Genomic DNA, 72089 nt, shown 5'->3' with positions numbered 1-72089 from the left:
GTGAGATTTGCAGCAGGTTCTAAGCTGGCAACTACCCTTTCTAGCAAACAAATCTTGTCTACTTTTACATCTCTGGCTTATAGTTAATCAAGTTACTGATACAGAAACGTCTTTGGCACGAACATGTTTCGCTGTTTCTCTTCCCTGCAACTAATAATGTTTCTTCAGGAATTGCTTCCAAAAAACTCAAAGGCCAGTATTTAGATAAGCAATATCAAAATGCTCCAGCATTAAGCTGTGGTAAGTATTTCCTCCTGTTTGTTGTAAGAAAGGAGGTTTTACACAAGCCATGTAGTCTTAACTTTCACCAAGTTAAATAAAGGTTTAGTAAAAGGATTTTGTGCCCTTTTAACCCCCAATAACCAGAGTGCATCCTGTGTGACCATTCATTACATATGAAATGGCTGTAATTTATACCAAATGGGGTAGGTGAATTCAAACAGAAAGATAGCATCGATGATAAAAAGATAACACTTCTCTGTAACAGATGCTTCATTTTATGATGGAAATGGGGAAGCTGAATGCTGCAGGTGCTGGGCTGACACTAGGCCTGTGGAGAATCATTAGAGCCTCCTCAGAGATCTAGGTTTACTCTGTGTTTAATCAGCCACAGTCAGAAGAAATGGCTTCATTTCAGCTTGATGAGAGCCAGATTACAAAAGGAAGATAGATGGCCAATAAGGTTCATCACTATAAGCATATTGTCTTAATTTGAAGAAACAAGCTGGCATTCTGTGCTGAGGAAAAGTGAAGTGCAATATGGCTAGTATCAAACCCTAGTTATTTCAAGTCTCTGTGCTCCCCACAATGAAAGTATTCTGGCTGCTCTTCCTTTGACTAAAATACTGAAAAAAAAAATACTGCAGAAACTGCAAATGACCACATTTACTCATGAGCTATCACTGCTTTGGGTTCCAGAATGCTGAAACCTCTTGGAGTGGTTTTTGCTCATCTTAACAATTCTCCAGCCACTTATTTACCCATACGTATATCATAAACATAAATGTATCTATGTGTCTCCACCAGTGGAAAGGTTCAAAATGACTATTGATCAAAAAAGGGTCTCTGAGCATAACATGAACACACACCTCCTAAAAGGGTCGGGGTGCAGCCATCTATCATGAGTTCCCACGACAGCCACAGGGACAATGAGGCTGTCAGCTGGGGCCTGCTGGGGGATGGGGCTTTCAAAAAAGATAGGCACCCAGACCAGGGAACTTGTCCACACAAAAGATAAACAAAACTGGAGCTCTCTGCTTTCCCAATGAAACGAGTGATTCATTGCTATGGCTTAGCTTAGCCTTGGTGCTGGGCTTTTTTCCCCCCTTGTGCACAAACAGACTTCTTGTATAATCTATTTCTTCAGCGCCCTCCAGAAGAAAGAGAGATCCTGGGAGCTCTCAGAGTATGGGAGCCTAACATTGTGATGGGAACAGCACAGCTTTTAATGTATATTTTACAGTAGAATCCATGGTTTTATAAAAGTCAGAACCTTTTAGTACCAGGGAATCTACAAATATCTAAACTGTGATTTTTCAACTCATTTTGAATTGTGAATCCACAGCACTTTTGTCTTCTACGGCAGATTTAAACACAGGTTTACGTATATAAATTGCCTCCCATGGTTGTCTATAAAGATATTCTCTGACTCAAGACTAAACAAAAAATTTGTGCAGAACTTGAGGTGTAAAACTCCTCAGTCTAAGGTAAATTTGGAATGGTAGAATGTGAATCCCTGCCCCAAAAGGAATTGTTAATTTGTGGTTTGAGAAATGCTGAGACTGCAAATAATTGGGGAAGAAGTATACAGTCAGGTTTGATTATTTTGGGGACAAAAACAGATGAGAAGAATGTTATGGAGGATTTAACTTGTAAATATAGTTGAATAAAAGAAGAATCTTGTGCCTTAATTCAGTGGATGAAGAGAAGGCACTGATGGAAAATATGAAGCAAAGGCGTGATAAAGTCAGAACTGGGTTTGGAGTTGGTCTTAAATAGTATTTTAACTAAGTCCCAGAAGATATTATGCTTTGTGTGAGGCATGCACAGCCCAGAAGGGTCACCACAGCAGAGGAAATGGAACAAAGATGAGCAGAGGACTTCTCAGAAGCCAGAATCTGTAAAAGTATTATGAGAAAAAAGTATGTTATGAAGAATGTAGTTTCCTTTTGTCTTTGTCCTTACACCAAGAACATGGCTGGTTCTTTTGGTTTTCCTTAAACTCACTTTATAAAAAAACAGCTTATTTATTTTTTTCCACCTTCCTTTGTTCTAACTTCACCCCTCTTCACATGTTAAGATGAAAGCGAAGCAACTCCCACTGACTTTACAGGTCTGAAGGGAATTAGGAATTTGACTCAACAAAATTTTCCCTCATCCCACGCTTTTTTCCCCCTGAAACACTGAAGGAACACTCTCTCTTGTTCCTCACACATTTTCCCAATGTCTATTTGGACCCAAAGCAGAGAGCTCACAAGCAGGGAGCCACTTTTGATGAGCTCAGCCCCAGCACATCTGTGTTTCTGCAGGACCTGCTACGCTGCCAGCCCGACAGCTTGAACGGCCGCCTTTTTTTATGGCTGCACTGACACAGTCCTGCAGTGAACCATGCGACCCCTGAAGTGTTTAGAAAGGTGCATTTGTGTAAGGGAGACTTTCTTCCCTCTGGAGTAAATCAGAGCCTCCAAGATAATCTGCACAAACACATTATTGACTCGTCCCTTTCCCTAGGCAAGGAGAGCTGGGATTTTCAGACACCGATCCTCTGAAGCATTTGCAAAGTGGAGACTTAGGAAGCTTAACAATTGGTAGAAATATTATCATCAACTATCAGGGTAACATTATCCAGCCATTCCCACCTACAGATGCACACACACACGCTGGATTTCGGCTCGGAAAACCCTGCAAATAACGCACTGTAGGTGTGTGGTCCTCAAAGTGTTTAAATGTTTGAAGATGAAGTGAGCAGGAACATCTTGCATGCACCAGCTGAAAGAGGGTTGGGAGGAGAGGGGGGGTGGATTTCCCTGGACAGATGATAATTCTCCATCCTTCTATGTGCTGCCAAACTACCTCAGTGGTGGGGGTTTATAAACTTTTTTTTTTCTGGTCTCTGAAGAGCAGCTTTTCCAGTGTTTTTTGGAACACATCAAATGCAGTACAATTAAACAGGAGAAAAAAAAATATTCCCAGGGCCCTTCATTCCCTTCCTTTCCCCTGTCAAGATATTACTTAATTTAAATGCTGCCAAAGTTAATAGTGAAAGACGACATCCTCTAGTGTGTCAGAGCTCAGTGCCCAAGAAGAAAAGCAAGAATGCCTTTCTGCACTCCTATCTGCTAAATTCAACCTGGAAAAAAACTAGAGCAAATTCAGGGATACTGTAATTAGCAGGATTTAAAATGATCTCTGCAGGTCACTTTTCTTGGCCCAGAATTGCCCAAGAACTCGACACCTGAACTGAACATCTGAGGTGCCTGTGCCATCACCTGGTGCCTACAGTGTAAGGCTGGAGGTGCCACCAAGGAAGTCAGCCTGGGCATGTGCCACCCACAGGTACTCCAGAAAAAACAAACTGCCTTGGAACAACAGCTTTCCCTTACAAAAATGATGGAAAGTTGGCAGAGCACAGTTCAAAGATTCATACCAGGATTTTGTGAGTAAAGCCACAGGGCTTTATGAGGGGGAGGAAGGAAGGGAGTTGGTGCTTGTTGAGAAGCTGGGAGGTTTTGGGGTGAAGGAGGTGACAGGAGTGAAGGGACTCTTCACATTTTCCCCCTCCTCCACATTCCCACAAAGCTAATACACTGCTGAGGCAGGCCTCACTTCATTGCTTTTTCCTAAACCCTCCTCCCTGAAACCTTTTTCCCTTTTCTAAAAATAATTTGTATGCGAATCAAAGAGGGAAAAGTAAGGTAACGCACAAAGATACAGAGCAGCTTATTAATTAGTGTGAGGTGCTCTCAGTGCTCCTGTATATATGGAAGGGCTAAAAACATAAAATACCGAGGTGACATTTTAGCAGCTGCTGGGCCTGTGGAGGGTTACTGTGATGTGCAGAGCACCCTTACTTGGGTAACTCATTCTCAGTGTCATCCCAGCTGGAGCCTTACAAAAACAAATGAAAATTGCACAAAAAGGTTTGAGATTTTGGCGCTGAAGCTGGGGATTGGGATTTGTGCTAGATTTATACAAGAAGGAAAATTCTCCCACTACTGCACATCATTGTGTGTGTGATATTTGGTGGGTTTGCACTCCCCTGTCCTCAGCAACAGCAGCCTGGGGAGGTTCAGTGGTACAAAATGAATTTCCTTCCCAGGGAGGTCCTCCCCAAGGTGGTCCTGGTTCTCTCTGGTCTCTAGCACGCCAATCACAGTCCCTACTCCAGAGAACACAGGAGGAGGGCTGCAAGCCCTGGCATTCACCTGCTAAAGGTCAAGGTGAGACCTGCCTGGCTGCAGCCCAGCTCACCTTAATCACAGCAGCCTAATGGCCTTGCTCTGCGGCCGATGGAGCAGAACATCATGTGATGTCTGCACCCACTTCCAGTTCCACCACAGCTCACTCCTGCCCCCAAAGCAAAGCCTGTGCCCCTCTCTCTGGGCCTGCAGGAAGATGCTGTAACCACCTTGACCTTGTGCCTCCAACATGAAAACGTGGAGCAAGGGGAACCCCGAAATTGCAAGGAGGTGGGAACCCACTGAAGCAACCCTGAAAGGAAATACAACAGTGTTTGAACTCAGTGACTGTTCTGCAGCAGATACTGTTTGTGGAAAAGGCTTTTCCTCTCTTCCATCTCTGGCTTCCATCTCTTCACCTTTAGCCATGTGAGCTTGCAGTTTAAAAGAAAAAGATCAGAATAATAACAACCCAATGACTAAGTTGTTAATAAAATCAGCTGGTGGGTACCTCATACATGTGATGAAAGCAAAAAGCTGCCTTTATCTTGCACAGGAAGTACAAGAACAGGTTAAATTTTTCTTCTCAATGCAGTCAATGACATTGTACTGAGAACAGTTCAGCTTTTATCTGTCTGTAACCATTCTCCCCTAAATAACTACTGTTCATCAGCTACAAGTTTTAGGGAGTTCATGGCTGGTTGGTTTGATGAGAGATCAGGACCTGTATGATACCTAAAAGCACCAAAACAAAGTTATTACTAGTTTTGAATTATTTCTGAAATTATTTACTTGCTTAAACAGATTTATACTTTGCACATCTTCTAGGAAACAGTGAAAGGCCATGCCTGGATCCATTGCCCAACTTCCATGTGCCTGTTTTCCTGCTGTTTGTCCCCTCGTTTCCCTGCAAGGTAGTGGGTAGAAAAAATGCTGGTAATTTATGACTCCTGTTAATACTGTAGGCTGGATGTGTTGACAATATATCAATAATTATTTCTGGTGAGGCCTGAACAGTATAGTATGGGTCTCTGTAGGATGACTCATTTTACCAGAAGACAGATATGTGTGACCTGAGTTTTATGACAGATGTCAAATATATCGAAATGTGGTGTGAGGGAGATCATCTTATTGGCAAAGTAATGAGAAGCCGGTGGGAAGATTAATGTTAAAAATGAATTGTGTGGTGCCTCCTTCACTCTGTGTTTTTGATAAGTGGTGCTGGGGCAGCAGGGAAGGGGTTATCCTCAGCCTTGTGTGGGCCAAAAGTGGGAAAATTTGGAGGAACAATAATATTAACCAATGTGATAACTTTCATGAAGAGATCTAAAACAAATGTAATTTTGAACGGGAAGGAATTGTTGGGGGGGGGGGGTTGGTAAATCTGGCAGAGAGAGGGGAACAACCAACTAACCAGACAGTGTGGCCTAAATCTTTCAAGGTGACTGCTGTCTTCACAACTTACATGGGTCTTATTTTCAGCGAGTGTTAAGCCTCCCACCTTCTGAAAACCAAGCCCTCGTGTTTGGTGCTGGCTGCCACTGAGCGGGGATCAGCTGCCACCTTGGGAGGCAAAGCCTCTCCTCCTGCAGAGCCACCACAGGGAGGATTCCTTCTCAGAGCTGGGCTCTTTGCTGCTGGAAAGCAGCTCCCTGTCTCAGGCTTTCCCATCAATGCACCTCCCTGACCTCTTTGGAGGCCAGGTGGGCCAGCATGGTCTTCAGGTGCCATCAGGGCAGTGGTCAGGAATTAGCCACCATCACACTGTTCTGCTGGTGAGCTCTCCCTCCACATCCCTGGGCTCTTGCTGATCCTCAGGATAAAGGAGCTCCAATGGAATGTCAAATAAGAGCTCTGGGTGCCAGCCTTGCTCTGGACAAATAGCCCTGATTTGTTGCAAAGACTACCTCTTATACAGAGAAGCCAAAGGATTAATAATCAGAAAATCACTGAGTCAAAGAATGGTTTTGGTTGGAAGGGACCTTAAAGATCATCTTGCTCCACCCCTGCCCTGGGCAGAGATGCCACTCACTATCCTAGGTTGCTCCAAGCCCCATCCAGCCTGTCCTTGAACATTTCCAGGGATGGGGCATCCACAGCTTCTCTGGGCAACCTGTGCCAGGGCATCAACACCCTCACAGAAAGGAATTTCTTCCTAATAACCAATCTAAGTATTCCCTTTTTCAGCTTAAAACCTTTACCCCTTGTTCTGTCAAGTTATTATCCCTCCATCCTTGCTCCTGATGGAAAGATGGTAAAGAGCTGCCTCCTCTGGCAATAAGGAAGAAAGTCTGATTTGTGGAGACAGGAAAAGAGACCCACTCTGTGTTTTGATCATATTTGGTTGTGTAAAAACACTGCTAACACTCCATGGGGAGGGAGTTTTCTGTTACCCAAAACTGCAACATTATCCATGGAGCAAAATTTTGGGGAAAGCCTGCAATATTATTACAGAAGCAAGGTTTTGGGAAAAGTCTTCATTGCAATAGATATTTTTTCTTGTTTGTGCAAGCAGGGCGCCTTTCAAGTGACACAGGTGCTTCAATGTAATAACAAGGTCAAGCTTGAAAAAAAAATAATATACTTTGAATAATTGAGCTGTATTTTTAGCCCTCATTTTGTGATCTGTGTCACATATATATATGTGTGTGTGGCTCATTTCCCTGTTCACCAGAGACACTTTTGCCATATTCAGGTTTGCTACCTAGAGAAGAGGCACATGGGCACTTGGTGAGCTAAAGGCACCTTTTGACTTCCTTCAGCACAAAAAGAGTTGCGGGATTTTTCTTGCTTTCTCTTTTTCTTGGAAAGATTATGATTATAACTTCACCCCAAATAGGACAATTTTCTTTCATTCAGCTCTAATAGTGGCACAAATTTAACTATATTGTGCTAGCAGGCACTGATATATTAATTAAAATATAGACTAATTATTTACCCTAGTTAGTTCATACAAATCTCAGTAGTGTAATCAGTGGACTCCCTTAAGGATTTTTGTCATATTCAGCAATTGAAATGGTTTCTCTTTTTCTCTCTATTCTGGATCAGAGTTACTTTGGGATTTTTACTTTCAGGTTGGTGCTTTAGTAGCCCCCACATCCCTGATCTGTACAGAGGGATTGTGCTGCCACAGCCACACTGACTGGTGCTAATAGGTGAATAAAACCTACAAAAATGTTATCCTAGTAGCTGTGGCATTGTGAAATGACTCCTCCCAGCCTCAGCTCTGAGGAAATTCCTGACCTCGTGCTGGTTCCTCTCTGGTACATTTGGTCACACATAGCCAGAATGGTTTCTGGGAAGTGGTGCTCTGATGTTCTTCAGCATGAACAGATGTGGAACAATGTTTACATGGGGAAAATGTTCAGCCTGTTTCGTAAGGAAGGGAAAGGAATGCCTCCTGGCAGAACAGAGGCAGAGCACTGGGACAATATGGATCTGAGCCTTTATTAAAAGGACAAGTTCATCTGATGTCCGGAGCTGCAACACAACTTGGGATGCCCAACTGTGTACACTTAGGGTTTATTTGATGATAGGTGTTTATTTTAAACACAGGTGGTGTGAAAGTTGCAGTTGAAAGGGAAGAAAAAAAATGTTGAAAGCAAAGGGGTGAAGGAGAGGAAGGATAAAATGAGTCTGAGTAGGACAGAGAGTGACCCAACCTGCAACTTGCAACCCTGGCAAACCCAAAAACACCTTTTGTTCCTCCAGCATTCATCCATCAGTCCTCAAACCCTTTCTCCAGACCATGGAAAATTGAAAAGAGTAGCTCAAGATTTCCTAGTTTTAATCCCTTTGTGCTTTTTTTTCAGTGCCAATTCCTGCTTTCTCATCTTCCCTCCACTTTTCTTTTTTTCTCATCAAGAAGACTGAGCAGAATCGAAGAGAAGAAACTGCATCATCTAACTTCTGGAAGAGACAGTGATGAAACTCTGTGCAGCATTTCATACATAAAGTGTAATTAAAAGTTGTGTCTTTCCCCCTACTGAAGAGAGGGGCTTGACCAAAACAATTTGGGGTATGGAATACTGAGCCCAAGCTGACTGTTGGTATCTGTAGTGTGGGTGGCACCTGTGAACCAAGCTCTCTAGAACCAAAGGAGGTATAGCCTTCTTTAAATATAAACTTCCTGCAAACAAGCACTGCAAATATCAAACAGAAATTAACACACAGGCTGAGAATGAGACTTTTCCAGTGAGACTGTAAGACTATTTAAAAACCTGCCCTAAACAGCAGAGTCATCAGCGTTCCTAGTAGTGCAGCTGTGTATCTTTGAAAATCAGGCACCCTTTAAACATATTTTCATCATAATATAACCAATATACATTTTATTATATCTCCTTTCCCTGTTCTACTTGTGGTTTAACCAAGTGTGAACCAAGCTAACATGATTAGACACCTTGTTTTTCACCAGTCATTTCTGTTTGCAGTCTTCCATAAAGTGCTTCAAGTGAATTTTAATATGTTGATGGTACTTACTGGAGAGATTAATATTCATAATAAATACCCCTTAGAAATAATCTTCAGCAAATCCTTTTGACAGAGGAGTCAGGGCTGCTAACGACAATAACTACTACAAAATGCAATTTGGTCAATTACTTTAATTAAATTTCACTCTGTAATGTCTTCTCATTTATATAGTAAACTAATAGGGGAAAAGTACATCATCCTTATTTGCCTTCACTTAAATGCCCAAAACTGTTTCCTTATGTTTTGCTCTACCATTTGTATCTCTTTCAGCTTCTCGGAACATTTGAGATAATTATGGGTTTTACAAATAAAGCTTATTCTTCACCAAGAAAGGTTAAGACTTTCTTTTGAGTACGCTTTCCTAGAGTAAAAACCTTGACTACACAGATCCTAATCTGGTATTTACAGACTGGCTGATTTTGGATGGTGCCAGCATTCCAGTGTAAATGGTAAAAGTGTCTACATTTCATCAAATGCTTTTTTAATTATATTGTTTGAAATTGGAGTAAAAAGGAACACAGCTGTCTAGAGATTTTGGTAGCATACAGGTTATAATGAACTCATGAGAAATAACATAGCAGTCTCCTTAATGCACTTTATTGCACTGAACAAGGAATTTTACACTGTGGGCTACATTCTCAGCTGGGGTAAATTGCCATGTCTCTGATTTCCTCACTGTACAACAGCCTGGTTCTGAGCCCCTTGCTTACAAAAACCTCAACTCTCATTTTCAAGAGTTCATAACAGGAGAGGATTTGGCCTGGGTTTATTATGGTGCAATTGTGTGTAAATATTAAGGTCATCTGTTATCTGGAAAAATGCATGAATTAAGTTAAAATCGGTAACAGTGAGCGCACTGTATCAGTGAAATCAATAAAGCTGTTTCCATGAGCACTGTGAATATTCATGTCAACAATCATAAGACATATGGGAATGTAAAGCATGCACGTATGACAGTGTAGTGATAATTTTAGGGCAGGCATTGTTTTGGGGAGCTGGTGCTGTAATTCCTCTGCTACAGCACTAGCAGCAAGTAAAGCTTCAAGAGGGAGAAACAATTCATTTTTATTACGGGGTGAGCTGGGGCGCGGCTGCGGAGGGAACCCTTCTTAGATGCTGAAGTAGAAACCACAATATTTTCCCCTGTGATTTCGCACGACTCCTGTAAACTGCAGCAGTTTCTTCAGCGAGCTTCCAATTTCTCTGCCAATGCTATAAATTTTGTTGGGAAGATGAAGTCCTACAGCGCAATTAACTCCAAAAGTGGTACAAAGCAACGGCGTGCAGATACCGGGCTGCAGTACTTAGCACTTAACTCTGAAATTCTGATAAGCCCTATCAACTCAGGGTTGTGTTTAATGTTCACTCCTGCTTATATACTGAAGATACAACCTAGCGGTCACAGTGTTAACACTCCCCAATATCTATTACAATTAGTTTTTGATTAAGAAGCCTAGCATGGCTTTTGAAGCCTTTTATGTTGTGTCAAATGGCTAGTGATGGAGTGAGATGCACAGACACCTCCCAGTAACAAAGCATCTTGTAAAAGGTTTCAAGTGAACTATTTTATCATCCTAATGGAAACCAGATGACTCTAACTCCCCCTTTAATTTCAACTATTTACTGAAGAGTCCTTGTTTTGAATTACTTAAAGATTTATTCCAAACCACTATCTCATGCATTAAGAATCACTAATAACAAAGCCATTCTGAGCAGAGCAAAGCTTTTAAAGAATGTGACTATGCCATTGCATTTATTCTTAAGTTTAAACCACGTTTTTTAATGGCTTTCACATTCTTATTTCTCAGTTTATTTTATTGGTGTGTTTTATTTTTACTTTTTTTCCCCTTGAAATCCCAAACACATTTTTTCTACAGCTCCAGCTCACGCTGCTTTTTCCTGCCCTACTGATGGGCACCGCAGGCTGGTGCTTGGATGGTGGAGCAGAGCCTGTGCACGTGCTCCTTCCTCCCATCCTCCAGACAGCCTACCCAGTGGGTTTAGCACAGGAAGGACTGCAAAATTAGGGCCTTGGGGAAAGCTGTGTCCACCGTGCACAGCTTCATTGTTTCCGCTGAGCAGTAAAATTTTCAGGGGACGAAAGTGTCGCTTCGTGTTAGCCGTTGTGGTCTGATGGCTGGAGAGACCCCAGAACAACGGGAGCACCAGGGGGAATCTGCTGCTTTGCCCTTGCCCACTATCTCTTTCAGGCTCATCCCTTCCTCCCAGGCACATCCCTCCCTGCATTGCTGCAGAGGGAACCCTGAAATCGCCGGGATTAAGTGGATTAGCGGTGCAGAGCGCGTCTCCTCTCTCTGCCGCTGCAGTATCTGCTGCCTGGGGTGCAGACCTCCCCATTTCCGTGGAGCCTTGCAGAGACACAGAAATTGCTCTTAATGAGCACAGCCATGAACTGGTTTTCATCCCAAAATGTGACACTGTTATTTACATCTGTCAGTATTTTACTGAGCTCCCCTGCTCCCTGTGGACACTATCTCCTAAGATGTGGCAGGCAACGCAGCTGCAATATTCTTTTGCCAAAATGCCCTTTTGACTCAGACTCTAAAGTTCTTCTGTATGCATTTTAGTGGCAGGAAAAGGATTAAAAATTGGCATAGTTAATTATAGATACATTTTTAAAAAGTAAATTTATAAGAAAAAGATACATGTAAAGGAAGAAGGTGGAGAAATATGCTGTCCAAGGATAAGAGTAGATTGTATATTAAAATGTAGCTATTGAAAGTCTTCAGTAACCTTAGCTGTATTGAATAAGGAATTGGAACAAATAGAAGATGGTCTATTTCTAAAAACATTAAACAGAATTTTGTTGCAATGAACATCAATAACTATTGACCTTTTGCTATCATGAGTCTCCTGAGCCACTGAAACAAGCAGTTAACAAATCAGGCACCCACACCAAATGGACAGATCTTCATCCTTCACAGACATTTCTACTGTGTGAAGCTGTATTTTCCAATCTAGATTAAGTCTAGAGGTCTTTAGTAACTCTAGGCCTGTACTGGTCTTTGGACAGCTAGAGTTCATGGGATGAGGGGAGGGAGGGAGTGAAGCATTTCAGGTGGGATTGAACCTCAGGTCATACAAGGGCAGTGATAGGACAGAGGGGAATGGCTTTAAACTCAAAGAGGGCTGGCTTAGATTAGATATTAGGAAAAAAATTCTTCACTAGGAGAATAGTGAGGCACTGGCACAGGATGCCCAGAGGAACTGTGAATGCCCCATCCCTGGAAATGTTCCTGGCCAGCCTGGATGGGGTTGTGAATAACCTGCTCTAGTGGAAGGTGTCCCTGCCCATGGCAGAGAGTTGGAACCAGATGATCTCTGTGGTTGCTTCCAAACCAAACCAGTCTGTGTTTCTGTGATACCAAACACGATGCCAAAAGACGAGGCATGTTAAAAACATCAAAGGTAAAAACATCTACAGCTGGCCTCCTCTTAGTCTGCTGCAACAAGAAATATTTTAAAGAATATTTTCAATATTTTATTTTACTTGGTGGGCAAAACAGGTATTAATAAATATCTCTCTATCATTAACTAGCTTTCAGAATCATGAGTTAGATTTCATTTGACAAATAGGGAACAGGAGCCACAAAATAAAATGGTCACATGTTCATGAGAAGATAGAAATATTAATTCTCAGTTCTTCAGCCAAGCTATTATTCTGAGTTGCATTTTTAGCCTGAGACTGCCTATAAACTATATGAAAAATAAATACTTCTGCACATGCTGGCACACAAAGAGGGTGACTTCTGTATATCATTAAGGAAATTTTAATAAATTGCATTTTGGTAGAAGTCAGGGAGAAAGGCTCTTCTCCTGCCAGCATAGCATGAATTGTGTGTTACATCCACAGGCCCACAGCAGACTCTTGGCTCTCCAAGTCCATAACCAGAAACCCTTCCAGCTGCACCACAAAATATTCCATCAATTTTCTTTTGGTGTGCCTAAAATGCCCTCTGCTTTTTGACTATATATTTTAGATGATCTTAGATGCTTCTCCAATTCTACTCAGTGTTCAGATAGCAGTGCTTCTCTTAGTATTCAAACCCAGCATTTCTTTAAACACTAGAAAAGTGTAATATTTATCCACAGAAATATTTTCCTACATTTTCCCATAGTATGAGAACCATGGTGATTACTGTTGAAAAACTGGAAAATCCACTCTCTTCTAACATAAAGTTCTATACGTTTTGTATAATTTTTAGTTTAAATAATAATTAAAGGTAAAAGCCAACTGATTTGTGTCCACTGAAGTTTGCATGATGAAAACATGGCAGGAGAGATGTAATTAGTATCAGATCTGGCTGCCTTTATTTCCCAACCTGAACAACCAGGGATTTATTTAGAGCCAAGTCGACTAGGACTAACTGTGGGCCTAAGTGTGAGGCCTGGCTTCATGGTGAGTTTGATATTCAACTCGAAAAAACAGATAGGACTGCATAGGAAATCTGCTGCTGAGCTGATAAGCCAAAAGGAATTGAGAAAAAAAAAAATCTCAGTTTTTAGGATGTGGGGGAGACATGCTGAGAATTTATATTTCGGGGAAAAAAAAAGGTGTTGGTAAAACTTTTACCAGTGGCAATTTAAATTATAGTTAGAATATATTCAGAATTAATAAGCAGCTCTAGTAATTGCTGATGGAATATTAAATCCAAATATTCATATATTTTAATATCTTTCTTGTAATGAACAAAGGGACTAGCAAAATGTTTGGGGATGAAACCAATTCTTTAAATATTTTATATGCTGCAGGGTTGTCAACAGGACAGCATCAGTCTGAGAATCAATTGCAGAAGGAACAGCTGTGCAGTACTTTTTTCAGTGATTCAAATAAATTTGCTCTCCATGAATTAAAAAATAATTTGTTCATGAGATGAGAGAGATTAGAAAAAATGAGAAATGAATGTCTGAAAACTCAGGCTCCTCTAGGTTTGATTTTCTGATGCTTTTAAAATATTGGTCCTTGCCTTTTCCGAAGTTATTTCTATTAGCTATTTTCCTAAGCTTGCTATAAACTGCCAGTTTTCCTTTCTGTTAATTATTAATATGACCTGTTTATGTACCAGTTATCCAGCTAACCATTAATGTCTGTTTACTCATTGATGACCTTTGCAACTACATGCCAGGCACATGGCCAGTAAATGTCAACATTTTTTAATAACCTAAAAAGTACTCTTCATAGCTTATCTACCTAAAGTTTTTCTGATGTGAAAAACAAAATTCAAATACTATTTATAATTCACATACATCTGTATAAGGGTTTTGCAGTCAAATGGCACAGTGAAAGTAAAGGAAAACAAAATCTTTACTTAAATTCCTTACTTATGGTTTTGTTTTAAAATACATTACAACAGGAAAAAGTATAGGTCTGGCATGCAGGCATAATAAAATGCTTCACTAAAAGAATTATTGTAGGTAAATCTTTGTGTTTTTTTCCCATCATAATTTCAGCATTAATCTGAACAGAAGTAAGATGTCTCTTCCACCTGTTCTACTATTAGCTGAAGGCTACATGAGGGTTACAATTGGATTAAACCTTAAAGTGGTGACACTAATTTTTACCCATGATAGCAAACTCTATGTATATTTTTGCTCACTAAATGTACCTAATTTAAAAAGACAAGCAGCAGCCCAGGATGAAAAAGAATACAAGGGAACTTCCCACCCAAATAGATGGAGGCGTAGGATGGCTTCATCCAATCTGCTACTGAGATAAGTGGAACAGTAAGGTTTCTTTTTCCTTGGTCCACTAACACCCTTTCCTAAGAAAAGCCTTGAAACATTGTCTGTGTGATTACAATTTGCAGGTTGGAAATTGGCTTCCTATTGAAATATTTTCAAATATTAGCATCATCCCAGCCATAAGTAATGGTGATGGCATTTACAGAGATTGCAGCTTTGATATATACATAGGTATACATTCACATTTTCTCGTTCATTGGGGCTCTAACTCCAGTAAAAATTAGGTTTCTTTTTTTTCTTTTTTTTTTAGTTACAGCCTTGAACACTTGCTGTGACTGTCACTTTATGTTGAATTTATCGTACAGCATGTGAGTTGTAAGGCTGAGGAGCAATCTGTCATAAGCCATTGTATCAATAATCTCTGAAAGGGTTTGTTTTGGTCCTGGCTGGGAGGTAAAGCTTTCTAGATTTGTACCCTTGGTTACAGAGACAATTTGGGCTCAATAGTATTGTTTCAAAGGGGTTTGTCTGTGCTGTAACACATTTACTTAAGCCCTGTGCTTCAGAACAGGGTGGTTATACAGTACTTCAAGCATATAAATGCCTTTCAGGTTTTCTGTACTGAATGATAACTCACCTTGTCTTTCTCGGTGAGGTAGGTAATAAATAGAAATCTGGACTGTAACTGAGACATTCTGACTTAGTTAGATCTTCTGGTGTCCTGAAAAAGACAAGTAGACTCAATTACCATGCCAGCAACTACATAAAGATTGTAAAATTAAATCCAAAAACCTATGTTTAAATAACAGTATGACAAAACCCGAAGAAAAGCAAGAATATCAAGATGTTCTGACATTTTGACCTGGAGTTACAGCACTTTGGAAACAAAGAAAAATATTCTTTAAAATGTGCATTATTAGCATGAAGGACTGAGGGGCAGGACTCGGTCAAATCCATCTTAGCATGGAGATAGGGACAAGTGGTGCTGCAGCCATTAATCCACGCTGTGTTCCTGCTTTTTCTTGTGATAACCACATGTTTTATTTGTTAAACATGTAAATATATGACCAACAAAGGGGAAAAATATACTATACTTTCTCGAGCCTGTTTTTAACCAGCACCTTAATTAAGTCAGCAAAAGCCTTGTGAGTTGGATGAGTGTTACACAGAATAATCTCAGCCACGGCTGGTGGGGAGTTATCCCCAGGTTCAAGCACAACAGCTGTCTAATGGTGTACAGTGACACTGCACACCAGGGGAGAATGTGAGGAAGCATTCCACATCCGATTGGAACCACAGGGAGACCTGGGTGGGAATTTAATTATTTCTGCTGGAACTTCTTCAGAACATTGGCTTCGGCACCCCGGCCTCGCAAAGCGTGCCGTGGAAACTTTAACGAGCTGCGGTTGTGCAGGGGAGGATTTTCTTTTAGACATCATTGAAAGACAACAGCTCAGCACACCTCAGCATTGTCGGGCCAGGAAAGGAATCAGTACTGACTCAGAGGACAGTGCATGGATGTGGGAATCTGAGGTTTTGATGATTCTGGGATTGTAGAAAGTCTCTGTCTTTCAGCCCCGTTGCTAAAGAAGAAGTCATAATTTGTCTGTGTACTGCTTTTCCAGGTTGTTTATTCTGTTTATCTCTAACATGTTCTGCTGCCCTGCCCCAGCTCTGTCCTGCAGGGCAGCATGTGGGGCTCTGCCCTCAGTGGGATGTTACAAAAATTAAATACCAGAAACTCCCTGTGCTGGATTTACAATAACGTGCCAATATCTGTCACCTACGTTGAACAGTGTGTCCCCAGCCTGAACCAACAGAAAAATGCCAACACCACAGTGAAACATGGAGGGCATGAAGAAGGAGAAAAAGGACAAGGCACACTCAATTTCCTCCATCTTGTCCCCTTTGGACCCCTAATCTAGAATCCTAAAATTTTACTTTTGCACCCATGCCACACTTAATTATTACTTCAATCAAACACTCAGAGCTTGTAACTCATCCTGTAAGATTGAAAACTCTTTTCCATGGACAGAGATCCAAGACAGTGTCTCTGGAGGCTTTGTACAGCGGGTTCCTGACCCCTGCCAGGGTCCCAGACCTGCCAGGGCAGCCAGAGAGAAGCTCTGGATTCCCACCCATGGACTGGAATTGTCAGCACCATCCTCTGCAATAGCCAGGACTTCCTTGGAGGTGTTTAATCTAAGACTGACCTAACTCGACACATCTTGGCTTGTGAGACAAGGGACAAGGATCAAATATAATATTCCTGTGGGAAGGGGGGGTTCTCTGTTCATCTGCTTTTATGTGCAAAGCAATGACATATTTAATCAGGGTTTCCACCTTCCCCCCATCCAATGTTTGTTATTTATAGGGAGCACTTTAAGTTTTCCAGATAAATACATATTCAAAGTATTTCCAAACCATATAATGTGCTCTATAGATCAGAGCAACTCCATTTAAAATTGTTTTTTAAAAACACAAGGTGTAATTTGATAGACGGGAACAGCTCTATTGGTTTCATAGATAGCTGGGCATTTATTTTCCACTGTAAAGATCATAATATTTACCCAATGGACCAGAACAACTCCTTCTTAGCCTTTACTCCCTCTATTATGCCACAATTATTTAAATACAGATTCTGTTTGCATTACTTATTTTGTACCCAAGTGGATGGGGATCACCTGGGTGAGTGAGTAAAAGGGGCAAGGGTTGTTTCATACAGCCCATCATCTTCTGAAAGTCTGGTTGCAGATCTAGAGATAATAGGAAGAGATTAAGAACCGACTGCTTCCATGACTATTTTTATTTATAATGTACTGCTCATTTCTTCCTCCAGTTCAGTGTGAGAGCAGGTTATTCAGCCATGTAGTCTGTGCAGTGCAGGTGGGAGATATTTTAAATGCCTATATGCTGACAAGGTGAATAGTTAGGGCATGATTTTGTTATATACATGTGTAGATGTGTGTGTATATAAGAAAGCACAAGAATAATTTCCATGTGATTATTACTTTCCTGCTTTATTTTTTTTGTGGCCTCAGAAGGCAGGAGCATAAATCCATACTGCAGGGATAAGCACTGGTTTGTTATTTATTTTTGGAGAGCCAGCAGAGTGCTTGATACATAAGGACTGCAGCAGAGCAGATACATGTTCAGAAGCACTTACCAATGGTATAATTCAAAGTACTTCCTAGTGATATAAAGTGATTCCTGCTGCAGTAGTTTCCTCATGTGTGGGCCTTGCTGCCTTAGACTTTCAAAAACCTTGGGATTGATTTACCCATCAAGGAAAATTAACAACTTAAACTACCAGAGTAATCAGTGGGCATGGACTTGGGGCTCCATGATGGTAATTGATAGCATTTGCATACAGTTTATATCTCTTAATTCCTATTCTTAATTCCCATATTTAAAAGAAACTTCTTATCTGCATCATATTCCCTTATTTTTGATCAGGCCTTATTCTTCCTTTTATTTCTTTTAATAATTTGGTTTTATAATCAATTAATACAGAGAATCAGATGTAGTCACTACAGAACTAAGTGCAAAACATATCCAAAACACTTTCTCTAGTGCTGAAAGATATGATCCATCATGGAACACCCTTCTCTAAGTTATTTTTCCAGACTTTGTGTCTCCCTTAGCCAGTATGGCAATATACAGCCACAGAAGCAGAGGCAGGCACTGCATTTGGTATATGATTTTCTTCATTAAGAGGTTAACCAAAGATGCTGCATGGTGTGATTGTATTTTTCACCTACATGTGATGATGGCTGAACTGTTGAATTTCTTTTTTCCACATTGTGCATTTCATCCGGCTCTGTGACTCCTTTCTCTCACAGCCCCTTTCTTCAAAGAAACTGCCCTGTCAGCAAGTTCTCAGTCCTCTGTCATGTTCTGCTCATGCCTCCCCATAGTCAGCTGGTTCAGTTCCAGCTCCACTACAGGCCTCTGAAAACACAAAATATTTTCTTTCTTCCAGAAACCTAATTCTGATTTATATCCCAAATGAGCCATTCAGAAAGCATCTGAACAGTGAAATGTAGTTTGCGTTTTAGAGTTATACTGAGTTACAAGGACTGAAATCTCCTGAAGTTCTGGAACTGTCTAGTGTGGGGTTTTGGCCAAAGGTATTCTCTGAACAAAACTGCTTAGAGAAAATTTTTTCCTGATTGATGAAAGGAATGGATGAGCATCAAGTGTTTATTTAAGCTGCAGAGGTGTGCAGATAGTTGCACAGTGGTTATGTGGTCAATTTAGCCACAGGTTGCTGATAGAAGGCAGCTCTGGCAATTTGATTCACACCTACACCCAATGTCTGGCCAGGTTAGCCTGGCTGACAGCTGCTGGCTCTTTGAGCCCTCAGTGAGGTTGATTTTCAGACTGTTCTGTGCCCTGACCTGGCTGGGTGTGCAGACACAGAACTGCTGTGCAGTGGGCACATCGGGGATGTGCAGCCCATGGTGAAGATGAAGATGAGGTTGGCAGCAGCTTGGGCAACAGCAAAAAGCCTCTGTTGGGTCTGCTTTGACCAGGACAGCACTTTGGATATGGATGTTAGGCCCATCCATTAATGTCTGTCTAAACAGGGTCATTGCAGGGTCTCTTGGAGGGATCTAATTAGAGGTCTGTTTTTTCTTTAAAAGTCCTTGCCTAGTATTTCCCTTACTTTTCCAAACACCCTAAAGTAGACAATACATCACAATGAGGTCAAAGTGGAGGAAAGGGGAAAAAAAATTCCCAACAGCTTTGGAACAATGACAGTTTTCATTTATTATCTATAAGTCATGTGAGTTTTAAAGTCACCAATCATCATCAAGAGAAGAATGAAGATACATGCTTGATAAGGAAGATGCTGTCTGTGGCAGCATAATATTCAGTTTACTGCCAAGGCTACTGACTTGTGGAGCAATAGGAGAATAAGTGAAATAATTGATTTCTTACCTCGAAGGTAATATGGCATAAGAATTACACTAGCCATGTTAATTGTCTCTTTTAAAGCAACTTTCTGGATTCTATATTAGTCCTCTAATAAAGGAAAGCCTTTAAAAGCAGAAGTTCTTTAAGGCTGTCTTGGAGCCATACCATGAGAACACCCTCTTTCTTAGAATGTTAGGGCTTCAAAGAAAAACCCAAAATACGTGCCTACCAAAAACCAGGCTTTTTGTCTGCCTGAGACTGCAAACAGCCTGCAACAAAACCTAAACTGCCCCTTTGCCACCCTTTGTATTCTGCCCGGAAAGAAATGTTTTTGTTGCAGCTTTGGGTGGAGGTCCTTGCAGAATGAGCAGAGGGCATCAGATTTCCTTAACATGACCCTGCCCCATTCCTATGCCTATATATTGTCTATTTAGGGAAACATTCCACTGTCCTTGCTCATGCTGAGCAGCCCTGTGGATATAAATCATCCTGCTGTGGAAGCAGGCACAATTCAGTGTGACTAACAGACCCTTCTGTGCTGATGAACATTAACGGAGGTGGCATCGTCCATCCTCGTGGATGAAGCAGTGGCACTGCTCATGGAGTAAAGTGTGAGTAAGTGCAGCAACACATCAACTATGGATAAGTAAATTACCTGGGGTGGGAATCTGCCAAATGACAGAAAAGCACATTACTGAGCTGGATGGTTTAATTGTCTTTTATATGTTTATATCAATAATTACACTTCACAGCTGGAAGGAGCTGTAAGAATGGTAAGCCACCAAAATACACAGGGGCAGAAGAATGGTTTTAGAGTGTGGGACTGACTCTCTTGAAGTAGTTGTCAAACATGTTCAATAAGGGGTAGTTTTTAATGCTCAGGAAGGGGTTAAATTAGACAAACTTAAATATTTTCCAAAACAATTTATATTTATTAATGGCTACTACAAAATCCATTTGCCTGTAATCAAGTGAAACTTAAAGGTGCTGCCTTTCTTAAGTGCCGACAGTCAACAATATTAAAGTAAATAGTGGAGGACATTCCAAGATAGTATTAACACAATTGATTTATTGATGATTGCACAATGGGAGGTTATCTTTTGTTAATTGACTCTGTAAATAAGATCATAGGCATCTCAAGCAAAGGAAAAAAAATCTATTGCTACTAGAAAGTCAACAGGGTGTGCTGGCTATGCCACTCCATAAAGTGTCTGCTCTGCTGTAAAACTCATGGGGCTGGGTAATGGCTGAGGGGCATTTCTACCAACAAAACTCATGCTTACATGGAAGGAACACCCCAGATGTTGTTAGCTTGGGCTATCCTGCATGGAAAAAGCAGGAACCATTCCTGGAACTCACAGATACATTTAGGTGGAATACATACAGCATAACTAGGAGTCCATAGAACAGCCAGATCTGATATCATACTCTTAGGTCTCCCCAGGTGATGTATGGAAAGTCTGTTTCTTCACTGTGACCCACTTCTATCCCCTCAGACCTAAGGCTAAATCATTGCTGGTTCATCCAAGCTTTGCTGGTAGGTGTCTCCTCACAAAATGCTCAGATGTTCTTGTTGCTTCCTTTTGGAGTTCCTTATCTCCACCCTGTTCTCTTCTGATTTGATCAGGATATTGCCCAAGTGTAACACTTCTACCATGCTCTTTTCTTTTTATTTTTTGCATCAGGACATTTATGGTGACTGGCAGGGACACCACTTACCCAACAGCTATGGACTGTCTTGTTCAGTAATGTCTGGTCTTCTTGCCTCAACAGCCCAGTGGAGACTCTTGGTAGTAGAGACTTGGTAGCCTGATTTTTAAACTTTCCATTTTCCTCCCAACACTACATCTTTTTCTCCTTTTGATCCCTCTCTGTTCTTGTCCTCTCTGGTAATCTCATTTTTATCCCACTCTGACCCTGCCTTGACATTTGGAAAGATCTATAATCAGTCTAAATGTCCTACATCACTTGGCATAAAATCCAGGAGGAAAAGTCCTTTGCTCCTAATTTAACAGCCCTGAAATGTGAGCAAACATGATTTGTACTTTTGGCAGACAACAGCATATAGATGGGTAGAACAGGAGCTCTGTGTCCACAGAGCTTCTGTGTAGGGACAACCCAGTAGAACACTTTTATTCCTGATCTGTGACATTTCATGAGCTTCCAAAGAAGCTGGCTTCTAGTCTGTGATCCTTATGAATCACCTGCACTGAGTCATGTTCCTTTCCCTGTCCTATCAACAACCTCAATATACAAAAATCAAATAACTTCTGCCACTGCTCCAGGAGAGCACTGACATTGTCGGAACAAAGGCCCTGCCCTGCTGTTTCTTAATCTCAAAAACAATTAAAATATCAGATTAATAAAATCTATAAATGCTGTGGCGGATGCAGGTGGAATGCTGCCTGTTGGCAGGATTATAAAGCCTATCACTTCCCTTGGCATTAAAAGGCACAAGGGAACATAAAGTATCAGAGTTGCTCACAAGACCAAGCATGTAATCTTTTTAAAGAAATTTAAAAAATAGCATGCGTCAGTTGCTGTATGCTTTGTTTCTGAAGCTTCTAGATGTCTCCAAAGCCCAAAGTTTACTCTGAGAGGACAGGGAATTCCCTTCCCTCATGAGATGTAGTTTCCTTTTTTATCTCTTTCCTCTTGTTCCTCAACACAAAATTACACTCAGCACTTCACTTAATGACTGTTATGCCCTTGGTTAATAGGATTTCACTGCAATTCCTACCCTTTAGCTTGACACAGGAGCTTGGTGTGCATCTTGTGTTAGCTGGGTATTTTAAAGTGCTGCCTGCCTGGAAACAGCATGACAGTCGAGTCTCCCAATATTCTGAGTAGTAATCCTTGGAATTACCCTGGATCAGGCAGAAGTGAAGATTTCATCTAGAGGACTCAGATTTCTCTGCTGGGATCACAGCTCATGCAAAGATTAAAGGCCATATCCACAAAGATATTTAGGTACTTCAGTAGGAGTGAGGTGTCTCAATACCTCTTGTGGAACTGGCCTTAGCCCCATTTAGCTCACCTGCCTGACAGCTTGGAGTCAGAGCTCTGACCTTCAGAAGTGGTGGGAAATGATCACTAATTCCTGTTAAAACAGCTGCAGGATTTTTGGTGGAGATTCTACTATTCTGGAAACAATTCCTTACTAAAAGGAAGCCCTTTTTGATCCTTCAATTGAGAGAGAGAATGGTGAACTTTCTTTTTTTCCCTGTTTTTTACATTTCAGGAAAAGGTGAATGTCATATTTTCCTTTTCAATCATTTGATCTGTCGTGACCCCTCCTGTGCACTTTGTGACACCAAAGTGCTTTTCCATTCTTCATTGCATTGCTTTGGGATCTATAAAAAGAGCGGCAGTGTTGAGGGATTTCTGTTTCATTCCTGCCACTGTCCCAGGAGGATTAGAGTTGTGGAAGCTTAGAGTTAGGCTCATACTTCCCTCTATCCAAAAGCCTGGCTCAGAGATAATGGCCTTTGTTTAGGAGGCCTTAATATTCCTGAGGCAGCGCTCAACATGATGCGTTTCCCCATTTCCTCTCTCCCTACACCCGTCCTCGTGTGGATTCGGTAATCCAAGCCATTCTCTGGAAGCATCAGTGACTCCCATTTACGTCTTTGCCACCTTTTCTGAGAATGTGCTCATTTCATCGATCCCATGTTTCAGCGCAGCAGTTGTCCCTGCCATTATCCTTGACCTAATGATAGCATTTGGGGATCCGCGTGTCCCGCGGTCCCGGATGAGCACATGGACACAAACCGCCGCGCAGGCCTGCCCCTGCAGCCCGCTTTAGGGTCCATGAGAACGGCGTGCGAAATTCCTGCTAGGTCCAGTTTCTTCTGAGCAGCGAGGGCCAAGATAGTTGTACTTCATAATCTGCTGGAATGCTTCTTAGCTGGCTTGGCATAGCCAGTGTCGCAGAGGGGAGAGGGGGGAGAGGATGTGCTCCAGCCCTAAGATCAGATGTCGGGCACAGGTGCTGGCAGCGGAGCAGCGCCACAGCCCCGGAATGAAATCGCAAGCTGGACCTTCTGAAACAGCCCAAGATTGTGTATCATGAGTTATGAGGGCAATATAAAACGGAAAGCTTGGCTGCATCTGTTAGTTAAAAATTGCTGTGAGAGCTTGGGAGGCTGTAAGCTCAGTGTATTAGTGAAATCTCAAACAGGGTGGCTGTACTTTACTTTCCTAATTAAACACTCTCTTAGTTTTTGTTGCCCAGGTTAATTTTTATTTTCCCTTTCCCTCACTGACATGGATTAGCACCATCTATTCCCCATGTAAAGTCTGAATCTGGATTTGTGTCTTACTCCCTCCCTCAACTGTTGTAATGTCCTTTGACATGGAGCCACCGTTTGTTGTCCCAGGGGTCACATGTCTGGGGAAGAAAAGAGATCCCCTCTCACAGTGAGCAAAGTTTCAGTTGACTGGAGACATATGTTGAAGGAAAGTTGGTGTTTATTTTCAAATGCTCCAAGAGCCTATGTAAAATACAGGTCCTGTACATCCAATTTTGCACTTTGCAATTGAAGAAGGAGTTTTGTATACAGATACAGAGCACATGCAGTCTTTTGCAGTTTCATTTTGATAGATGCCTTTTTTTTGGTTTGTTTGTTTGGTTTTTTTTTTGTTTTGTTTTGTTTTGTTTTCTCAGGGTCTGTCTGGTCACAGAGGTTCTGCTGTGTGTTATTTTCTCATCTTGTATCACAAGTGAAGTATCTGGGCCTGTTCCCAAGCAAATGAATGTTAGACATCTCCTTGGCTTTCAAAGGGCAATGTCAAACCTAAATGAGGGAGAGGTAGGATGGTGCTGGGATGAGGCACTCCTAAAAGCCTCTTGAGAGACCCAGGAAGGAGCATTTGTAAGTGCTCCTCTTCCCTCTAAGACACTAATGAGTCAGTCCTTAATCACAAACTGCCTATGCAGAGCACTGCCCTCCTGACATAAGGACAAGCTTCACCTCTGCAGACCTTTAAAATGAGCCCTCTAGGCTTTCCTTCTTTTACAGGAGATAGCTGACCCCTGTGACCTTGCTCCTCTCCAAATCGTGAGCTCATCCTATGGATGTGAGGGTATATAGCATTCCTTCCACTTCCTGTCTTAAACCCTGGCCTCAGCCTTAGCCCAAGCTGCCCGGGAGATGGCCGCGTGTCCCGTTCCTCTCCCAGCACTGCCACTGCTCCTGTCGTGGCTGAAAGGATACTTTTACATAGGTTACACATAATTTCTTTGGTTACATGGAGCACCATAGGTAATTTTGAGATAGAGGTGACAATATAAATGGAATTCCTTGTTACTAAGTCAATCAATAATACCAGAGTTGGGTCCTTGCTGTCAGACATGCTGATTTTCACCTTAGTTGTCACATGCACAGCATGGCCTGATTTTTCCATTTCCATTAAGTTCTTGATGGCTGAACACACTTTCAAAAATTATTATTTTAGAAATTTTTGTGTTGGACAAATGTTTTCAGAGTTGAAAAGGGAAAGTTGCTTTCCTAACAACTCATGGCTATTGTGGCTACTATGCAAATCTCTTTATCCAATCAGACATGAAATAAAATACACCAACCTGATGCTTGGCTAGCATGTAAATTCTAAGTCACATGAGGCTTGGGGAGTTACAGTGCAGAAGAAGGAGTTTTCATTCCCCATTTGTAAGATGATATCTGCTGGGCTCATTAAATGAAAATATTTTGGGGCCTGTGTCTTGCAAGGTAAACTTGCTCTATTGTGCAGAAGAACATTCACTGAAATAGCTAACATGGATCATCTGATGACATTAGCTTTGTAAGTAATTTCCATGATGTCAAGGGTACACTGGAGATTAAAGGGGGATTAAGGCCTACTTGCACAGTCAAAGCATCACAGTAAATTGACTTGACTTGGCAGGCAGCACCTAAAGTTGGCAAGTTTTCACTGACTAATCATATAAAATCCAGGTTTGTGGTGTTAGTTGGACTACACTCTCACAGAGGCCAGGAAACGTTAAACCTTCAAGGTGGGAGGTTTTAGGAGGAAAAGGGAGGGGAGACTGACGAGGAGACTTTTGCAATGTCAAGGTGCCAAAGTAAAATAATGACCCAGTTTTACTGGAGAAGGTTCTGCCTTCCAAGAGCAAGCTGGTTGGATTTCTACCCAAAGGGCTTTTCCTCCAGCAAAGTTTATTTTTTCCCTCCCACTTGCTGTCACAAAATGCAATCTCCTCTTAAAGGATCAGACCCTGCACAGGAACTTCACTGAATAAAGATGAGTTTATATTTTAAAAAGGAAACAGCTGGATTGCAAAAGCAAGGGAGGTAGGCAGCTCTAGTTTCATTAGCTAAGGGAAACTCAGGGCCCCAGAGGAGAACAACTGGGAGAGCAGCCATGACAGAGAAAAAAAAAAAGGAAACAGAAGATCATAAAGAACTAATAATGAAAAATGGAAAGTGAGAATGAGCCAAGAAAAACATGCAATAAATAGATTTTAAAAAAAGAAGTTGTGGAGGGAACAGAAATGTAAAGCAACCAAGCAGGAAAAGAGCAGGGTGGAGAGTATGGATTTTCTGGAAATAAAATAAATAATTCAGAGATCTCTCAAGAATCTGATGAAAAACTGGAAGCATCTCATGGCTGATCTTTTGATCCCCAAACTGGTGGCCCTTTCAATATGAAAATGAAGGACGAGCACTGTGTATAACTGCCCAGCAATTTGTTTGCTGCTTCCGCTGGGAAAAACACTGAGTTTGGCCAGGCAACAGAGTCCAGGCTCCATCCATGCTGATGAATTAGGGCCCTCTAAGAGCAGCTTATAAAAAAAATGTATCTCATGATTGTTTAGAAGGATCTAGTCAACTGTTTATCTGTGCAGTAATCACTGGATGATGAGTTGGAGGTAACCTGGGTGTGGGACTGTGCACAGCAGGAGTCTCGGAATGGTTTCAGATGAAGAAAGAGTAGAGATTGAAGGAAGAGGGGGATAGGAAGAAAAGCAGATACTAGTCTGTCCTTCGTCTTGAAATCTGTTCATTGTGATAAAATATATAAACATGGCCAGGACTTCATAGTCCAAGAGAGAACAGATTTTTTTTTCAGCTGCCCTTCAATTAGATCTGCAATAATCCTGCAGCTTTATATGGTTTACAGACGACACTTTGCCCAGCAGAAATGGTGCTATTCTTTAAATTGTGCTTTGCTCATTAGGTTTTAATAGGAGCAGTTGTTTAAGGGGTGGGTGGGGGCGGGAGGGGGAATGCACTTGGTGATGCATAGTGGAATGTACATTAATCTTGTTAATGACAACACAGTTAATGGCTGGCAAAACATTACTTTTGAATTAACCTTTCTCTTGTGCAGGCTCTACTTGAGAAACAGAGCCAGGACACCGAAGATACAAGGAAAGTGCATGAAGACAGGGATACAGGATTTCCTATGATTTTATGTTGTTCTTAATTAGGAAGCATATTGGCAGCAAATGCTAACATGTGTTGGGATGTTTAGCTGTAGCCAAATAAATGTTTTCTATTACAACTCTGAATACTTTGCCTAGCCAGAGCCCATGCTGTTCTGTTCATGTCTTACAAAATCCCTTTATAAGTCATTTTGGGGGCCAATTTTCTGTTGGCTTATGCAGCAGAGTTACTTTGAACATATGTATACTCAGACTCCAGAAGGGTCGTTGTCCTCGCTTTTTTCATTTTTTTTTTAATTCTATTTTTTTTTTTTTGAGTGATAAATGGGGAAGCCCTTCTTATGAAATGCTTCTGTAATCCAACTAAACAATAGCCTATACTGAGCATGCTCATTTAAAGCAAAAATCCAGGGAATGGATATAACTGGTTTTCTCTGGTCACATGTTCACACATAGACTGAATGAAAAATCCATAATGAATCGTTTATCTGATATTTAATCTCTTTCTCCTGTTTATGAATGGTCTGCAAATAATCTGCTGCTCTTTATTTTTTTTTTTTTGGTTCTGTTTATAATTTCAAATTATTAGTTAAATAATTTCTGATCTGGCTTGCAGCTTATTTTAGAACACTTTGCTTTGAGTATTCACAATTTATGACTCTTGTTACTTCGCTGATGTAAACACAGAACTAGAGTCTGACTTGAGTAGTGGAAGTCATTTTTGTGCAATTGGAAACATAGGGTTTTATCTTTCCAAAGGTACTGCTACTTTAATTATTATCATTATTTTCTTGATGATCTAGCCACATCTAGCAAGGAAATCTTATTCATGTCTCCCATTTCTGAGATTGAGTCTTGTATGGTCAACTTATTCTAGTTGTGGTAGGCACTTTCTGAAACCCCTTTCTGCTAGAGGGGGAAAGAAGGTGCTGAGGGACTGCCCATAAAATGTTATGTGTGAAAGACAATAAACAATGGAGCTAAAAATATCATCTTCCAACCTTACAACTATAGCAGTTGTTCTGGGTTGCTGTAAATATCGATTTATGGTGAAAAGAAGGAAGACGAGTTGCAGTATTTAATTACTTGTGAATGTGATTAGCTGCATGAAAGTGTAAAGAAAATATCCTATCAAAATCCATAGCATAAAAAAAACCAAAACCTTGCTCTTAAATTTCTTCTGAAATTGGATCCCATTAATCACTGTAAAAGTTTCAAAACCACTTGGCTGAAGAACTGGGATAACAGGAGGTTTTCAGGAGGTCACGCTCTCTGATTGGCATCCTTGACCCTCTGCTGTCTCAGTTTCTGATCCTCTCTCTGGCTGTGCTAACCTGGCTGGGCTGGGGTTCCCAGTGTCAAATCCTCCCTGGGCTCTCGTTCCTGGGGCTGGGCTGCTCAGGAGAGCTCAGAAATGGCACCAGGGGCTCAGCCCTGCCTCAGAGTTCAGCTTCAAAGAGAGCTAGGGCTGCAGTGGGGTGGCTGTGAACCAGCAGAGATTAATACTCCACCTTTGGAGTGCAGGATGACATTTAAAGGCTTGAGGCCTGCTGTAGAGCAAAGAAATGTCAATCTTGAAAAGAGAGGACTAGGCTGGTTAGTAGGAGGGAATGTCAAAGGAGAGTTTATAGGAATCTCTTAAAGTTGAAGCAAATGTATTTCATTCCTTTGATATGAGCACGTTTCTTCTTGATTTACCTGCGAATGGGTGTCACAAGAGCTGGAGCTGGTTAACAGATGCCTGGAAGGACATGGGGAAGCACAGAGACTGGGGAGCTGGTTAACATTTGACTCAGGGCACATAACCTGTAAACCTGCCTTATACTGGAACTAAATCATCCCCTCTGATGTGCTGGGAGGTGGATCTGCACACTCTTTTTGGAGGCTCACAGAACCACTCAGTGGTTATTCACACCTAACCCATTTTAGGATTACCCATTACTCTTATTAACAACAGCGAGCACTACCAAGGAGAAGGAAAGAAAATAATATTCTTTCCACAAAAAGGTAAAAACATAATAGTGAATTAAAGTTCTAAATGATAGGACTGTTAACATAATGCCTTTTGTCTAGAATGAACTATAAAACACACATATATACAGTGGAGAAAACCCTGTAAATGTGTAATGGACAAAAAAATATATATATAATAAAACTGTTGAAAGAATGCATTTTCTCAGCACCAAGGCTATCCATAAAATTTTTACAGTTTTCCACTATATAACATTATCCTTCATAAAAAATGATATTTTAAAGCAAAAAGGTTGGCAAAAGAAACAATTGGTAGTTAACGGAAGGACGGGATTACAGCACTGTGCCTTTGCTGTGAACGGTGGAATAGAAAATGAAAAACATTTGGGGCATTATATGAAGCCCAGCAGTCATGCTCCATATGGTTTGAAGAGTTGAGCAATGCTTGACAAAGATTTTATGACTTCATTTTCTTAACATTGAATATTATTCCTTCAGTCTAGTTCTCCCATCCCATTCCTTGTCTTAAATTTCTTCCATTTTTCAGACAAAGAAATCTGAAATCTGTTTTATTAGTATGTATCATTTATATTGAGTTTAATCACATCTGGTTTAATACAGTTTTGTTACTTGCAAGGCTTTTCTGAGGAATGCCCTGTAACAAGGTATTGGGGCAAAATTGAGATAATTTGGTCCCCAGACACTCTAGTACAACTTCCTATGTGACGTGGTTTCAGGGTAAATAGCCAGAGTCCTCTGTATAAGAGAACAGGTCAATATTTGTGATAATTGTCTTTGGAGCAAAGAACTTCCTGCCTTGCAAACCTGTGCTCAGATAGATCAGGTTAAAATATTATATCTCTTACCCCACATAATGAATTTCAAAACCAAATACTGCTCCCCTCAGTCATAAAATACATACAAAAATTAGTTGGTCATTCTTCAGTCTACAATCTACTGCTATGTGTGCTGCCAGCAGTGGAAGTCCAAGCCTTCCCCAGGAATGCCTATGGATTATCCTTATTTTGATTTGACATTTAAATCGTTAGGCACAGCTGGGGATTGGGCCAACTTGTGCATTTGTAATCATAAAATGAGAATTCCTGCTGCAAAATGCATACCATAAAAAGAAAGGATATATGTGCCCTCCCTTCAAAAATTCTTGGGAGGTTCATGAAGGTCTCAACATTGGCACACAATCTCATATAAGAGACAAACAGCATGTTTGCTACTACTACAGGTGACCTAAACAAAAAAAATTCTAACCTAGAACCAAACTTTTTGAAAGCATTTGGATCCACAGTCTTAGCTTGGATGAATCTCTAAAAAAGGAATTACTGTTGCCATTTATTACATCAATTCACACAGTGTGCTACACAAAATAGATCTTTCCTGAAACATCACTTTTTATTTCATTTATTTTACTTCACAGCAGAGAAAGGCAGGGTTCCTCTAACCCTTCTCCTGCCGTGGCTGAGTGCATGCCTTCACATGTGGATCTCACACGCTGTGGTATTTCAGATGGCATGTTGTGAATTAGGTGGATAAAGTATCCCTGGTGGTGTTTTATCCCATGGACTCAGCCCACTGGAGAGCACTCAGCTGGTTAATATTTCATATGGATTCTTTTCTCTTTTCTTTCCAATCATCTATGTAAACTTTAAGACAGCCGGTCTGGTTTGAGGAGGTGATTTCCTCGCTTTGGATTAAGGATCCATTTGTGAGTCACTCTTCAGGCACTTCAGAAGAGTAGATTTCAGACCTGAAAGAATGTATTGTAAACAGAATAATGTGCTTGCAGAATTAGCTCCTGTACCAAATTATGTATTTACTTAATACACCTTAATGGCTTTTGAAGAAGCCATTAGGCTCGATTGCGTAAATAGTATATATACCAAAATATGTATTTAACCTAGATAGGGCAATGCCCCATTGTTGGTTTTCCTTCCTTCTTTACAAAGTTTTATCTTCATGACCTTTTGAAAGTCTACTATGGCTAAGGATTTATCCTCCAGGAGATTGTTTTGGACAGTGGCAGCTGAGGGGGCAGGGAGGAGAGGTGGTTCCTGAGTTTTAATGTGTAGGAAGGAGGAATAACATTCAGGAGAGCTCTAGGGCTCTTCAGACTTTGGAGTGGGAAGGGAGAAATTAAAATATTATTGAGCAAACCAATTCTCTCAAAGGGCAGAATCCTACAGGGCTCTGTGACCTGACCCTGATAACTTAGGGAATGGGAGTGGGTTCATGGATCAGTCAGCTTTGTTTGTTCATTGGGCTGGATGTGAACAGTCCTACAAGTCCATGAAAAAGATGAATAGAAAAGAAAGAGCCTTCTCTCTGCCTCCATCACTGAGCAGCAGGACCTGCCCATGCTGGTGGCACTCTGCCATGGTGGGACTCTCATGGAACTCCTTGGGATGCTCCTTGAGGACCCCTTAGTGTTTTTCAGTCCTTATATGCTGGGAATTCACACAAAGAACTTAAATTTTCTCTTTGGTTCTCCATCTGTATATAAATATAAAGAGATAGCATAATGATCCTTGACAGTGGCTTTTTAAGGATAACTTAATAGAACAAAATTCATTTTAGGAATATTAAATGTGAGAGGGGCACTGCACCAGTTGGGACTGGTGGAAAATAAGTGGGGAAATAAGTACAGAGGATCTGTACCTGCTGTGTTTCACTGTTTAACTGCTACATCCTGTAACTGGCACAGCAAGTAAACCATATATCTGCTAATGCTGCAGGTGTACTCTCAGCTAGCTCATAATGGAAAAAATATCTGTAAATAACTGCTCAGTTACAGCAAATGCCAAAAATTACAGTCCATGCTATCCACAGGTGATTCCACCAATCCCAGCCAGGCTCATCAGTTTGGAAATAATAACAAATGTGAAAATTCCAGAAAAAAGATATTATCTTGCTCAGAAAATGTGATGAGTTAAGTGCTAAAAATAGAAGTGTTGTATGAGGCCCTGTAACTTTGGCACAGAGTCACAAAGTGCAGAGTGAGAGAGGTGTGGAAAGCACTGCCAGCACTGGGCAAGAAAGAAATGTATGGTGGGCACACAGGGATGGCCAGGATAAGGGGAGGAGAAAAGTTTCTCAAATTTTAATGGAATGTCCTATAGACTTATGTGTTTCTGTGGGCTCAGGAAAGTTGCTGTCTATATTAATCAGTCTATTAAACACTTCTGTGCAAACTCCTGGAGTTGGTTTACCTGTGTCAACCTGCAGGATGGAACAGGGCAAGAAGACTTGTTAATCTTCCTAGGAAATTAGTTAACCATAAGAACAATCAACATCATGAACATGAAAATTAATTCAGCCTGAATCTCTGATGGGAATTGGTCTCCTGCTGAAATCTGTTTTTAACAATCCTCCTGCCTATGTGACTTCAGAGAGGTATCTGCAGGTAAAATAGATTATGGATACACTTGAAATTGACCTGATTTCTAAAAGGAACCATATTAAAATGAATTTAAATTAGGAAAGACAACAACAACAACAACAACAACAACAGTGGACTATTGCTTGTAGACCTCTTAATTATGCAGTTTCCCACCACTAACTTGTATGTGAGTATGACCATAGAACTACACCAGAAATAATTTTGTGCAAATATATTCAAGCAATGTTATCAACTGTAGGCCAAAAATGCACTTGCAGCTGTATTGTTCTTTTTCATTGACTTTTTGTTGACCACAGGAAAAACAGGTTTTAAAGTACAACACAGTAACACAGTCTAAAGGAGTGAAAAACTTGTAGAGCCAGTTTGAGTTTAAGGGTGTGCCAACTTGTGACCCAGACAGGATGGTGGTTTTAAAATAAAATCGAAACAAAGAAGTTCTGTTGTGCTTTCTCCACATCCCCTGCAGGAAATCATACTCCATCCCCTCCACTCTTGTCCCACACACTTTCTTCCCATCTCTCTCATTTACTGCTTTTTCATATCCATCTCAGCCTTCTCTGACCATCTCATCCCATCTGAAATACCTCAGGCTGTCTATTTTTCCTGCTTTATTTAGTCTTACTCTGTTTAATAAAACTGTAATTTTTTTTTCATGCTTAATGATTGACTTTAACAAATATTTAGGAATTTTTTTTTGTGCCAAATTGCATCTTTGTTCCTTGGGGAAAGGATGAAAAATTGCCCCAGAGAGACTGATTTTGAACATTTAAAATGTTTTCTGATTTATATGATTATCATAATGATAGATTTATAGATGTATTTCTTAATAAGATTTCTAAATAAGTTATTGAAAGGTTTAGCTTTTTTTGCATGTGAAATAAATATTTTCTGAAGTTATTTGCTAAGTTTGACCAGAACTAAAAACATTGTTATGCCCCTTTTGTCCCCTATGGAAATAGTATTTTTATTTTCAGTGTTGGGAGAAGGAAAAGAAAACTGAGCTGCTATATGGTTTAGATGAGACACCATCTATAGGGTAGAATTTTGCTACTTCATAAAGTTTCCATCATAATGACACATTTATCTTTATTCATCTGTAGTTGCTCCCTTAAAACCAGGCCCTTTGCATATCTTTTCTTTTTCCTCAGGTACTGGGAAATTGTTCATTCCTGGTGTTCCATCAGGCATGTCAAAGACAAATATTTCTATGTGCATCTGTATTTGGGCCACCCATCCTGAATATGTAGCTCAGCTTTTCATGCCAAAAGTCTTCTGCACTAAATTTCATGCTGCATTTTCTGTGGGTTACTTAAAGGTGCTATTTTTCTTGTTTTTATTAAACAGCTCAAACTGAATTTTATTCTAAATAAAAAGCATTTTTTTGAGAACCTGTAGGCTACTCTAAGTTAATCATATGGGAGAAGTGCTGTTTTATCTTCACTAAATGATTGTGGTTTCAATAGAAAAAAATTTGCCTCCAGAGCTTCTATCTGCTTATTGATTGCTAACTTGACATATATTTGTATGTTTACAGATTTCTACAAATTCTGCTCTGATAAATGTTTAGGGACACCAAAGACCTGTTTTTGTACACGTCAAAAAGTCTTAGATGGCTTCCAATTCTATACATGTGGATATGCACAATTTAAGAAAAAACTGGGTACTGTTTGGAATTATTGTTCCTCAAAAATCTGTAAAGATGTCATGAAATGCTTAGACTCTATAACTTTAATTGAAAGTATTTATCCAGCTCTGATTTCAACAGATGTCTGAACAACAGGGGAAAAATAACCCCCACCCTGTAACAAAACATCATCTGCTTCCAGATTTCCCATGCTAAGGTTTTTATGGCAGTCAATGGTAACACACGTGTACTTTTCTCTCATGCTTTTATAAGAACTACTTATCTTTTTTAAAAAGGCTTCTTTTTCTCTAATCCAGAGACGCCCTCTGTGTATTGGCTGATTTTCACTTGAAGCTTGAAGACTTTTTCACACTGGGGACACCTGTTTTTGAACCCCCATGTTTAAGGGAACTGGGGAAAAAAATACAGTGGAACATTTGGATCCATCTGGTTAGATGTGGGAATGTTATGATCAACTGAACATCTGGATAAGATGGTAACTGCCACCAAACAGTTTGGCAAATAGTAGATTTGTCCCTGCTCGAGCCTTCTATGGATGGTTCAGAGGGTTTTTTTGCCTAATGATGTGCTTGGCCATACTTCTGTTCTGTCTTCTTTACCACCCGTGGGGATATTCCTCTCCTCCAGCGACAGAAACCTCTCTGCTCCTCTCCCTGCTCCCCAAATAGTGTTTTCCCACAGGGCATGCACAAATCCTGTTGTTTTACATCATATTGTCATTGCAGCCACAGGCATGTGTCTGCACTTGTCCCCGAGCCAGAGAGGGAAGCGCGTTTCCTCGTGCCTGTGCTTGCAGCGCGTGCGACCAGCTCTGCTCCCCCAGCCTCTCCCAGCACAGTCCTGCTGCTGGGATCCAACCAGAGCTGTTCCCACCTCAGCAGTGGGTCTGGCGAAGAGATGGGCTTGTGCAAGTAGGGAGCTGAGCTGTCCTGGGGGAGTTCAAGAGGTGCTCTGCTCAGTGTGAAATCACTCCCTGAGCCAAGGGACTGGGCTGCGTCATTGGAAACGCCACGTTTTAGGTTTATAACAAAAATATTGCCTTAGGCTCCACTTCCTAGTCAAAACTTATTTAATAGAGCGTTGAGAGCAGCCTGTGGCAAGAGGAAGGTCAATGTGTTGTAGCCCACATCTGCTGGGCAATGGCTGGAAAGCTCCTCAATGCCACTGTGTCTTTCGATGCTCCACACGCCCATGAGCACATGCTGAAATTCCTGAGCATGTGCGTAAAGTTAAGTACTTAAATGCTTTGCTGAATAGGAATTGACTGAACATGTGCTTAAGTATCCTGCTGAATTGCAGCATTAATCATTTTTACAGCTGACAAAATCACTGCCCCAGAAAAATATTCTCCAATTAGAATGAGCAGGATTATTTCTTTCATTTGTGTGAAATAAGTGTGTTCCCAGTTGTACTGAACGTGTTCTGTTTTCTGTGATATTAGAAATCATTTTCCATAAGATTTCATATTGCTCAAGAGAAAACTTGAGAAACTTTGGAATTGATCAGGTCCCTAGATTTGGATTTATATTGAGAAAACATTGTAAGAAAAGACATAATGGGCCAAAAATATGCACTTACTTTTTCTCATTGACTTCACCTAAGGGCAGAACTTGGGCCACTGTGCTTGTTCATTAATTCTCTCTTGTGGAAGATACTTTTTCCATATGTGATTTTAATCTGTTTGTAGATACTGAATCTAGTTTTTCATATGGTAGAGTGCTCCTTTTTCCCCTTTATTTCCTTCACAGTCTTTCCATAATAGAGTTTAAAACAAGAAAATATAACAACAAAACAAACCCAAATCAACAAACCAAATCCCTTTGTATGTGCAGCCAGTTAAGTAGATAATAATGGTAATTTTTCTGCTCTGCTAATGATGATAATATTGATATTTATCAATAACAAATAGCATGCAAGTGCCTGGGTGAATAGAGTATTTTGCACAGTGGGGTTTTATATCTATATATGAAACATGGTGTGGCAGGGGCTGCTAGAGGCAGGTGAGGGAAGCTGAGCAGAGAATTGCCTCACAGCAGAGAGCCTGAGAAACAGAGAAAACAGAGGGGGAATTTAGTCCTAGCCAAGAGCAGAAATAATCCCTGCAGTAAAAAAGCTGCAGAATCTGTAATCTCAATATCTAGCCCAACAAAGACCATGGCCCTTGGGGCTCAGCTAAGTGAGCTCTCACTGGAAATGGTGTGGGGCTCAGTGGGGTAATTTGGGAGTGGGAAGGTCCAAGGAAAACCTGCTGGTTGGCAGAGCTAATCCAGCCTGCTCCTTAGACTGCCATGCAGTCCCTTTGGTTCTCTGTTTTATTTCATGCAATCTGCAAAGGGGACTTTGAGAGGCGTTATCTTCAGGAGATAAATTCACAGCTGCTTTGCTTCCTATATTATGTTTACATTTTTTACCTGTGAGTCTGCATATTACCTGTTGGTAAAGCTGACTCTGTAATTATTGATTCTGAGGCTTATGATTGTTCTCTAGACAAGGGGAAGGGGGAGAGGGAAGGATGGTCACACAACAAGCAGCAGTTCCAAGACGTTTGAAGGTGATTTGAACAAAATCACACAGCCCAAATAATCTGTTGGAGCAAAATACTGCACCTTCTTGCTTACTGGGGCCAGTTTAGGATGTGACCTTTGAGTTTTGGTGGAGCAAATGACTCAAGGTATAGCTAGAAATGTTTGTAGTGTGTGTCATGTTCATTTTCAGAGGCTCTGGCTGGAAGAGCCAGAGTTTGTGGAGTGACTGAATGTACTGGGTGCTAAATCTTGGCAGGAGGGTGACTGGAGAGAGTTTAGCTGTTTACTCTTGGAATTGCCCGTGGTTCTCACTCGGAGCATGGCCCTCTGAATAGAGGCAAGTTCAGGGCTGTCCCTCTCTGGTTGCCACATACATCCAGCTCCACTGCTCTGCAAACAGCATCACAGGCTGTTATGCTCATAGTCACTGCCAGATCCAAAGGAGACAAGATTACCTTTTTAAACAAAACAATAAAGCCATAAACAAACCGTAAACCCAACACTCCAGATGTCATTGCTATGTTAGATAACATAAAACCAGAGAACAGCCGCAAACACACACATTTTTCTATTTATTGTTTTAGTATCAACTAGAAAATGTTTCTATAGGAGTGTCCACACTAGAAAAATCCCAACTGTTTGAATCACAACCATGTGGATGTTTTATTTTCCTCGGGCTGAACGTATTTCTTAAATAACACAAAAAAAAGTTTGAAGTTTGCATTACTTTTCACTTGAATCTTCAGCAGCAGCACCAACATGTGCAGTCCCCTCCCTACTTGTTTCACTTGACATGTTTCATGTTACAGAGTCAGTGTGAGAGACTTTGAGAGGTGTTATCTTTGATAGAGGAATTTATGGCCATTTTCCTATCTACCGTATGTTTACATTTGGAACCTGTGTTGAACATTTGTTATACTCACTTGTTGTGTCTTGTCTTAAATTAGATCATAAACATTTTGAGGCAGGGACTATGTCTTCCTGGGTATTGCTGCTCTATTTAGGCCCTACTGTTATGGATGTGGAACTGTCTGGGAGTGATTGTAACAATAAAAATAATTCTGCTAGGAGTTCTTTTGATCTGATAAAGAAATGTGCAACTCTTTTTATCAGAACATATCAGAGTAGGGTGCTTAAATGTGGTTGTAGAGTAGTAATCACCTTTTCAAATGCTTTGAACCTTAGTGCTCAGGAAAGGGAAAGGACAAAAGTTATATTTTGATTTATAGAGAGTCCCGACAAAACCACTCCCAAGGCTGCCAATATCCAAATATTACCCATAGGCTTGCACGTGCATCTAACAAAGGTTTTGAACAATTAGCCCTAATTGCCCTTTTCTAATATTCTGGTTAACAGAAAAATCTTCATTATAAGAACACACGGCTTGTAAATGAAAGGGATGAAAGCTCATGAAAGGAGGGAGGCAGGCCATACGTCATCCCACACCTAGGCACAACGGGATGCATTAAGGAAGCATTTATGGAGAGGCATTCCATCAAGTCAAGGTGTCAGAGGACATATGGTCTCTTTCACCATTAACTCTCTGAATTTCCATAACTTTCCACTGGTCCATATTAAACTTACTTTGTGTGATGCTCAGGTTTGTTTGATATAATTTTGGTTCTGCTCTGAAAATTGCACATGTGAAATCCGTGGAAGTACATAACTAAATATCACCTATTTGAGCTTGCTTTTTGCAAAAAAGAAATTAAAAAAAGAAAGTTTGGGTAAAATAAAAAAAAATTCAGTAATCAAGACAAAAATTAATAAATATAGGCATGAATGCATAATTTTATCTATATGGATACCTACTTGACCCTGTTTCTTTACTAGAAAATACTGTTAGTATGCATTTGAAATATAGTGTAGCATATTGGTACCAATTTGTTTGGTGTGTGAAGATCTGTCTGAGCCATTGGTTGGGATCCCAGAGATGTCACTGGGATGCTGCTATTTGCTAAGAAAATACAGACATGGAGAGGCTTATGATGAATATCAAGATGGAGATCATACAGCCAGGTAAGAGTGACAAAATGAAATCTTACTTTTAGTCCTTCTAAACCCAGAGTGACACAGAATATTCTGACGTGAAAGGGGACCATGAGAATCATCAAATCCAGCTCTTGATTTGATCCAACAAGATACACTTTCATCTTTTTGCTCCTCAGATGGCTTTGGGGACCTGCTGGATTACCTGAAGCGGTGGGGAGACTTCCTCCTTTTCTGGGTCTTTTCTACACTCTCCTGTGCAGATCTATCTGTAGAATTTCTAAATTTAGGTAGAGGAGTGTGTGCTAATCCTAAATGTAAAGCTGAATTTCCCTCTGTGGATCTGTTGTCATCTCAGAAGATATCACACAGACACCATCAGAAAGACATTGAAAAATCGTTCCCACATACAGGATCAGACTAACTAGAAGTTATTATTTTTTTAAGATGTAGTCTTTGTATTTTTTGGCATTTCTTCAGCTAAGCATTGATTGTACCCCAAAATCTCTGTGAGGCAAAACTTGAATATAATGACATTGTGTTTTTCTTACAAATAATTGAAATAATACTAAAAATTCCAAGAAGCCCTAATGCTGGGGAGAGGGCGAGGGAAGAAATCTGTGAAAGTGCTAGGTGGGAATAAGAAAGCTTTTAAGACAATCATGATAATAATACCATCATAATAATAGCTTTATCTTGAGGAAAAAAAAATCATCAACCAAGCAACCACCATTGAACCTAGGACTAAAATAATCTCTCTGAATTTTCAATTGTCTTAAAGCACTGGTGTTTTCTAAGGTTAAAAAAAAATATAACAAGAATACATGTCTTGGTTTTATCGTATTATCACAACATCTTGTTTTTCATGTTACTTCTTTCCTATTTTAGACCCTGTATTAAGCTCCCTGAAAAGTCTTACTCCTCCATCAAAATGAGTTGAGGACACATTTGGGTTCAACAAAATATTGGTGCTGTAAGGAGTTTAAAATCAGGGGTCTTTCTATCTTTTCATTAATGTTCAGAAGCATTGATGTAGAAGAACAGGAAAACTCCCTGTGTAAACCTATTCCATTACATTCTCCCAGCAGGGAAAACGTTGGGATGTCATTCTGCTGTATACTCACATGTAAGACTTCTGTGTTTAATACATGGAAAATCCCTAAAATGTTTGCACAAAGAATATTGTTATTCCCTGTACATTTTAGCCGATGCTTACTGGGAGGGGAAAAAAAAAAACAACCACTGGACTGAAATTTGGAATGAAAAGTCAAACGACTTTAGATGTTTCACTTAGCCTAGATCCTAATGACACATTGTCCAGTGCTTTAGAATATGTGCATTCAGAGGATCAAGCTATTAGAGAAAAATTCTCCATCCTGAAAAAGAGGCTTATCACTGAATCAGGAATTGCCAGTAATGTCTCCTCTGGGATGCTTGTTTTAAAATTGCCTTTTGGGAGGCTTTTATGACTGCATCCACATCAGTGCTGTGATTCAGAGCAGCAATGCTGTTTTGAAGCACATCCCCCAGACTGTCCCATTTACTGTGCAGTAGTTCACTTCCCAGAGTGGTTTTGCAGCCCATAATCTGGATTCTGTTTGGAGAAAACTGAACTGGAGGCTTTGATCCAGGCATGTGCCAAATGTTCTCCAATTCCTATTGCAGGAACAGGAGGCCAAGCCAATGACTAGACCTCCTGAAAACTTGGAATCACACCCTGGGATATTTCAGTTTGGGGATTTGGGCTAAATCAAGTTTAAAGCAATCCTGTGTCCAACTCCCCCATAGTGCAGATAAAGAATCCTCAGCTCCAACTGCTCCAATCTATTGATCTGCTCCTGTGGCCACAGCTGCCTTGAGAAAGTAGAGGTTGTCTATGACATCTTGAAAGCATTCCAGATTTTACAAATGTTTTCTGTGATAGTTGTTTTTTGCTTCTCTTTTCCTTGGATCTGGTGCAAATATTCTTAAATGAATTTTAAATGATCTGAACCTTTGCCCGTTTCTTTTGTTGCAAAATTTAAGATCAATCTAGTTATTTTTTTTTTCTCCAAAGACCATGCTGCACTATGAAACTATTTGAGCAATCTTTTCCCCTCATTTTCCTTGAAATTGCTGTTTATGGAGATATTTAAGAAGATGATATACATTCCTGCTCCTAAAAAGGATGAAAGGAAATTGTGAGAACTATAAGAAGTTTATCATAACACTTTTGTCCTTAGGTTTTCAAAGCTGTCTAGTAGTGCCTTACAACTGAAAATAGCCAACTCCTAAGTCTACTTATACCAGTGGGCACCAAAGTTTATGATAAGTATAAGCAAATTGTGCTATTTCTATCCTTTGGTAGAGCATGTTTGCATTACAGGTTATTTAAATTGTGATTTTTAATTTAGACATCCATCTCCCTTGTATGTTTTTCCTTACGTGCTCAGCCTCATTAACCCGTCCAGTTGACCTGCATCATTCTTGTGTTGACAAAGATAGGCGTTATGAACCTTGGGATGTCATAAACACCTCTAAAATGTGACCCTCCTTGCATGCAGTGGGGAAGGTTTGACAGCATTACACCAGTCATCTGATAAGCTCGGGTCAAAAGTCTCCCAATTGCTTGCCTTTTGTTTGGGTGTCAAGGAGGCAAAAGCTTTTCATGTTTTTAATAAGCAAATTAATGAAATACTTACAGTACACTGCATACATTAACTCTTAGGTAGCTGGTTTTCTTCTGGGGCCATCTTTCCAAAGGTCAGAGGACATAAATGGAGTTTCAGTTTTCCAGGAGACAAAGAGGACAGTATATTTCAATAATCTTTTCCTGCATGTAGTTAAGATTCCTGGTTTTTTTGCTTTCTTTTTTTTTTAATTTTTTTTTTTTTTTCACTTTGGCTTACTTTCTAGAGGCATAGTAACACTTGCCAGCTAAGCCAGATGTAGCATTTCAACCAAAAAAATGCACTGGATGCACGTTCCAAGTTTGCCAATGGCTATGCATGAGGCTGGAATGTCAGAGCAGGAGCGGCGGATTAGGAAGATTGTGTTCATGTTGCTCAAAGCAGAAGGAGCCCAGAAAATGTCTCTGGAAGTTCACTGTTTCAGACACTTTTTCATCTTGGATATAACACGTTTGTTTGGTAACATTTTCAGGCTCCTTGCCATCACTCTTTATAGTGTTGCTTACATTTTCAGGATATTAACGAATTAGTCCTCATTTGTAAATTCCAGACTACTTTAGAAAGCCTGAATTTAATTTCTGTAATAAAGAGAAAATAAAGAAAAGATGCTTTTGCTTACCTAAAGAGATATTAAAACAATGACATACTATCTTGAAAATATCTCCTGTTATCCCCTCTTCCCAGAAAAATCTATAATTTCTTAATTTTTCTGAGCAAAACTAGTTTAATATACATTCAATATTAATGATACACCTGGACTGATCACCTACTTTTCTGTTCAGATGACCTGGTACAACAACGTGATGGAAGTCAAACTCCACCTCAGTTTCTATAACTATGTGGTGGCATTCCTAACTTGTATTTTATACTTATTTAAGCCATTATGTGGTGCCTGCTATCTACTAGTTCCCATTTTCCATCCTCAGCCCCAAAAGCAGGTAGGAAAAGTGGGTGAGCACCTCCTGACTCTTTTTGCAGACAGGGAAACCAAGGACAAGAAGTGAACTGAAGCCACAGGGAAATACACATCCTACTGGAAGCATTTCCATTGACTTCCAAACTAGACATAGACACCTAAACTTTTGTCTCCTAAGGCAATTCCCAGTCTCCATGTTTGCATAGCCTCAGTAGATGCTACTTTTACTAGACACCTTCCTCAATCAGATACTTGGAGTGGATGAATGAGCCCTTGTTTTGTTTTTGCCTGTCTGAAAATGCTTCTGGTGCTTTCAATCCAGAATCAGATTGTGGCATGCTATAAATGCAGTTCAAGATGTGCCTTACTGAAGCTCACTGGATGCTGTGAATTTCCAGGAGGAAGGTTGCTGGATGTAATCAAAGCTACTGAAACAAATTGACTTCTCAGACCTGTGGTCAGGTGAAAAATCAGCTCTTCTATTAAGCCCAGTATTGACAAGAAAATAAAGGGCAAAGTGAATAGAATATTCAAGGAGAAGGGGGAAGATAATTTTCCTTCTATGTGACAGAGTCTGTGAGCATCTTTAAGTGATGCTTACATCACTTACATCATCATCTCATTTCTTACAGGTTTCTCTCTTGACACCTAAACCAGCAGCCGCAGACTGTTTCCCTTGCAGACTTAAGTAACTAGTGTCTGGAACATTAAACATTCATCAAAAACCCATAAAATGAGAAAAGGAGCTGTAAAACACTGGCTAGAATAAGCTATCCCTGCTACAGGCCATGCAATCCAGGCTAAACTGAAGCCTGCCTTTTGGGAAGCATCTTCCTTTAGCCCAGGTCAGGCTAAGGCACTTCACTCTCTAAGGTTCCATCTACAGCTCCATGCACAAATGTTCCACAATTTACTACTTAAGAGATATCTAAGTTACATAAAAGACATAAGAGATATAACCATGAGATTATTTTATCCCCTCTGCACTGGTTGGACTGCTTTCACTCTAAAATGAAATAAAAAATGCAGGGAAAACTGCCTTATTAACAAAAGCTATTAAAGTAATCTAAGCATCACATTAAGCTTTGCTTGCGCAGCAGTAGACACAATAAGAAAGACATATTATAGTCATTTAGATGCAAGATAATTTACTATTTTTAAGATCTTATAGCATCCTTGCTCCAAAGTTTTATCTTTTACTCTTTGCTGTATCTGAATATTTTGTCCCCTCCCCAGCTGTGATTGCTGGGAAGCATAGCCACTTTCTAGCTGGAAAACCTTCCTTGGTGTATGTGTTGATTCTTTGCTTTCAAACTGGGTGGTCTGGGATCTTACAAGGCTTTATCCTAATCCTGGTTTGTTCAATATTCACCAGCCTCTAGGACTGTGCAATAGAGCATGGCCTTGTCAAGTTTGCAGGTGGCACTGGGCTGCCAGGGTGTGAGTGCCTCTGGAGCAGGATTAGAATCCAGAATGATTCTATGAAATTTGAGAAGTGACCTGCAATTCAATAAAGACCTCTTGAAGGTACTGCAATAAAAAGTGGGAAATTCAAAGATACAACTGGTGTTCTGCAGAAGTGAATTGGAAGGTTAGAGGTGGACCACAGTAGTAAGTCAGTAGTAGGATGCTACTCCATCCCAGTATGAAATAGGAGTATGGCATATATTCCTGAGCCTCTGGTGAGGTTTTGGCTGCAATTTTGAGTCTGGCATTAGGGGCCCTCACTGTAAGGCACAGACAAATCTGAGAGAGTCTGCAGGACAACAACCAAAATGATGAGAGGTTTAGAAAAAGTGACCTATGAGGAAAGGTTGAAAGAACTTGGTTTGTTTAGTCTAGAAAAGAGAAGACTGAGGAGGTACATGATAACAGACTTCAAATATTTAAACGGTTGTTATAAAGAGGAAGGGGATCAATTATTCATGTCTACTAAAAATTGGAAAAGAAATTAGGTATGTCTTTAATTTGCAAGAGGAGGATTCCAGTTCCAAAGCTTTCTGATGGCACTGGAGCACATTAGCAATTTCCACAGCTTCCCTGGGTATTAAAGGTTTATAAGAATGACTTGAACAAACTTTGTAAGGGATGTTTCAGATCTGCTTCTGCTTCAAAGCACTGCTTAGGACAAACAACCTCTTTAAGCCTCTTCTGGCCTTACTCCTATATTGTGTAGTATATATTTGTAATGTACATATCCCTGTGTAATTATGCAAGTGCTAAATTAGGATCTGAAAACACACTCCTTCTTTACTTACCTCTACAGGTATGTGATGGAGTGATAGTGGGGAAATAACTGGACTTTGCTGTTTGCTAAAAGAGAATTGCTCAAGAGTTTTAAACCTATTGCTCAAAACACAGCAGTGGAAAATCAGAACTCATGCCTGACCTCATCTGACAGCTGCTATGGCCCTTCTAAAGGGATTAACAACCTGGACATAAAACAAAGGTTATTGCCAGTCATTAAGGTGTGATATTGCTCAGCACAATTAGGACATGTCACAAGTCTGCACAGGGCTATGCCTGAGTGGAGAATTACAGAGAAAAATGGTGATTTACTGGTCTGTGTGAAGGAGGCCTGACATTGTGGTCAAGGGAAGGCTGAGCAGGGCTTGAAAATAACTTGAGAGAAGTTGGAGGCCATTGTGCTACAAGGCATTCACCTGACACAATGCTAACTTATTTTTTTTATTACCTACATTACTTAAATAAATAAATAAATACACACACACACACACACACACACACACACACACACACACACACACACACTCACAGAGACATATATATATATATATATGTCCTCATGGGATCCTTTGGGTCCACAAAATGTGTCTGTAGGATCCTGTGCAGCAATCAGTAGGAAAAGCTGAGTCCTGATGCTGGCAGAGTTTCTGGCTCTGAACATTTCAGATGATGCCTCCCAGCCCAGACAAAATCTGCTTCTCAGCTGAGTAAGGAGGCACTTTGATAGCTTGATTATCCAAATCTGTATTTAGCAACTTCCACTCTTCAGAGACACATGCAAGGATGATTATAGCCCATGATAGGTCTAAAGAAATAGAGCCATTGAAATATTATTGGTTATTTCTCATAGCAATTTAGAGGTGAGCCCACGTGTTTCAATTACAAAAGAATGAGTTAGCTTATAACACGTTAAGTTCTTTTTATTAGTTGATTAATTTTTCACTTAAATTCTAAAAAAGTCATTATTTCTTCATGTTTAAGCTCTCACTTCTACTGCTTTCTTTTGTAGTGCTTTCCTTAATTACCTGCAGCAATTTGCATCAGCAAGGAGCTAAGAATGCTTTGCATGTCTTTAGTGCCTTCCCTCCTCCTCAGCTATTGATGTAGCTACACAGAGAGAGCTCAGCACTGGAGCATCTGGCATCTTGAATCAGCATTATAAACATTAATTAAATAAACCTCTCAATGCTTCTGACAGGTAATGAGAGCTCCTGACCTCTGATGAGAGCCCGGGTGCCCATTTTACAGGTCGAGGAGCTCGGGGTGTATCTGAACTGTGAGATTTGGAGACACTTCCCTCCATCCAGGCTCCAGGTGCATGCCCTGGCCACATCCCAAATCTGTGCTGGGGCAAAAGCCAGGCTCCTTCTCCCTCGGTTTCCTTAGCAAGGAGCCCTGATGCTCGTGTGGGAGGGCTGGCTGTTGTCAGGCTGTGGGCTGCACTGCAAAGCCTTATCCCCACAGTCTAGACAAAACCAAGGTAACATAACGGGCTTGAAGGAGGCTCGTGGTGATTCTGCATTCAAGGTGGGAGTAGAGAAAAAAAATTCTTGGCTTCCTCCTCACTCAGTTCCTCCCATTATTTAACTATCAAGATGACCACAGTGGTTTTTCACATTTAACAAGTCCAATGCAAACAAAGTCCTTTCCCCCATTTTCATCAGCTTCAAGATGTTTTATTTTCAGGGGCCTACAAAGGCAAATGTATAATTCAAATAAAACCACGGCAGTGACTGCACAGAATAATAACCTCACTTCTCATTTTGGAGCAGAGCTTGGAAAATGCGGATACAATCTAAACTAGTAGAAAAGTGCAACCCACTCCTTCCTCCTGGCAGCTTTAAGGAAAGGCCACAGGTAGCAGAGTCTTCTCAAGCCCATCTGCTCTAGGAACAAGCTGGAGGATGGCTTGCTAAACACCAGCACCTCCACATTGCCAGATCTATGTTCTTGCTTTAGAACTTCTAGCATGTTTTAGCAATTAAATCTAGTTTTTCCTGGATTAAATATCAGTTTGTCAGCCTGTGGACAATTACAATAGTCATGGGGCACTGTACCAATTAATGCACTTTAGACATAATAAAAGGGCCTTTACCTTTCAAATTAAAAGTTACATTGCCAGTAACAGCCATCCTTCCTTTGATAGCACACTTTCCACACTGCTATTTAATGTTTCTCCCCATTTTTCCAATATAATATTTTAGCCCTGGGCTATTGATTGAGTGGAGTGGTCAGACAAGGTCCAGTGAAATCAAAGAGCATCATTTCACTGGCCTCTTCAGAAGTGCTGGATTAGCCCTGTTGCCTAAGATTTAGGAATGGATCCCTATCCAGAAAAGCACTTTAACACGTGATAACAGTTAAGCGTGTGCTTAAGTGCTTTTCTGAATCAGGGCCCATATAAGGCAGCATGTCTACCAAACATTTCCAGCTAGTTCAAATAGTGTCCAGCTTTTACAGGAGTGAGGTTTCCTTTAGAATATATAAGCAGGATTCCTTCCAATATTGAAAAGACTTACTGAATTCTTCCCTTCAAACAATTGTTTGGGGGTTTGCTCTGTGATTGATATAAAGATCAATTCAAGTTGCAAAGAAAAAAATGTGTTTATGCAAATATTAAGTGCCTGAAAACTACACCACAGCTGTTTAGTTTTGGATGAAAGTCTTGGCTTGTTGGATAAAACACACCACCATCTATGAGATTTAGGAAACATCTTTTGTTACATGGTTATTTCAATGGAAATACATTCTCCAAAACCTTATTTTCCAGAACAAATTCACATTTCTCCACATTTAACATTGTAAAAATATGAAAAGCTTCTTGGCATAAGCATTCCTTGTAAAAATGAATCTAGAATGAGATAGTGACTATGAAGAACAGAAGTTTTGGGATAACTTATGGCCTTAAAATTTTGCAGCAGGTTTTTTTTGTGTGGTAATTGTAGGAGAGCTGCAGCCATAGTGAGAGGGTTCAATATGCCCATAAGAGGTGGCCACCGAGAGCAACAAGTGCAACAGGATGATTTAATTTCATATGTAAACAATATATGTAAGAAAGAGAAGCTTCCTGTGCTGCTTTTTGTCTTTTGTTTCTTTAACTTCAGACTATGCATCATCTCTAATGAGCTTGATAAAGCATAGTAAGGAAAATGGGCCATAATTCATCATGATTTCCATTTCAAAAGTGACAGCCAACTTCACAAAATAGTCCATTTTGCGACAAAAGAAAACCAACAAATGATAATGGAAACAATATCCTCAAATGAAAACTTAAAGTCCCCTCAGATCCAGCTTTCATTATAGAAAAGTGGGATAGGTTTTGTTAACAGTACCCAGAGATCCTCTCTGGTTCATCTGGTAAATAAAATATTTGATTTTTTAAAATTTTGTCCACCTCAGAAGAGGCAGCACCCCAAAATTTTATTGAATAATAAGAGCTGATATATGGAGAAAAGCAGGATCAGCATTTTAAATTCTTAGAAAATATAACATTAAATTTAATTCTTTCCCATAAAAAAGCTATGGCCCATGCTGCAATGTAAGGTATAAATAAACTGTGTTCAATAACAATAAAGGAACAATCTTTATGTTTTGGGGATAAATTCTGATGAATTTTTACTTCTTTGTGCAAATATCCAAACTATTTTAGCATTTTTTTCTGTCTGCAATGCTCCTTGAGAAATCAGTCTGTATTCTTTCTGGTACCTCTGAGTGCTTTAGATATCACACCCTTCACCTTTTAAAGCTTACCTTAAATCTCTAGACTTTCAAATAATTTAGTTCTGTGGGAGGGGTAAAGCTTGGATTGGAAATTAAAATGGTAATTTGGGAAAAGAGGGAAAGAAGAGGTGAAGAGTGACAGAGCAGGGCTCTGCACCCTGAAATCCTTCTCTTCCCAAAGCCTGTCCTAAATATTTGTCCAGTGGTGTCTGATCTATTGTATATGATGTTGATAGACCTTAAATTTTTTTTTCCAGGATGTGTCATCTCCTTTCAGAGGTGTGATGGATGGAGAACATTATATTGCTGCTTGGAGGGGAATGGTCCCTGCCAGAACAGGGTGTGCTGCTTTGAGGTCATGCAGGAGATGTCCTTTGCAGGGCAGAAGCTTGGTTAACAGCCTGTCCAGGATGGTCTCCTGGGCTGGGCTGTTGTATCCCAAATTGGAAACAAAACCTGCCAAGGAATTGGGAGATGCTGCCCTTCAAAGAGGCAGGATGTCTCCTCTCCTGGGGCACCATCTGCCAAATGTCTGAGAAGTCACATCCCACCTGAACTGGGCTCGCAGGTCGCATTTCTGTTTCAGTGCATGAAGCAGATAAGAAAAAAACTGGTCTCTGATGATATCTCTGAGCAGGCATCCATTTTCTATGAATACTTTAAAATACTCAATTAAAATTAACTGTTTGGAAAACACCAGTTTTTTACTGGTTGATTGATGGACTGGGATATCGTTACCGAAACAGAAGAGACAGCAAAGGCTGGTGTCAACGTGAATTTATGTGAACCTTCTAAGAAAAAATTATCCAAAAAATCATACTTAGGATCATTCTTTTATAGTAGTTAATTAACATGTGGAACTCACTGCCACAAAATACAGTATCTTTGAGGCATGAGTTTAGCGGGATTAAAGGGATTTATTAAACACTTATATGGATAATGAGACCATCCGCAGCTACATTACACAGGATGAAACCATACATTAGGGATATAAACAATTATGCTTCAGGATAGAAGCCAACTACTGACTAATAGAGTTAAGGAGGAAATTCACTCCATAATTATCCAGGATTTTATGCACCTTTTCTAAAAGTTCTACTATGAGCACAGTCATGAATGGGATACTGCCTTACAGGAAATGTTGGAACACAGGAAATACAGGAAAAATAAAGGAATTATGATTTCTTTTATATGTAATGGTAACATCTTACTTTTTCCCACCTTAATCATTACAGTCTTCTCTTAAAAAAATTGAGAGTGAGAAATGAAAAATTAATCTATGATTTATTGAAGCTTCTGAAGCAAATCCTTGCCTCCTTTGATATAAGAAATTAATATCATCTGTTGTTCATATATTTTCTTTTAAAAGTAGAATAAGGAACTAAGGACACAGCTTTAGCTGATGTTACACCTATTTTCATAAATCATCAGCACCAGAGTCTTACATTTTCTGTTGTTCCTTCTTCTCACAGCCAAAGTGGAGGATCTTGTAGGTTCATATATGATAGAACATAGCCTACAGAAGTGGAAAGAATACATTGGATGGAATTGAATTGCCCTTGACCTATTTCAGGACCAAAATATTTTCAGCATCAAATTGTCTTAGAACAGGAAAGAAAAAAAAACAATTTTTTTTTCCCCCTATGCTAGTAGTTTTTTCATCAGGAACATATGTAATAAGTCCTCTGAATTCTCTGTGGAGTTCTGGGTATGACAGCAGGGATTGTGTCATGACTCTTCCTGAGCCTCCCTTTTAAAATCTTCTTGCTGGAAAAGGGAAAAGATCTTTCCATCTTATATTTTTGTCATCCTCTTACTTTTTTTTTGGAAGCTGTAACCTCTTGAGAAGCACTTGTTTGTAGACTCCTGCTCACTTGCTGTCAGAAGACCTGAGCATGTGCATTAAATCCGATGCAACCATTGAAAAGGTCTCAGGTTTGCAGTGCCTGCACATGGCACCACAGCACAACACTTGCACTGGCTGCCACTGCCAAATGCTGTGGAGCTGTGAAAGGTTTGAAAATCCTAAATAAACACCCCAGGATCTCACATTTTGCACAGCTGAAAGTTTTAAGTAGAAAAGAAGGTATTTGTGGAGAAACCCAGAAACGGGTTGATCTTTTTCAACAGCTTCCTTCAGCATCTTTTGTTCCTCAAGGAGTCATGGGCTCTAGGTCAGCCCTGCTTGTGTTTCAGGAGAAATTGTGGTGTCTGAAAGGGCATTTTGGTGCATACAGGCAGAGGGCTGTGTAAAAAATACCCAGCTTTTTCAAAAAGCCTATGAACCTGTACCTCTGGGAGCAGCATCAAAATCACTGAAGTTGGTGGAAAGACTCCAGAGAGGTCTTCTATCCACCAAAACGCACAACTACGACTTGAATTAAAGATAAAAAACAATAATAAGTAGGGAAACAATGAGAGGAGCAGGTGTTCAGCATATTTGAAAGGCAGAAAAGCAAACTTTTATGTTCTAGCAGTGATGCTCTGCAATGAAGCTGAAGTCTGTCAACATCCAGATATGTTTCACACTGCACGTTTGGCATCACAACAGGTGGCTACTGCCAGATCTACCAATGAAGAATATTCCAGATTTGTCAGCTATTGCACAAAGTCTTTCCACCAGATGAATTGGGTGCATTTGGCAGCAGTCAGTTAGTAAATAAAGAATGATCTGGAGTTCATAACTATTGTAGCTTGAAAAAGACAGCTAAATAAGATTGTTTTTCAACAGTGACATTCCTCACCCAGAATGGAAGTCCCAGAGAAAACAGAAAAGGAAGAAAGACCTGACAGTCAATAAATCTGGGCAATGTTGAATGAAATGGTTAAATAAGTAGGGGACTCATTATTAAAAATGTCCTTTAGCAGTCCCTTTACATTTAAAGAAAAAGACTGAGAAATGAGGTAAAGCTTCTGTACAAAGATAAATCTGGTAAAACTGCCATGTTAATGTCCAGGGATGGTGTGTGTGTACTCTAGGGCTGGTTGTTTTTTTGTATTCTGCTTGGTCTTTAACCTTCTGATTTTCCACTATGTTGCACAGTCCCAATGGAAAACTTCAGGCTGTTTTTACCTACAAGCACAGCTTTGGCTAAGAACAAGGTTTCAAACTGTATTCTGCTGGGATTTTATTTTTAAAGAAAATTCCTTATTCACTAGAAATTTGCTGACTGCTTGAAAATGGAAACTGTTGAAGGAATGATCAGTTTGGATGATTTTCCCACTTTGATAAGAATCTGGGGAGAAAAAATTTGAAATTGCCAGCACATTCCTTTCTGCCATTTTCAAAAGAAAAGCAGCCCAGCTCTAGTACCTACATAAACAGTTCAAAATGGTCAAAACAGCTGTTTCAGTGGCTGGCTTCCTCTTAATCTCTTATTACAAACCCATGCTTTACTTTTGTGTTTTAGATTTGCAGTCCCATTTCCCTCCTAACAGCCTTACCTGCGTTTCATAACCAAAATAAAATCTTTGTGTTATGCAACTTTAGGCTAATTCGCCTCATACTTTTGCCCTTGCATCAACTATTTTGTTGTTTTTGATAAAATGCTTAAATACACTCCGCTGAGCTAATGATTCTAATTTGATGGAAGGTTTTTACAAAGCTGCTGCATTCCATTAAAAGTAATATCTCACAATACCAATTGGTGCTGATAAATTCCCAGCTGTACAAACCCGAGGAAGAAGCAGCGGCGTGTTACATATGACACACATGTTTTTACCATTGTAAGGGCAAGTTTTAAGGGAAACTGTGTTTTCCAAGACCACAGCTTCCCCCTTTGCTACAAGCCACGGCACTGCACCAGTGGAGCATTATTGGTGTTTGTTTCAGGCATTAAGTAACCTTGGGGAAGCCTTTTTCTTCCCTCTGCCGTCCTTTCGTCCGCTCACAAAGCAGGTTTCAGGTTTGGGCCTGCTGGTTGAGGGGAATGCTTAGCTTGCCTATTTAAAACACAACTGGATTTTGCTATTCAAATGTAGGAAACCTAATTACACATTGGTAAATTCTCTTCAGTCTACCAAACACAGAAAAAAAACAGTGACAGAAACTGAAAGGCCAAAAAAGAGAAAAGAGTCCCTAAGACCTAATGAATCCAAACTAAACACCTCTCCACAGAAATGTCAAACATTTCTCTTAGCACAAAACAAGGCTTAAAGAATTCCCTGCTTTTGTCTCTGGGCTAATTCCTTAAGCAGAGAGGGGGATTTTCTTCTGGGAGTGTTATTTCACAAAGAACTAAACAGCAAATAAACAAAAGACTCTCAAAGAGTGAGAGAGTATAAATAAAATTCATGACTCCTTAAAGAGTTTACACTGAAAGAATGTGGGGGATTATTTACAATTAAAGCGTAGTCTGTGGAATACAGTTATTATTACAAAAATGAATAAGAGGGTATTTCATTTAGCTCACAATAAGAGTGCACCTGGGTCTTCCCCATTTGTTAAAACTGGAGAAAACTCACTTGCCCTCAGAATCATCTATTTGGTCGCTTTTAGCAAACTCTTTCTCAAGTCCCAGTCTGGGTAATCCAGTTAAAAAACCTTGTTTATGAACTTACAAATTATCTATGTTGTAGCCACAGAAGGTGCAGAAGGAAAGGATAAAAAACAAGGAGAGAAAAACAGGCAAGTTGAGAACTTCCCTCCATTAAAAGAGAAAAAACATCCCCAAAGTAAAAGTTTATTCTGCTTTTCTGTGAAAAAAAATACTCTTCAAATCCCCACCCCTTCAGCCAATCCTACAGAAATGGAAAAATCCCTGTCAATGAAATTAAGACTTTTAATTCTTCAAACGTAGTAGAATACAAGTTTTTAGTAAAGTAAAAAATAAAAAGAAAGACAGAAATAAAAAAAATTTGGGCTACTCTCTCTTCTTTCTTGCCAAGTGGAATATGAAACAAAGGAGCAGGTTAATAATGGAGACAAGGTTGGCTGAGGGAACAAATACAAGATTTCACTTCCAATAAATTAGACAGACACAAATGAATGGTTATTAAGATAAAAAAGTATAGGTTGATGAAGCCACTTGATTATAAATTATAGAGCAATTAGTCCTCTTTCCGGTGCTTTTTTTTTTTTTTTTTTGACTAGGCATTTTGTATTTTACAGCAAATGTGTCATAAAACAATGCTGATAATGATATTGAAAGCCAAGGCAGAGTGGCTAAATCCCAAATTATATATATATATATATGTATGTATATATGTGTGTTTATTAATAGGGTTGTGAGTGACACACAGGGTGTGTACCCATATGTGTGTAAGTATCTCCATGTGTGCACATTCCTGTGAGCGCTCATGGATGTTTGACCACAGCATAAATATCACAAGGCACATCCATTTACACTTCTAATAATTCCTTATTAAAGTAATATATTAATACAAATTACAAATGAAATCTATATGAGTGTCACAGGCTGTACTATATCTATCTGACTATATTATGTCTCTCTGTTGTGTTAAAAAAAAAGCCTTGTAAGAGAGGTTAGGCCATGGAGGCTTATTTCATGTGCCTGAGCGACAGAGACAGAATTTAAAGCTTTGCTGAATTTGCAGCAAAAGTTTTGATTGAGTCTTACCCTGCCATGCCTGTCTCGGCAGAGCAGCCGAAACATTTGGCTGCACGCGATTAAATGAACAGTATTTATTTTTAGCTTCTGCTGCCCCTGACTCAAACTTTGCTACTAAGAAAATTCAGCTCTATGGAAAAGAATTTGAATTCCAGCTGGGCAGTTTTCAAAATAAGATGAAAAGTTAAGCAGGCAATTGGTGTGTATTTAGGGCTCAAAACACCTTGCCTCCTAAGAAGTCTTGAAGGAGTTAATCCCTTCTCAAGATAATCCACTAAAGAGCATCCTTCATTATGATGTTAAAAGCAAGGATCAGTGCTGGGGGAGTCTAACAATAGGACAGGGGTGCTTTTCAATCCCCATCACATTCTTCCCAGGTTAGAAACAGAAACTGCTGTTATTCCAGCTGAAAAACAGGACGGGTTTCTCTCCTGGTGTTAAATATTCAAATTTAAAAAGGGAGGGGAAGGAAAAGGAGAAAAAAACTGCAATGGCTAATCCACTGCATTAACTAAACTTCTCCCTTATTGGGTGTTTTTCTGCCAATCTTTCTAACTTTTATGGCAAGGTGGTAAATGCGGAAGGGCTGTGTCAACATAGCTCACAACTCTCTTTGGTGTCAAAAGAACTTTGATAAGAGGCTTGTAAATAATTTCCTAGTGGTAACATATGAGTGGAGAAAACGTGAAGCAAGTTGGTCAAACTTCACTGAAGGAAAGGACAGGACAACATCTCTACTCTGGGCACGATTCAGACTTCTAATAAAACATGAGAGTAGAAAGCACAAGTACCAAGATGCTTCATATGTGGCTAATATGCTTAAACCTTTTTTTAAATACAGAATATCCTGGTTTTACTTTAAAAAAAAATTAGCTTTAATGAACACATAAGAGGAATGTAAAAACAAAGGGTTTTTTTGTGGCCTTACAAACATATTTGGGGATGACTTACACATGTGCACACACATGTAGACAATCACTCTATATTACAGAAATTATAAAATTTTTTAAATTTACCCAAGTAGGAAAAAAAAAAAAAGAGGGAAACGATTCATAAAGTAAGAGACTTTATCTGTATTTTTAAGACAGTAAAGGAAAAAGATTCAACCTTTAAAGAGCCTAGTCAGAAATGAAAAGAAAAAAAGCTATTACTTTGATAGCTGGCCATAGAGTTGATTTAGGATATGATCCAAGTCCTGTGGATCTCCAATAACCACAATTGGTGTTTGGATCATGTCCTTGGAGTACAATAACAAGTTTTTGCAGCATGCATAATTGATGGGTTTTAAGGAATCTCATGTAAAACATGTTTCATTGTGCAATGGAAATGTCACCTTAAGGAATTCAAGCCCCACATCAGGGCCAAGAGAGACAACAATGATATTTTAGCCACGATAATTAAATGCTGTAAGCACCGTTATTTTCCTATTTGTTGTAATTCCAGCTAAGAAGGGCTCTGATTGAGACCTGGCAAGAAGTGGTTGAAAAATTGCTCTTCCAAAGGGGGAAGCTAAAAGAGCACATGACTCAGCTGTAGATAGTAATTTTGCTTCTTTTGTCCCATATAATCAGCAAACCTATGGTAACTCCAATTCACTGCTGACGTCTGCAGCAACAGCAGCTGAAGACTTCCAGACAAGGCCTCAGCTTCTCCTTGCTGTAACAGAGCACTTTGCAGGAGTAAGATCACATCTGGACAGGAGAAGAGCAAATCCTGCTTCTAGGTTGAGGTCTGTGTTCATTGCAGTGAGGTTGGGCTGGATGATTTTGGAAGAAATTGGAGGTTGGACTGGATGACTTTGGAAGAAATCCCTTCCATTCCAAGATTGTAGAATTTCCATCTCTCCACAAAACTGGGGCACAGAGCAGCTCTCTTCTACATGAAAGGAATTGAGTTGGCCCTACGCTTATCTAGTTTGGAGGGGAAGTGTGTTTGAGTCCATGGGACTTTTTAGGGGGATTTCTTCTTGAGTCTGTGCCCTTGATCCAAATCTACCTGGAAGCGTGGGAAGCTGTACTGTGTGAAGAAGCAGAATATATTAATACTGTAGATATCTGTTAACTCTTTAGATGTTGCAAAGTCCTGCCTATTTACAGAACAAAGTTCTTGTGTTTTCTACACTCATGATTTTGCTTGGAAAATGAGTCTGAAAGGGGTTTCATCCCAATTTACAAGCCCTCCAGAGAGAGAGCTCGCAGCTGCCCAACTCCCTCCCTGCTGACCCCAGGAAGAAGGGAAATGCTGCTATTTCCCCTCTTGCTCAGTTTTGAGCATAGGTAGGTGTTGACAAAGGAGATCAAGGCCAATGTCCTGCTGTCCACAGCCATACCTTTGCATTTATTAGGAAATGTTTCCTTACCATCACTTGAAGTACCCTAACCCAAATCAATGGCCAGGAGTGGTGATTTGCTTGCTTGAGCTAAAGATTTGTTTACAAGTCTTTAGAGGAGGGGATGGACCTTGCCTTCTATAAGCATATTTTTAAAATTTTAACTGTCCCAAATAAGTAATGGCTATTGGAAAAGCTCTCAGAAGTCCTGGGATTATAACTTATATACTCTGGCTTTCTGACCAAAGCAGATGATTTTGACACATTGAATACTTATAAAGATTTTTAAAGACCAAAGGCTTTGACCAAGATGATTTCTTTGGTTAAAGCCAGGCGCTAAATCAACAGAGGGAAGGACATAACCTGAGTCCTTACAGGAGCTTGCTTTTGAGGCAGAGTCCATTTCAGGATAATAGGAATGGCTGATCCAATTCCTGCCCGTCAACTGCTTTCAGTTTCTGGAATTAATTTATCAAGCTACATTTAAGGATTAAAAGATGGCGCCTGACATTTCAGAACAAACCAGAAAACCCCAAAAACCCAAACAAAAAAACCTGTCACAATTCAGCAGAATTTGCAAAAGAAAAGAGGCTGTAAGGAATAAAGGAAGCCAGCCCAAAGTCCTCTTAGGTTGATGATCTCTTCAGGTCACGGTTCAAGTTATCTTGATTTTCAATTGTACCCACCCAAGTCTGTACTCCTTCTCCCTAGCTATTTTTTTTTAAGACTTTAAGTCGCTGCCTAAATGCTCTTCTCCTTAATGAGAATGAAACTGACTGGCTTTTATTAATGAATCCCATCTTTTGTGCATAGGTTTTAGTTTCTCTTTAACATCTTGAAAAGTCATTAATTTATTGCTAATTTAAAAGAAAAAGAGAGAGCGATCCTGTTGGTTCGAATGAATACTTTTCCTTTGGTTGAACCAATAATTCAGGCTCCTGATTACACCAATTAAAGACCAATTTGAGGAAAGGCCTCCAGCACTGAGCTGCAGCTGCCATTTAGCCACAAATTATGGGCCTTATATGTGGGTGGACATGAAACTCTTTCAGAGAGAAATAGATTGAGAAATAGGGAAACTATTGTAGGGATTTTTGCAGAAGGGGGACATTAATTGGATACATTGCTTGAAGTCAGTCAGAGATTCAGCTACTCTGTGGGCCTTTTGACTTCAAGACCCTTCTCTTTTTGTTCATGTACCTTCAGCTAGATTAATCACAGTGACTAAACAAGCAGAGATATTTTTCAGGGTCTTTTTTTTTGTTTGTTTTTGGTGTGGCTCTGAAGAAGGGGCAGCCTATTCTTCAGGGCAACAAATGCTGAAGATGGTGAAAATAAGTGTGATGGGTTCAATCTCACAATTAATTCATTAGATATTTTAAGAATACAGAAAAGTCATCCTAGAATGGAAGTTTTATTTGTTAATTTGATATCAAAGGCCACATTTAAGTTAAAAATGCAATATTTTTTTCCTAATATGGAAAGAAAATGCACTCATGAAAAGGTTTCTCAAACTTTGGACCTGTAGTAACCTAAAAGTGGAAAACATAAAAGCATCAACCATCAGAACATAGTAAGTAATACATAAAATAGACAGTGTCAATGCTCATAATGGAAATGTTTTTAAAGTACTGTGCAGTAGTTACCATTAGATTTTAGGAATGTTATGTTACATGAGTTTTATTGTTCTGGATTCCATTTTTCCAGCTCATAGAGAAAATTGGTGGCATTAGTGGGATTAGACCTTCTCTCTACTCAGTCTCTAGTCCTGTGGTAGATTTTTAAATTCTTTTGAAATGTTGAAAGTAGAGTGTGAATAAATACATGAAATAGAAGATTTGATAAAGGAATGTAACAACAATTCATATGTCTATGTTTGCATACATGTGTGTGTAAAGGTATTTACTTCCTAAGCTGCAGTGTTCTAAATAAACCTCACTGCTTGTGATTTCTGCTAATCAAGTTTAAGGTTTCACTGCTGGAAACTCAGGAAAGTTTCTTGTAGTTCAGCTTGTGCATAAATGCTCTTTGTGTGAACTCCATGATGTGACTTCCTTGATATTTAGGAGCAGGATTTTCCATAATATTGGCAACCTTGATTTAGGCTGTTTATTTATGTATTGATTGTAATCAATAAATTGTTATAGCTCACCTCGATCAAGCCAATTAAAACTTTCAATGTAGTCACCTGATCAAGAAGATAAAATCAATTTCTCAGTTATTTCCTGAGAACTGCAACAAACTCCTCTCAACTATTCTGTTCTTAAACTGAGATTTACAACCTAAATGAATCAAGGGCATGACTGCAAACAGACACTGGAAAAGGCCACTTGCTTCTCAACATCTTCAGTCGCTTTTCACATAATTACATTTTTGTACATTTGTTTTGAATAGAATTAGGAACTGAGCTGTGTTTCATATTTTAAGTTAATGAGAGCTCAAAAAATTTCAGTGCTTTTCTGGCTTAAAATTCAGTTAAGAGAAAAAAAAAAGGAAATACTTCTGTTCTAAATTTCCATATTTCATTCAGACTTGCTAATTTTATCCTGGTTAGGAAGTGGGATTAATAAAAGCTACTTTTGATCCACCCAGAGGAGGAAGTTGTGGAAATGCTGTAGGAGAGTTTTGTACTCTTAGAGGAAGAAGTTGCTTTGTAAAAACATGCTGCCCCAACTTCTTGGTCTTTAGAGGCCTATACAGCACAGATGTTACTCTGGTGATTTCACAGTTATTCTGGTGATTATTCACTATGAAAGCAACCATGAGTTGTCACCTCCACAATAATCAAATTCTTTTTTTTTCATCCATCTAATCTCTATTCTTAGTCCAGGTTCATATTGTGTAAAAGAGTTGCCTTTTGCCTCCTAACTTTACATTAATATTCTCTCACAATTTTGGCTGATAAAACACCAGATATTAAATAAATTACAAGTTTGATTTTTAATTTTTTTTTTTTTGCCTTCTTGATTCCCTGGAGTCCCCAGATGAGACATAACTGGCAAAACTGAAAAGATCCTGAGTTCAACAGGTGAATCAGAGGACTAAGATTGTCTGCTCTCCAAAGCATCCAGCTCTCAGCTTTTGGCCTGAGATCAGCATCTTCTCCCCAGCAGGGAGGGGTGGTTTGGTGCTGGGCCAAAAGTACCTCACCCACCTGCAGGTATGGGCAGCAAAGCAGGTTAAACATTTTGTTCCAGGTAGGCAATTTCCTGCTGCAATATCCAAATAACTCTGCAAAGGGAATGCCTCAAAAATGAGTATTTTTCCCCAAGAAAGTGTAGTTTGCCCACGGTTCAGAGACGACGTTTCAAGCATCTTATTCTATACTAATTAATCTCTAAGCCTTAACATTTATCTCTCCAGTACACAGCATACATATCACTGTGAGTTTCAGTTCTGAAGTCTGATAAAACTAATAAACCAAAACTGCCAGAGGTGGCACATTAAACTGGTAAAATGGTTTTCATCTTAATTGGATATGAGCAGTGTTATCTCTAATAACCCCAGGATACTTCTAATTGGAGTTTTCTTTTTCCTTTCTTCCCCCACCCTTTCTCTTTCCTTCTTTCTGTTCCTTTCTTTTCTAATACTTGTGTCATTGACCAGTGTTAATATTTGAGTGCCCCCTCTTCCAAACCCCCTACTTGATGCTGTCTGAAGCAAGAGCCAGCCTGATTTCAGCAATTGTATTTGTATTCCATTAACAAAGGTGATTTCATGTGTGCTATCATTGGAGATTTTAATAAGATAGAGTTATTGATGTTAGCTAATAATGTTTTGAAAGTTGGTTGTCTTTACTGCCCTGAGATTCACCTCAGGCCAGCAACTTCTCCATTTTCAGATGTTATTGCAAGACAATGCCTGTCATTGTTTAGACTGAGATTGTCATTTTAGTGTGAATCTGTGCTCAGTTTTTTTAGGCTGGTAAAAATCATTCTTATTGCTTCCTGCTCATTTTTTAGACTCCTGTGAGAAGAATGTATATTAATTGACAACACTAAAATACCATACAAAATTAAAAGGCATCAAAGCTTTCTGCAGCAAGTATCCCTTTGTTTTATTTCACCAGGGTTGCCAACAAACCCTGATGTGGATGAGGAAATATTCACAGCAGCAAAGCTCACATTTTATAGCAGAGGGCAGATACATGCATAGGCTGCAGGGGAAACTGCACAGGACTGCTTGGAAAAAACTAATTTGAGAAACTTTCATTTACTATTTTTCATGATTCTCTTTTTGCTCTTTTACACATGTAGCTCTAAATTAGCTATTTCACTACCTCAATTTTATAGTAAGTTTTTGTCACAGAAAATCAGCTTCAATTTCTCTTTAAACTACACTTGCCTGGCAATGCAGGGATGCTATTGGCTCCAAACTAAATAAGATGCCAAAGAATTAAAAGGACTGAAAGGACAGAAGGTCTAAGAGAAAGAATTGTAGCAATAGCATAAACTAACTCATTTTTTCAACAGGGATTAGAAGTTTGAAGCCTGCATGTGTTTTAAATGTGAAAAATTTTACTCCTGAGACATATTCAGGAAGATATAATTCATTTTCCTGCAGAACACACATGCATATATACACAGAGAACACGGGAATAAGTCAGTACTGTTCCCTCCATCATGTCTGTTTCCGAGCAAATGTTACCAAATTCACAATAGTTATTACTTTTTCTATATAGCTACACGTATCTAGGCAGAGCTCATGAAAGTAATATAGAAATGCTAAAATAACATTTCAGAGTGCAAAAACATGCATTAAAAAACAATTGCAATAAATAAAATTAGCAGAAAGACACCTTCAGCAGTTTATATTTACATTTCAGGCAATTAAATCAGCAATACCTGGTGTGTGGATTAGAAGGGGGTCAAAGGCCTTTCACAAAAAGAACCTTTTATAGTATCAAAGGCTCTGTGACATCATGTTTGCCTTTTATGCTGAATTAGATAATTGCAAATAATTGTAACTCTAAAAGACATTAATTTTATGGGATATATTTTTCCCCTTCACAGGTAAGTGTGCAACCCTTTGACCCAACATTGTAGGTCTAACACCTTTGTTAGAAAGACAAAGAATATTACTTTCTCAACCAAGAGCATGCAGGATTACTTTTGTCAACAATCAGAGAGAGCAGAACAGAAATATCATGGTACACCAACCTTTAGAATAAAATTTTTCAGATTTTTTTGTTGTGAGGAAAATAACCAAACAGGATGGAATTTGTTTATTTATTTTCTTGCTCTATCTATCTATCTATCTATCTATCTATCTATCTATCTATCTATCTATCTATCTATCTATCATCTATTATCATGCTTAACTTTTTATGGGATTTACCAAATCATATAGGAACAACAACAAAAAAAATAAATAGAATTAGAAATACATTAGACAAGCCAGCCTGCTTCTCTTTTTTGAGCTTGAGTCTTTCTTCCTCAGCTTTACATCTTCATGCTCATGGCAGCAGGCTAATCCAGGGGGTTTTGGGAAAGCAAACAGCCTTGGTGCAAATTTTCAGTGTTAAGTGGAAAATTCAATAATAAATTTCAGCAACAGTCCTCTGCATCTACCAGCCCAAACACTGGAGCCTGCAGGGTCTGACACACCAGGCATGGTCTGACACACTCACCCTGCTCTGCTCAACTGGCCCAGGAGCCTTCATTTGGACATTTGGAAGTTAATTTAAGGAGCTGTTACATGACTCTCATGACATTTTTCACTTCTGGAAAATAACAGGACCAATAGGAATGTAATCTTCTGCCATGCAGTAAAAGTGAAAGAAAATATCTGGGTAGTGGACATTTAACCATCAGCCTTGTTGAGCCTGGAATTCCTGCCAAGGTACAGTGAAAAAAGGGCAATGAGGATGCCAGTGACCCTGATGAATACAAATTCTCAGTTGCTCACCGTGCTAATGGATTGCTCCTGAATTTTTCACTGTCAAAAGGCCTGATTATTTCACCTGTTCCAGGAAGCAGCTGACACTGCCCCTGTTTCCATGGGTGGGGTGGAGGTTTGGTGTGAGAGCTCTGGTGTCAGCCTGCAGGGGTGATGCCAGCCTGGGGAAAAGTTTGGGAGCTGTTAGTCAGTCCTGCAGCTGTGGGGTCCATGATAGACAAACCTTTCCCCTGTGCATTAATAGCATTACCCTGAAAAAAAAAATGACTTGACAAAATACATATAAAATTTGGTGTTTGCTGAGGACAAGGAGAAAGAAGGGAGGGACACAAATAAGGGAACAAAACTGTGGGCAGAATCAGCTGATGGCAACTTCCCAAATTGTTGCTGTGCTTCAGTGATGCCACAAGTTACAGCCTGCCAAGAGGGCAGGAGACCAAACCAAGATATATTTCTTAGATGGCTCAACTGTCTCAGGCTTGGAGGTTCATTAGGAAGTGAAATCATCCCAGGAATACCAAAACACCAGGAGGCAATAAAGATGATATAGGTAATGCATTCTGATTTCTTCTAGCATTAACTCATTTAAAAAGCAGTATTAGGTAGAAAAAGAGACTTTTATAAGGTTGTAAAACAGCAAATAAAAATACAGAAAGGCACATCAATACTGGGTATTTTTTGCCTACAAATAAAGCCAAAGGGACAGTTTATTTTCTGTGTGACTTTGGGGTAAGCAGGAATAGACATTTAGGTAGGAGTGTACTGGTCAGTGAGTGTGGACTGAACATGAGAAAGAACTGCATTAAATACTGCCCAGGTCAATGATTAATACATTCCCATAAACTTGGTAACCTTACAGCCTCCCCCTCCTCTGCATTTTTCTGTTTAATTGAAATTTATGTGCTAGTTTTAAGCACCTACATAAACAGCCAGAATTATTACACGTTTGACAGCAGATAACTAAAAGATTGCATTAGCAGAACAAAAATGTAGTGCCTTTTTCTTGAAACAGAAGCTACTTCCAGCAAAATGGCCTTGGAAGCTTTCAGAGACCCTGTGGCTACCTCCTGCACATCCCCAGGCTGCAGCTTGGTGCCTTGGATCTAACTTAGAGTTTGGACCAGCCTGGAAAGAGAAGGCTGGAGCCACATGGCTCCAGAGACCCTTTCTAAGTGGAGTTTTTGTGAGCTTTTCTGTTGCTAATGAAACAGAACAGTCCTTTTGCTGCTGAGAGTTTGGGGCTGGCCAGGCCAGTGCTTCTGGCAGCTCACTGTGACTGCAGGAGAGAGAAATGCCACAGACCCCTGCTCAGGAGGCAAAGATATGAACCCCCTGATTGTACTCACTGTCTTTCATTACAGCCCCCAAACTATTTCTACATGCCCCTTATTCCTGTCTGGAGCAGCACCACAGCATGAGGGAAGGCTGCTCAGACTGCCTGGGATGGGAAACTCAAAATACAGCATTTATTCTCCATCCACCTGCTGTGGTGTCCATCAAAGATGCTGCTATTTCAGAATCTTCCACTTCCATTGCAGCTCCTGGGTGGTTTTGGTGATCATGGGATTCTCACTGGCCTCTTTAATTCTGGGTGTTCAAAATACCCTAAGTGAATCCATGTCTTGTTTAATTATTTCTTTAAAAACTTAAATGGGAAATGGGAAAAAAACCTTATTTTCTGCAAATGCCACCATCACCAAAGAGGCACATAAAAGCAGGCCACAGGAGGATTTAAATTTCCATCAACTTACAGAGCAGGTAGGCACCTAGGTAAGAATTAAGTTCCTAAATACCTTTATGGAACTGCCACTTTCTGTTTAGTCAGTGTCACTAAACCAGTCTCCCCTGGGCCTTGGAGTCACACACATGAAATGCACTGATTTGTTTTCCCCTTCTTCACTTCCTCACAAAAGACTTTTACACAATTTTTTTCTTTGGCATTAATATAATTTCTTTGGCCTTTGTCATCAAGAAGGTTTCATTGCACGCAGCTGCAGTCAGACTACTGAAAAAGGATCTGTTTTATTTAGAGAATATTTGTATTGCAATGTAAACACAGAAATGTTCAGAACAGCAGCATTGCTGCTGCTGCTCCTGCACCAACTGCAAAGCTGAAGGCATCTATTTTCCATGCTGAAAGTCAGCACTGGTCTATTTACCATGATAACCTGCCTCTAATAATGTTCAGCTTTTCACTGGAACTTGTCAAGCTCTAAAATATTGTGATAATTTTCCAGTGTTGTACCATCGGGTGCAGTAGAATTTCTCCTGGGCTGCAATTAGCCAACAGCTTATGTTAATTTTAATTAATTAACTTAGGTGGATAGTAATGCCATGTAATAAAACATTTTGCTCAGTGTGAAACTTGTCCATCACATTTGTTTGTGACCTAAGTTAGTAATTATGTGTGCTTAAGTCAGTGGTAAATGGAAATAAAATGATGCGTCAGAGGCAAAATGAGGTAATTTGTGTCAACTGAGTTGGTTGATAGTGTTATAAAGGTAAAAGACACAGGAGTGCTGGTTAGAAACTGGTCATTATTTTGTAATCCAAGGAATCTCTCATGATGCACATTCAGTACTAATCAAGACACCATTTTCTTGTGTGAGAAGTCTGTCTTGCAGCACAATAAATCTAACTAACACCCCAACTAATGTACGAGCTTCAGTAGGAAGGTTGACAGTTGAATTGAGATGAAATTGCTGTCGTCTGCTTCCTCCTCAGCCTTTGAAATCTAATTGATCAGCAAAAGTGAACATCAAACTTGCGACTAATTCTTGAATGATGAAATAATTCCAACAAATATTGTTTAGAGAATGAATTTTTTTACCAGTATCTGCCAGTACATTATGGAAACTAAGAACATACTAGTAAAATATTTATGAAATTTGCTGTTTTTCCCATTCCAGGTGTGTTTCGGAATTCAAGTTTTGCCTCCACTGCTATAGAATCTCACCCTGCTAATAAATTTGAAAATTGCTTTTTCCTCCAGAACCTGAATTTTTATTTAATGTCCTGTCTGCTCTATTTAAATTGGCCACTCATGTTTTTCAGTGTTGCCTTTGGTTTCGGAGTGAAAGAAATTTGCTGTCTATATTTTTGCAGTTTAGACCAAAGCTAATTTAATTAGTTAAGCGTCCAACTATTCTGACTTGCCTTTGATGTCTAAGTTTCCAAGACATAAAAACCCCAACAACCTCAGAAAATGAAAACAAGAACATAGGATTAAAAATCCACCCTGTGGATTATCTGCGGGATTTTTTTTTCCCCCTAAAAGGCTCAGCTTTATTTTTCTCCTGCTGGAAAAAAGTGCTCATTAAGGAGACTGATGATGTTCCTGACAGTCCCTCTCTGGGCAGTGTGACAAGCCCAGCAGTGGAATAGTGTAGGTAAGTGAGTTTCTTCCACTGGAGCTTCTTGCAAAGTAAAATAATTCATTCTCTTATTCAAACTTGTATCTGACTCTCAAACTCCCCCCGCCTGTTCTTGCTGAACAGACTTCAAGAGATAAAAACACTTGATTAAAGACCAGTTCATTTCAATACAGTGAGTTTTAATTCACTTCATGCAAGAAAAAAGTAAAAATCACATAGATTGCCATGGAGATTGTATGTTTGGGCCTGACAAGAGCATGGGATGCAAATAATTTAAAATAATGTAACTATCAGCACCTTTATATGTTAGAATCACTGACGGATGGATTTTTTAGCCTTTGACAAGGGAAATTTTTGTTTTGAATCAATGCAAAAAATTTGCCTTGACCTGAAACTATGTGGCTCTCTGAGAATTTGCATTATTTAGTGTTTTCTGAGTAGAATTGAATTCCAAAAGAAAAATGCTACTTGGAAAAAAATACTGAAACATTTAATCTAGAAAATCAGATTTATTATTTTTGCATTTTTCTATGTTAAATAGATTGATTATTCCAAGAGTGTATGTATTCCAATTAAAACTCCCTTCTTATAATAAAATTGTATTTCTTGAATTTTCTTCCTTTAAGGCCTTGACTATGCAAGGATTTTATTGCAAGGATGCAAGATAAATAATTTCAGGAAATTGATATGTGGTTTCAGACCAAAGAAATAAAAAAAATCATCCTGGTCTTCCAACAACCAAATGGAAAACCAGTAATTTGGGGCTCAGTTGACTTTCCCCTCTCCCCGAGTATCCTTCTTTGTAAAAAACCCACATTTCCTATTGGAAAATCATTCAAATGGAAAACTCTGGCCAGACTCTGCTGGTCACAGGTTGGGAAATGGGAACCTGCAGTGTGGGATCTCTCCAGTAGCTTTTACCAGGAGAGCTATGACCAATTATTATGTTAATAATAACTTCCAATTGTTAATGAACCTTTCATGCTGAAGAATCCCCCAAACGCTTCAGAGACCGAGGAGATCTCTCCCACTCCCAGCGAGGCTCTTCTGGCTGCTCTTTGTGGCCAGGTGTCAGAATCTGTGGTACTGATGATTCCAAGATTGTAGAAAGTCTCTGTCTGTCAGCCCCATTGCCAAAGCAGAAGCCATAATTGGTCTGTGCTGGTTTCCAGGTTGTTTATTCTGTTTATCTCTCACATGTTCTGCTGCCCTGCCCAGCTCTGTCCTGCAGGGCAGCGTGTGAGGCTCTGCCCTCAGTGGGATGTTACAAACATTAAATACCAGAAACTCCCTGGGCTGGATTTACAATAACGTGCCAATATCTGTCACCTACGTTGGACAGTGTGTCCCCAGCCTGAAACAACAGAAAAATGCCAACACCACAGTGAAACATGGAGGGCATGAAGAAGGAGAAAAAGGACAAGGCACACCCAATTTCCTCCATCTTGTCCCCTTTGGACCCCTAATCTAGAATCCTAAAATTTTACTTTTGCGCCCATGCCACACTTAATTATTACTTCAATCAAACACTCAGAGCTTGTAATTCATCCTGTAAGATTGGAAACTCTTTTCCATGGACAGAGATCATAGACAGTGTCTCTGGGGGCTCTGTCCAGGGGGGTTCCTGACCCCTGCCAGGGTCCCAGACCTTCCAGTGCAGTCAGAGGGAAGCCCTGGATTCCCAGAGCCAGGGTGTTGCTCAAGAAAGGGATAAATCTCTGCAGTGCCAAGGCTCCCAGTGTGTGCAGCAATTCCTGGGCTGGCACTGCTGCTCCTGCAGGGAAAAGCATTGGAGCATCTTTAGGTGACCACAAGTCAGAGCTGGGGCTGGCACCTTGTCAGAAACACGGAGCCGCTGGCACGGCTCGGGCTGCCTCACCTCCCCAGTGATGTTTCTTGTGGCAGAAGGTTTTATTTGGATGCTCCCCCACTGGAAATGGGGCTGATGTGACCCCGCTCGCCTGGTAAAGGTGAAATTGGCTCTGACCTGGCTTGGGGATAGCCCCCAGGCTGCTGTTTGTAGAGGATTAAGTTTAAGTCAGGCATGTGTGCAAATGACACTTCTTAAAGTCATACTTCTATTTGTGGAGATCAATGGTGATTTTCTGCGCTGTTAAAAATTTGGGATTCTATCTCTCACATTGAAATATGTATGCCTTTCCATCTACAAAATATTTCATACACAGCGGCACTCCTCCCACTCCAAATTACAGGTTTGAGTAAAAAAATATCAAACCAACTGATGCTTTTACCGTTAGAAAGATTAAATTTCTAATTGTCTAGATCAATAAAAGATCAATTGTCTGGATTTCTAATTGTCTGGATCGATCAATCTGTAGGTAATATTTCTTAGCAGGGTATGTTCCCTCTAATTGATGCTCACTTAAGTTTATTTGTGTTTACTGTAAGTGTTCTTGCTGCATGAAATGTGCTCCCACTACAGCAGCAGTGATGTTTTTAGTGATGGCAGGAAATGCTGCCTATTCAGTACTTTTATTTGGAGTTCGAAGTCCATTAAAATGACTTCATAAATTCAAAAATAAATCCATTTATTTCTATGAATGCTTATAGTTAATGAGCATGTGGCATTTGATTTAGAATTAAAGAGGCATTATCACATTGTTTTAAAGGCCTTAAATTTAGGCTTCATTAACAAAAAGATGGGGAAGAAGCATCTGCATTTTAAGCGGATCTCTGGAGTGCTGGAAACTTTGAGGCAGTAACATAATGTCAGGTGCATTCAGCAGCTGAAAAGTGGCTTTCTAGGTGTGAGTAGGACCAAATTTTGGTGACACAAAGGCTGTGGGGCTGAGAGACCTGCAGGGATGGACCGTGCTATCTTTGCTGGGCATTGATTTGGGAGAGTGCCTTAGTGTCTGTTTAATTTTCACCAGAGGACGGTATCTAGTAGACTATTTACACGTCTAAAGTTTATCACCTGGCAGATCTTGTGCTTTACAGGTTCCCCTTGGGAATTTGACCTGAGCAAGGACTTCATCAGCAGACTCCAGGATTTCAGTGTAGCCCTTGCTGGTGAGAAGCCCGCAGCCAAACGGGGCAGCTGTTAATGGCAAACATATTAATTCAAGAGGAAGCAGTAAGCAAAGCTCCAGCAGCATTCAGCGCCCTGCAAAGCAACTTATTTCAGAGGAGAAGATGGCAGAGGATCACAGGAGAGGTGCTGCAGCAGTGGGATGCTCACAGATCCTTTCTTTCTGCCTGTTTGAAAAGCTGTGGGAGAGGGAGGCTGCCCCACGGGACCTCTGCGTGACCCCGGTCCCAACCAGCCGCCGGCAACTCTGTGTGTGCTTGCCCATGTCATGGCAGTGCACGGATGGCTTGACAGAGTTTACTGCTTTCTGGCTTATTTTAAGTACTCTTGGAATCTTCCGCATCCTCTAGCAAACTGGGGCAGGCTGACCTCTAAGCCACATAATCTGAGCATAAGTTAAAAAAGAAGCCCAGAATTTTCCCGTTCCCGAATAGCACCGCTGCCGACGATCTCTGATCCAGCTTTAATGTTTAATTGGATGACCGGGTTTTAAACAGAGCATTCTTTAACCCGGCTGACTCTGCCTGCCCCCATCCCCCTGCCCAACAGCAGCCTCACTCCAGTTATCAAAGTGTCATTAGTAGAGACAGCTGCCTGTAAACAACAGGAATGTCAACACAACTGTCTCGGTCAACAGGAATTTAACTTTAATCTGTTCATTACTTAAAGATACATCATCCTCTTTCTGTGCTGTTATCTGCATCACTCGCAGACAAAGGCGGAGAACAAATTGACAGCGGGGAGGGAGCTTGGACCGTTCCTGCCTAGCCAGGCTGGTTCTGTTCATCATTTCCAGTCCCCCCGCCAGCTCCTCGCAAGTTCCCCTCCTGTATATGTATATATATTTGCGGGATTGCGGGTGAGGGGGGTCAGGAGTTCCTTGTTTAGCTGGAAACAGATACTACATATTTATAAATGTAAACTTGGAGCGCTGCCAGGCTCCTGCATTTAAGCGATTAACAAATGTTTCCCTTCAAGTGGACACCTCTTGTTCTAAATATATTTGACAAGAATGTAAAGAGTCAACCGGGAGGGGTAGGAAAGGGCAGGCCACAAAGCGCTGGGCTGCGGCGGCGGCGGGTGCCAGCCGGGCTCGGGGCGGGCAGGCTGCCAGCGCAGCCAGGCCTCCCCGCTGTTTAACGACAATGGATTTACTGCTTCTCTGCATATTGCTGTTATTTTGTGTAAACAAGGTTAACACTCCTTTTAAATTAAATACACCACCTGGTGACTGAACGGCTTGACCTTGGCAGGCGGCGGCTTTCACCTGGTCTCCAAGAAGGGTGGGTACAGCCCGGCCGGTCCCACCTGTGGGAGTGTGGCAGGCTGAGAAAAATGATTCTGGGGCTGTTCCCATCTCCATCTGCACGGGACAGCCAGGAATAGGAAGCTGTTACCTGAAGAAGAGGGCTTTTCTCTCTTAACCCTGTGTGTAACATCTTATTCTTGTCTACGCTGGACCTGCTGCTTGCCTCCTGCTTTCCCCCAGATAGTTCTCTTGCTCAGTCAAAATGCATCTGATCTTCCTGGGTTTTTTGATTTGTTTGTGGACACAAGGAATGTTTCTTACCCTGTTCCCCTCTTCTCCTTCAAGAAAAGATGGGCAAATCTTTTTTTTTTTTTTGGGAGTAATCTCCCTCTCCAATCTGAGCACAATCTCCCTCTCTAATTTAAGAGCTATCTCCTTCCTCCCTTTCTGAATGATACTGGAGAAAAGAAAGCATTTTTACTTTTGCCTAAAGTATCTAAACTAAAGCATTATCTGTCATACAAATTCACCTAAGATGTTTCCAGGTGATTCTGACACTTTTGATAACTCTGGAGGTTAAGGCTGATGTCATGGATCATGATGTGACAAAATGAAGACCCATGCTAGGTAAAGAAATCTGAATCTGTGCATTGGAATTAACTGTCTACAGCTCAATAGTAGCTAACTGGTTGAAAGGTTAAGAGAATTAGGATTGTTCAGCCTGGAAAAGAGAAGGTTCTGGAGAGAGCTTGTTGGGGCCTTTCAATCCTAAAGGAGCTAAAAGAAAGCAGGAGAGGGACTTTTTACAAGGTCATATAGTGATAGGACAAGGGGGAATGGCTTCAAACTGACAGGGGGACAGGATTAGATTAGAAAGTGGGAAAAAAGTTCTCTCCTGTAAAAGGTGGGCAGGCCCTGGCATAGGTTGCACAGAGAAGCTGTGGCTGCCCCTGGATCCCTGGAAGTGTTCAAGGCCAGGCTGGATGGGGCTTGGAGAAGCCTGGGACAGTGGATGGTGTCCCTGCCCATGGCAGGGGCTTGGGACTGGATGATTTTTAATGTCCCTTCCAACCCAAACCATTTCTGTGATTCTGTGATTCTATGACTGAAATCCTCTTGAAGACCTCAATACTGTATAAAAGCAGTCCTTCATTCTTCCCATGAATCCCATGGGTGGATGCCCATTCTTACATGAACCTTGGTGATATCCTTTGATGGTAAAATTACTAAGTTATTTGAATAAAAAGTATTTTTCTTGTTAATGTTACTGATTCTGCCCTTCTTCTCATGCTATGAGAAAGTGGAGTCAAGGCTTTTCTCCTTTTTCCCTGGAAATTTTACAAAGAAATATTGATAATTTTAAACAAACATTTGAAATACACAGATAGCAGCACTCAGTTGGATAGCAAAATAGAGATGGTGGGAAATAATTGCAGAGACTTTATTTAGACTAATAGTGATAAGACATTTTTTAAAAGAAAGTCCAGACAGATAGGTACCAAATATGTAAAATAATAAGCTATAAATACATGTGCTAAATACAGCATTTCCTAAGCATTTTTGGAAAGGCTCCCTTTATCTAGTGGCTAAATGCTAGAACATTTTCTAGTTTTACACAAAAAATGCTGCACGTTTAGGGGTCAATGCTTCAAGTTTCACTGCATGGATGTTGTCTGGATCATAGGCAGTGTGCCTGTTACTAGGCAAAAGACTATTCCAGTGCTGGGTGAAGTGATAGAGTTTTAAGTGAGGAACAAAAGCTGAGTTTTTCAGAGAGCTGCCACATTTGTTGTACAGATAAGGCTCGCCTAATTAAACTATCATTGCAAAGTCCCCAGATTCCCCAGGCCCTTCTTTTGCTCTTAGCTGGAGTTTGGATTCGGTACTCCAAGAAATTCAGTCTCTTTGAACCCTTTCCTCTTTGTGTTTCAAGGATTGTTCTCATCTGAGCTATAAAGAGCCTCTGTTATCTGTAACAGAGTGCAGGAGCATCTATCCTGACTGGACCACACAGTGATAGGGCTGGGAGCACTGAGCCAAGCCTCGTACCCATTTACTCCCTCCTGTCTGTTTTTTCTCATACAGAATTCTCTCTCCATAGCCTTGCAGAGCAGAATTGCTTTTAATGAGGTTTATGATAAGCTCCTGATGTCCTTTTCCTGCTCCCAGGAGCTGTTTGCTAAAGGGCTCACCTTTGTTTCCTTTAACTAAAACCAGTTCTGCCATCACAAAGTGTCAGCGCTGTTGTAGGAACAGAAAAATGGGAAGATCACAGGAGACTCAGCCAGGTGCAGTGACCAATACTTAAACCTTCAGAAAAATGGTCTGCAGGGGTCAGCTCTGAAATAACTTGCCTGTATAAAAGTTGCTTGCTGTAGGTTTGTCCCTTCTCACTCATTTTGCAGTAGGTGCACCTGAACGGATACACACATAAATGTAGGCATTATTTGTTTCTTGAGGCACAAACCAGACATCAAACATCATATGAGCTAAATATTATTAGCAGGACAAGTACTGCTGAATATAGGGTATGGTTCTCCTTAGAAATACATCAGAGAAGTAAAGAAGTGAGAAAAAAGAGTTATTTAAATTAGTAAACAGTGCTGGCACAAAAACAAATGGGATAAA

This window comes from Lonchura striata, chromosome 10 (genome assembly GCF_050655825.1).
Source record: "Lonchura striata isolate lonStrDom1 chromosome 10, ASM5065582v1, whole genome shotgun sequence".
Lineage (NCBI taxonomy): Eukaryota > Metazoa > Chordata > Aves > Passeriformes > Estrildidae > Lonchura > Lonchura striata.
The sequence above is the reverse complement of the archived record's forward strand: the minus strand, read 5'-3'. Positions refer to the sequence as shown.